Source organism: Falco rusticolus, chromosome 2 (assembly GCF_015220075.1).
Source record: "Falco rusticolus isolate bFalRus1 chromosome 2, bFalRus1.pri, whole genome shotgun sequence".
Classification (NCBI taxonomy): Eukaryota; Metazoa; Chordata; class Aves; order Falconiformes; family Falconidae; genus Falco; species Falco rusticolus.
In genome coordinates, this window is record NC_051188.1 from 2,860,039 (window position 1) to 2,920,986 (window position 60,948).

The 60,948-nt window shown below is 47.0% G+C and overlaps 1 protein-coding gene across 1 annotated transcript; it reads right to left on the bottom strand.

Moving 5' to 3' along the window:
* Positions 1 to 11,226: 11,226 nt before the first annotated feature.
* MAP6 (microtubule associated protein 6) lies at positions 11,227 to 56,815 on the bottom strand. The gene is made up of 4 exons (XM_037376157.1): positions 56,012 to 56,815; positions 26,685 to 26,898; positions 24,562 to 24,758; positions 11,227 to 11,632 (listed from the first exon to the last, which is right to left on the bottom strand). The coding sequence occupies exons 1-4, from the start codon at positions 56,737 to 56,739 to the stop codon at positions 11,563 to 11,565; spliced, it is 1,209 nt and encodes a 402-aa protein (XP_037232054.1). The 5' UTR covers positions 56,740 to 56,815; the 3' UTR covers positions 11,227 to 11,562.
* Between the last annotated feature and the right edge of the window lie 4,133 nt (positions 56,816 to 60,948).

Sequence of the window (60,948 nt, forward strand, 5' to 3'; positions counted from 1 at the left end):
TTCTTTGCCAGCCTTCCCCTCCTACCCATTCATAATCCACAAATTTGCAGAAAAGAAATCTCCGCTGCGAAATTGCCTTTCTCCATAGAGAAGGAAGAGGGAGGGAGACTCTACAAGTGAAAATTTCTTGTGATTTAAAGCATTATTATAACAGTTTCACGTTTCCAAGAGGAAATATTTTTTGTGGCATAAGTAGGGCCACAAATTGTCTATTTGAATGTTGCCTGAGGCAAAAGTGGATTTCCAAGTGCAATTTTTACTGAGGTCCTTGAAAGCACTGGAGATGGTGCCAGCTGGTACTCACTTGTCCTGTGTTTGCTTGTTGTGATTAAATGTGGCAGGATGTTTTTCCCTATGAGCACAAGGAGCCCATCAGCTTTTCCAAAAATGAAGTCTCATCTGCACAGATGCGCTCTTGGCTTGCTTCATGTTACCACTAAAATGAAATCCAAACCACATCTTGTCAGGTGATTGAAAAACTCAGAATTATATATTGCAACTCATGTATTTCAAAGTACATTCATAACACTCTGTTCATCTTTCTGATTTCAGACAATTTGCCCTTTTTTCCTCTTTGGCTAAGGAATGAATTGTTTGGTATGTCTCCTTCCTCTGCATGGACGAACGAGGTAAATGAGATGAACCAAGAGGGAAAATGCAGCCTGAAAAGATGTGGATAATATCTAGGAGCTTTCCTGCAAGAGCCAATATGATATCTAAAATACTTTGGTTTGTAACACAGAAGAAGACTGCCCAGAGTCAAAACTTTCTCTGTTCAGTGTCCACAATTAGAAATGCTAAAAAAGTGCCAAAAAGGAAAGTATATATCTTCTATTATGCATAGTGGCAAAGAAGGAGAGAAAATGAATAAGAAAAGCTGAAGGCTGCAAGGAAAAATACATGATGACTAGGGAGAAGACAGCAAAGTGCTGCAATGGGAACAGAGGAATCCTAGCAGTGGGTTGGAGCTGTCACTAAGTAGAGATAGTCAGACTCTTAGAAACATGTTGGATGCTGTATTTCTCCTGCATGACAATCACCAACTATTTCTTTGTCATCATCAAAGAGTTGTGAATCTATACAAGCTATCAACAGGTTTCAATGAGCAGACACCAGCTGGATGACCTGGCTGGTTTGAAATCTGTGCTGGCCTGTGGAGCTTTTGAGCAGAGATCCACAGAGACTGCTACAAGGCTTGGCACTCTTCAGTATTTTCCACAATGATCTGGAAATAAATATAAAATCACTGCTGACATAACTCATAGACAACATAAAGACAGCCAGCACAAAAAATATGATGAGCCACACAGAGCAACCTGCATCGCTTGGGGCCATACAGCCAAAATGTTTGTTAATAAACCCAAAAGCTAAGTCAGAATGTGGAAAAATTGAAGGAGGTTGTGGCCTGAGATCTGCACATGATTTGTTGGAAAGAACAGCTCTGAATAGGCTTCTGGGATCACCAAGAACAGGCAATGAGTGTGATCTTCTGGGCAAAAGGGGCTAGTGCCATCCTTCAAAAGAGAAAAGCACTGCCATCAAGAGAAGGTCCTAGAGATTCAGTGGGGCTATTTTATTATCAGATATAATAAAGCAATGCATATTTAAGTGTCAAAGGAGAAAAGCTTAGTGAGCTGGGTGGTTGCTTTCCCATCTCCTGGGGCATGAGATCAAGATGAGATGCCCTTCTGTATGAGAAGAATTGACTCTGAGCTCTGTTTGGATGATAACTGCGAAGGGTGGAAAAGCCTTGACCACAGAGTCTGCCCAGAGAGGAATTATCTGGCCATGCATTGCTGTGGCGGGGATTGCAGGATCTTCCTATTTCTGCAAGCCCACAAACCTATTTTTATTTCTGCATGACTGGAAAGCTTAACTACGAGCACAGTCACCCACACACTGCATTTCTTCCTTATGCAACTGTTCCAAAAACTGAGCTCCATTGCACAAAGCAAAGGCAGGCTGCTCTTCTCCCGTCAGATACACCTTGTACTACACATTGGGCAGGATGAAGGAGCTTTGTTGTTACTAGCCAAGAAAGGTGAGCTGAGGAGTTAAACTGGTGTTACCTCAGCTTTAATGAAGGAGCCAAGACCTTTGCTCTATGTTTAATGGTTGGTCTGGGACACAACCGCCACATGCAGTCCCATCAGCCGGATGGTGGCACCAGTTTGTGTGAAAGTATGGACCACAAAGACCTCAGATGGTCATAAGGACTTGCAGGATTGGGGTCTTCTGGATGACCAGATGGGTAAGAAATGCTCCAAGACTGTTTAGAGGGGTGTTCCCCTCTAAGGGGAAAATACTCTTGCCATTGTGGCCATTTCACTTACATCTTGGGGCTGTCATCTTGAGCAATGGAGCGCCAGTGCCTCACTGTCCCATTAGGGACAGTGATAGCCACTGAGTTGCTGTATTGGATAAAATTAGTCATCTCTAATGTCCTAGTGCTAATGGGGCTAGCTCTAGAGGTATCAGAGGAGAGGCAGCAAAACGACTGAAAGAATAACAGTGACAACATAGGTTCATAGAAGGTCTGGAGTCTCTTTCAGAGGGTAACCATGTTGAAAACTTCCATGTTTTGTGTTCTCCTAAGGCCAAGCTCAGTCTGTCTTTAAGAAGGAATGCATGTCCATTTTCCTACACTTCCAGCCAGCATGTCCTGCAGCAGAAATCTGATCATAAGGGGACAGATCTGTGTGGGTCATGGTGGAGACATAAAGAAAGTAGTATGTTTTTGTGTATTTAAGCCTCAGAATCAGCACAGCTAGGAGTCAAGTTGCCATGCAGAGCAATTTTAATGAGCTGGAGAAGGCCAGAACCTCAATGTTCAAATTCTATAATGGAGACACCAGCTCAACCGCAGATAGTGGCCATGCCGGTAACAAGCATCCCCCCACAGAAATGATCAATGAATCTACAAGGCTGGACATTCATGGCAGTGCAGAGATGTTTGTAAGAAGGCAGATTTTTCTCAAAGGACTTTGCTCGTTTTGCATCTGTATCTGAAATATTCTCACTGCAGGAGAAAGCTGGGGAGACTCCTTCTACCATGCATAACATGAAGCAACTGCAACATATGAAGCGTGCAAGTGGGATGCTCAAATGTTGTAGATGAGCAGGGCTCTGCTGAAATTCAGGGGAGTATTGATAAGGATCTTCTTCCCTTACCCTTTCAATACAAAATCCACCTAGCGACACAGAGTATAAGAAAATTCATATGCATACAAACAAGAGGCATGTTGGTGTTTTTCTCCCACCGGAAATTTAGCATCCTATTTTTTTGTTGTTTCTAAGTAAAGAGTGTGAAAGATTTCAGGCAGTTAGAAATCCAGCTGTGAAGAACTGGATTTTTTATGCTGGAAGAGAAGGTATTGCCCCTGCTGTACATTATGACTTGAAGACTGATGACTTAATGATTTAGGAATGATTTCAGAGGAATTTGGAAGAAAATAGTCTAGAAGAAACATTTCAAGAACAACCTATCATGTAGTGGAAGTGGCTTTCCAGATTCCATCCTGAAACATTGAAACACAGTCTTTTAAAATAAAAAGGCTGTTCTAATTAAAGTTAGAACACGTGTTTTCATGTTCATACAGGTATCTGTGAAGTCTTCTAAGGTTTTGACCCCAAAGTCTGTCTGGGAGAAATGGTGGATGCTGTGGTAAGGGTGGATAGACAAGAACTACCAAGTTCTTCCCAAATCTTTTAGTGATGCTTTGTAGCTCTCTTTCAGTTTAACCTTTTCCTTGCTCTTTTCACTGGTAAATCCAGCACAACATTTCCATTATGCTATGTACATTAAGACAAATGAAAATGTCATGGAAGTAATTGCAAATAATATGTGTGCAGACATAAGCAGGAAATTCATTAGTCACCCATTTCTGAACTGTTGGGTTACTTTCAGGAGGGAGAAAACTGCACATTTCTGAAGACAGTGCTTACAAAAATTATTTCTTGAGATAAGGCTAATGCTGGACTGAGATTTGGAGATGTGCTATAGTTGCACTACAGCAACTTGGGAAAACAAATTCTTCATGCTTTGGTTTTCCGTTTGCAAACAAGCAAAAAAAGTATATTGCTTTTCTGTAGTATCAGGGCAGATGATCCAAAATTGTGCTAACACTTGCAGTCCTAGCATCGTTTGGGGGTGGTATGCGCACGGATTAAATTTAGGTGCAATGAATCCACACTTTGTTATTATAGCAAGGGGGTTTCCTCCATTTTTTTACAACCACTGATGCAATGCAAACTTCACGTAAGATGTTACCAGGCTTTTACACATGCTTCTCTGGGGCACAGGATGCCAACATTGGAGGTTCATCTCCTTGGACGTCAGACATACACATACAAATTTAAATATTTGAGATGTTCATTCCTGGCTCATTTCTGTAGAACGCAATTCATCCAAGCTATTTTTACCGTTTCCCTTAGGATAAGATACGTTATGTCCTGGAAGTGCCCATTTCTCTCCTATGGCTATGAAGCAGGTTTGTGAACATCTCAGATTCTAAGGGCTTGTGTGCTTGGATAAATCCGTCCTTGCAACCTTCTGCCCTTCTTTCTGCTGCTTGTCTCCCAGGTCACTGTCTGCACCAGTGCCTGGTTCTGCTGGGCTGTCTGTCTCTCTTTCCACCTCCTTCTAGGGGAAGGCTAGACGAGTCACCCTTTCAGGATGTCCCCAGTCACACCAAGTCCAAGTGAGGTTCAATAGAGGCATATGTTGTAAACCTAGAAGAAGAATCTGAATAGAATAGGGCTTTTGGTGATGCTCTCACTTCCTGGTTGCATCCATCATGGGGAAGGAGACCAAAGCCCATGCATTAAGTTGGGAAATGTGGTACAGAGGGTAGTGTGAAAAATAGTAGGAAAGGCCATTTATATGCTTCCCTGAAGACCATTTTCAAAACTTATTTAGGAGCTTACATGCTCCAGAAAATAGTGGGATTAATACCTGAAGACCATTGGAGGAGATAGCTCTGTTTGTGTGACACTGGCTCAGAAAAGAATTCCATGTCGCAGAATCACAGCGTGGTCAGGGTCAGAAGGGACCTCAGGAGCCCACCCAGCCCACCCCCCTGCTGAAGCAGCTCTCCCACAGCAGGTTGCACAGAGCCGTGTCCAGGCGGGTTTGAATGTCTCCAGAGCAGGAGACCCCACAGCCTCTCTGGGCAGCCTGTCCCAGCGCTCTGTCATCCTCAAAGTAAAGAAGTCTTTCCTCACATTCAGATGGAAGTTCCCGTGTTGCAGTTTGTACCCGTTGCCCCTTGTCTGTTGCTGGGCACCACTGAAAAGAGCCTGGACCCGTCCTCCTGACAGTCACCCTTGAGATATTTGTAGGCATTGATGAGGTCCCCTCTCAGCCTTCTCCTCTCCAGGCTGAACAGCCCCAGCTCCTTCAGCCTTTCCTCACCAGGGAGATGCTCGAGGTGTCATACACAGCTCCTATGAAAGCCCATTGAGGGCTGTTGCAGTCAAGCTGGATTTCTGAAAAACCTCCTTCTCCTCCTAAAATGTACTCATCTTAAACACCTTGCCATGAGCTTTATTAGCATTTTATTAGCTTGCCTTATTTTGAGAAACTTTCTGTTTTGTTATGGCTTTGGATTTTGTTTCCTGGGTTGAATAGCTTGGTTTATCATATTTCTGCCAGACATCAATGAATAACCGAGTTGTTCTGTCATTACACTCACTTTTACTGGGCAGCCCTGGCTATCGTCAGTGCCCTGTGCAACACACTCATGCTTAAAACAAGGACAGCTCACCCTTTGGAAACCTGCTGTTCTGGGAGTTGTGATTGTGCAGCTTTGTAAATATATATTCATTGCTCTTCCTGAGGAAATATAAACAAGGATTAGTTAATCAGAAGTGAGCTACACAGAGGACAGAGGAAAATCAATCATGTTTTCTTGGGCTGATTTATTTACTAATTTCTATGAAGATTTATATATTCACATAATAAATGCTGAGGAACCAAGCAAATAGAGTAATTCCTTTCATGTTTACTTCCACGCAAAAATATTCCTTTATGTTTTTCTCCCAGGGCAATTCAGGAAATTATTTTTAAAGGGACATTTATTTTTGCAGCTGATAGATTCAGTTGGATGGGTAAGTATCTCTGCTTCCATTGGTTTAAAAAAATGCGGTTACAGACAAAAGCTTAAAGAGATGAGTGGAGAATAAAGGATGAAAACACAAAAATAATTCAGTATCAACTTTAATTTTTTTTAATAACTTGTTAACCCTAGAGTGCATGACATAAAATGTTTAAATGCTTGGGGATTTGGTACTGCATTGAATGAGGCCCTTCTGAGGGATGGGCTCCAGCTGCTGAGCCTGGATCCAAGGCTATGTATTCCATATCCATATGCCCAATCCTATGGTCGGGATCACTGGGATCTGTCAGTTTGGTTTTGCTGAATGTCAGGAAGGAGCAAGCTGCTGGGTTTGACATCCCCAGATCCTCTGCTGTGTTAAGTCATTCACACTGCTCCAAACCCAAAGTTCAAATCAATGTAATGATGCTGGTTTACACCAGAATTTGTCCCACACACTTTCCTGTCATGTCATCTGAAAATTAAGAGGATTTTGGTTGTGCCTTATAATTGGTTGTGCCTATTAAAATACTGCATGTGAGCATTTGACTCCTTAATTAACCCATTCTAGGACACTGCATGGGTCTGGACCAACAGCCTCAACTCAATTTGGTGCAGCAGTTGTGATCCTGAGAAAACATCCTCTCAAACGCTTGTTCTTCTTCCAATAAAGATAACCACTATCAACCTTGCCTCACAGGGATCCCTAGACCACCAGGACTAGAGCAGCTCTCCTATCACCATTAATTCACAATATTGTAAGGGTCATAAGCCTCAGTTACATCTTGTGATCCATTTTGGACCACAGTGGGGAAATTTGCAGTTCAGAGAAGGCAAGTAATGGAGTGGTTTTGGCATCCTAAGATGTGTGCATATGACTTTATGGGAAAGGTATTTTGAGCCTTGCTATTTTTGGTGGTTGATCTCCATGCTGGTTAGCTCTGAGCCAAAGGCCACCAGTGAGAGAGAGCATCACAATAGTTCATGTGACTCCTGAGGTTTTGCACTATAGGCAAAGTAAAGGCAGCATCATTCCTTTCTCTCCTGATCCACACACGAAACAACAGCATCTTCTCAGCTATTTCAGCTTTCTCCTTCCCCTGAAACTTGTGGCTTAACTTGCACCAAAATATCATCCAGGGAAAGTATCTGCCAGCCCATCTCTGTTCCATTACCTCAACATGAAAAAGCCATTTCCAGATGGGGATTTCATTATACATCATTGATGGGGGATAAATTATTAAAGCAGATTCATAAAAAATGGAAGACATTTTACACAGGAAGGAGTCCTGACAGTAACCTAGATATGTCACAAAACCAGATTGCCAGCAAATAGGAAAACCTACCCCTCACCAGAGCAAAGAGGGGTAAACTATGAAAGATGCATGAGGGCAGAAGGAGGAATGAAGTGACTGGAATGGCACAGCAGGAGATAAAACAAATCTAGGTAAAGGAAACAAAAGAGAAAAGACAATGGAGGGAAGGGGGGTGTGAATAAGGTTAAATTATTCAGGTTAGGATTTTTAGGAGCCTTGAAGAAACAAGGGAGCCTAAGTCATCTAGGAATCGTTGGTGGGGGTGAGGGAACCAAGCAAACCTGACATGTTATTCACAGCATTAAAAAGAGCTGTTGAATGTTTTGTGCCTTTGGAGGAACCTTGGCTACTGTAAAACCGCAAACAGTCAATCCAGTTGAGGACATTTACACTCTTCTGAGGAAGTGGCCCATAAATCAGAAGGGAAAATCCAACTAATGCAATTCCATCACTTTTGGCCACTTTATACCATGGATGCTGTTAGCAGTTGCTAACTGAATCCCCTTCAGTTCTGCCCTCATCTTCAATGGATCTGTCTGGGAGCTCCCCCCAGCTACCGAGCTCATTCAGTCACTGCCTTATTAAATGGAAATAACCCATCAGATAAGGAGTTTTGCAGCATTAGCCCATGTTCATGCTGCTAGTGCCACTGGTGGGCAAAGCATCTCCTGTGAACTTTATACATCTCCTCAGCCCTGGGCAATGTTTTCCCCTGAAAATCTGCAGAAGTTCTCAGAGCTGTGATGCCCAGGATCTACAGAGGGTAAAATCCAGTCTGAAACACCATCCTGAACACTTTCCTCTTCTTTTCCAGTACTGCTGCTCCTCTTCTCGAGGGGATATATCCTCCCCAGACCAGTTTTATCAGCCAGCTCCTGGAGGCGGGAAGAGAAAACTTTGTCTCCTGTCTCTGTCTCCCTCTGTTGCATTTAATTTCTGATCTCAAAATACTTCTTTTCTTTCCTTGCTCTAATTTCTGATCTCCCGTGTCGCTCCTATTTTAGCCTTGACTTTGCTTGCTTGGGGGATTCCCCCCTCTCCGTCAGCCTCACAGATTTGTACCACTGCTGATACAAAGCACAGGCAAGGCTGTAAGGATATACCAAGTACACTACAGATAAAGCAGTCATGCAAAATTCAGCTGCATTGAATTACACTTGCTTATGGGAGGATAATTCCTATTAATCACGCCTGTTACAGTAATACCTTGGGATAAGCACAAAGATGGGCAGAGCACAAAATGAAACTCCCAGACACAAATACTTTGCAATCTAAAAAGAGAAGCATAGTAGGAAATTATATACAATATGCTGGGTGAGCAATATGACAGTTAGTATCTTGATTTGATTATTTTTGAGAGTGGGAGGAATCCGAGAGGGACATATTATGTAGGGGAAGAAAAGCTAAATGGAATGAGAAATGGAAGGAAGCAAGTGTCTGAGGATAGCAGTTGACACCAGGAGGAAGGGGAGGGAAATATTAGCAATGGAGAACAAAATCTGCCAGGATGCAGAAATTGTTACTTTTTATTAATAAACAAACAATTTTTTTTTAAAAAAAGTGAATATTCCAGCTTGTGGCAAAATGAAAATTTTGAGGTGAGAAGAGGGAGATGATGAGTTAAATCAGAACACTGTATTTCATTAAGAAATGAAATTCAAAGCTTTTTTTAAAATTTTTTTGAGGGGTGTGGCTGGTCTGAAATATCGTACCCAGTCGGATGGAAAAATATGTGTTATTTATGAGTTACACAAATGTTTCCTGAAGTGGGCATCTTCTGCCTTGATTTAGGTCAGCACTGAACAACTCTGCTGTTTCAAAACCTACCCCTGTGAAATTCAGCCTTACTAATTTTGACACATTTCCCCAGAGTTTCCACTGGTGAAATGAAAGTTGGTGGCCTCTTGTTCCTGCTCTCGCCTTGTACTCAGCTGCTTCAGGGAGCTGAAGAGGCAGAAAAAAATGTCTGTATTTTGGTGAATATGAGGGCTGGCTTTTCTGCCCCTCCAAGCCAGCTCCCTGAACATCAGATACTGACAGGAGAACAAGCCTTTCTTCTCATGTTTTCCACCATGGATGTCTGGGTTACTGCAATAACTGCATATAGCTAAGATCCTTGGCTGACTGGATCTATGGTGCCTTCTTGCCTGGGGTGCCTCTGATTCAGAGACAAGTGATGGGCCCTGAGACATCTGAGAGCAACAGCCAGATGCCTGCCAGGTCCTGCTTCCCCAGGACACCAGCAGCACCAGGGATCTGGAGCAAAACCTCCTGCAGGCCACCAACGTCTGGTGCTGGAGCTTTGGACTGGGCTCCTTTCTAATGATTGTGCAATCATGGTAATTGTATATTAAAAAATCAATTACTTAATCATGTGTAACAAGGACCCTTCAGCTACTGAGCAAGGCACACGCTCTGTGCAATTACTTGCAGGCATGTAATCTTACTTCCCTTTGTGCTGAATATTTCATTAGTTACTATTCACATCTTCTCGGAGGTGCTTTGCAATGGTTCGCTGATTGGATTTACTCTTGTTTCTTTTTGGTTCTACAAACGCTGTTGAGATAAATACTCCTTTTTATATTATCTCTTTAACAAGGAGGTTCTTTCTAACCTTCCTGTTCCCAAAGAGAACTCACCACAAGGTGAACATCAGGAGCTTGAGGCAGTTTTAGGTTCCTGCTTTGCCTTCAGGGTTCTTTGGATGGGGTCCCTGTGTTTTTGTCCCATGTCTGTACAGCTCTTGGCACCCTTGGGCTTTTGGCCATCACGGGACGCCATAGTGATACAATATGAACAGCAAACAGCAGCAGTGACCACCCATCCCTGCAAGTGAAGACTGGATCTCCTACAACATTCGCTCATTTTAAAGTTGATCCAGCCATGGCTGGAATCACTCTTGATTTACTCCTGCACAGGACCGGGGTCTGTATAGGAGGAGTACTTATGGAGGAGGAGTTATATCATAAACTTGCATTTTTACTTTGAAATACCTGAATGACTCCTCCAAGCCCAGGGCAGTTTCCTTCTGAACTAGACCCAGCAAACCAGACCCTCTGGTTTCAGAGGGCTTCGGAGCTGCCATGCTCCATGGAAGCTGCCCAGCTTTCCCCACCTCTGATGAAGTAGCTGCCTTGCATAATTAATTTGGCAAGGAAGAGCAGCTTTCTGCTTTGAAGTTAGCGCTTGCAAAAAATAAAGCAAATCCCAGCTCTAAGTGTAATAACACTTTCACATAAACCTAGAACTATTCATTGGAGCATGGTGGGCCACTGCCTTGCTAGAACTGTTGTCTGGGTACTTTGTGCACTTAGCCACCTATAGAGGACAGGCTGTAGGGCTGGACTACATCTCCCACCATATGCTGCATATGTCTTATGGACATAGGGAGCCTCACCCAGGAAAGATGGGCATACAGAACAACCAGGCCTGCTAATCCCATGAACCAGCTCTGTTACTCCTACATTTCCAGTTCATACTTTACAATTTTTCAATGAAACATTTTTGGTAAATATGCTCAGAAGAAATACTAATTTGCCAGCAAGTTTTGGAGTCTGGTCCAGCATTTGCCCTAAATGGCAAATTGAACAAATAGAACATTAACAGCCTCAGGAGAAGGTCCGTGATGATCTTGGCTATCACACAATGACAAGGGGACCTGCCAGGTGTTGCACAAGGCATGCTTCATCTGGCAACATCCAAATGCAAGTTCCTGACACCAGTTAAGAATGTATAGTGCGTTACAACTTCCCAGGATTACTGAAAAGAGTTGCTGATCCTATCAACCAGGCTTCCAGGATAATCTCTAAAATCTAGTATGATGCTTCCATGAGTTACGGACGTGAATATGAGCTCTCTGTTGCCCATGTAAACTAGAGAGACCATTGAAACCAGTGCTGTTTCACAGGTATGAAGAAAGGGCGAATTGGACCCATTTTTCTTTCTATGACTTTACTGAATATAAACCAAGGCACAGACATGCTAACTGCATTACATAGATCCTGGTGACAGTAACTTCTCAGTGCTTGACAGACAAGAGAAATTGTCATTCAGCTCTGATCATCAGCTTTATTGTATACCAGTCAGACGACACACATTTCATGCAGACTATACGTTTGCTCCAGCAGCCGGTCAGAAGAAAGTACTTGACTTCATGTGCATTGGTCCTGCACTAAGGTACTTGGTTCTTGGTCTGTAGCACCAGTGTTTTTTTCAGGGGTCCTGGAAGCAGAGAAAGAGCATCATTGCAAAGCTGTCAGAGCAATCGGCTGGTGTATGACAACAAAATGCCACCCACCCCTGAGCTGGAATTTGCCCCATGACAAGTGGCTCTGCAGACTGCTCCCCAAGCAGCCTGCACATGTTTGCTATGTTCTCAGGCTGGTTGCTGAGCCTGGTCCTGGTCCCCACAAGTAACTGGTCCAAAACCCATTGATGTCCACAACACTGGGAGGGCTGGAGCTCTTAACTTTTTGAGCCGTGACCAGGATCAGGCCCACCCATCAGCTATGAAAAATGCTTGCCAATTGATTATAACCTGCATCGAACGAGCACCTCGCTGTAAAATTGTCTCACAAAGAAGCAGTTTGTTTCCCTCAAGGCAGACGGTGAAAGCCCTATAACGCAGGGGAGCCGAGCTCCTGTGCTGCTCAGGAAGCACCAGGTGCCTGTTAAAAACAACTGACAGCAACCAGCAAACCCAGCTAACATACAGTAACCCCAGTTTGAGAGCACCCCTCCTCTTCAATGCCCCGGGAGACAGCAGGAGGTGATGATGGCACCAAGGCGTTGGATCAGCTCTGGGGCCAGCTCTGTACCTGGGGTAGTCTTGGGTGGGAGCATAAGAGAACAGAACCTGGGAGTTAGGGTAGATGCTGCCAGGAGAAGCTCTGGACAGGTGCTGGAGGGAAGGTCAGGTCTTTTTGAAGTGCAGAGGGAGAGATGGGAAGGGAAAATCTGTAGGGGATGAGGGAATCAATCTTTGTTAAGAGAAAGAGCAGGAGGATCTCCAGGGATGAGGAGAGATGTGTGATGGATGGGGAGGGATCTGTGAGGCTGCAGAAAGCAGATGGAGAGGTGGGAGAAACCTGCTCAGCTTTAAAATGGACAGCTTTGCACAGTGGTTGCATTAGGGGAGTGTGGAGATCCCTGTTCGTTCCCCAGCCTCATGTTGGCTTTGTGTAGAGAATGGTTCCAGCCTGCAAGTTAAAGGAGGGAAGGAGAGGCTGACACCACGGCCAGGACAGGTGCTAGTTACCTTGCTCCATGAAACCAGCCCAACGCAGACACAAATGTAACCATCCCTGTATGAGAGGCTCACGGGGCAGGACCACGTGGAGAGGCCTGGCAGGACTGGTCTCGCTGAAATACTCACCCTTGTCCTGACCTTTGTGCTTACAGTGAAGAGACATTTGCTGCCAGAAGCTGTTGGCAGAGGTTGGTATCCTCAGTGCAGGAAAACTGCCAAGTCCTTCCAACCTACCAGTTCCTATGGGAATGAGGTGAGCCCAGCACCGTAAATCAAGGGATCAGAGGAAAATGCAAGGCAGGTCCTCTTTGAAAAGATGCCCTGCTGTGAGGACAGATCAGGTCCATGCTGTTCATGTACAGACACCTGCTAGGACAGGACCTGTTGCCTGGTCTCTGGAGAAGGCTGGAGATGCCTGCACATCCTTGCCAGTGGAGAGCATGCCCAAGGTAGCTTACATGTGCAGGCTGAGCAGGTTGAAGGCTACTAGCAGCTACTCCTCTGCCAAGCCACCCCTCTAAGCATGTCTTCACATTTGATCTAGTAAGGGAGGAGGCAGAGGGTGTGAGCTCAGGTCTTCCTGTGCCACCATGTATGTGATGATCCAAGTTGTAGGTGGGTCAACACCAGACTAATCACACCTCTTCCTTGGTGTCCAACCCTGCCCTTGCTGCTGCCCTGCATTTCAGAATAGAGCTCGAAAGCCAAAAGTCATCTCTTGCTGGAGCAACATAAACTGTTTGAAATCACCCTGCAACAACACTTCCCTTAGCTCCTGCTAGAGTCATCAGAAGAATTAACCCTTGAATTCTTGAGTCTTGATGTGGTACCTCTCTGTCAAGGCAACCAAAAAAGCTGGTGCAGGCAGTGCATGGGTGGATACTTCATTTTAATCTTTCAGCTCTTTCCTTATGAGTGTGTGCATCCTTCAGCCATGTATGGCAGACTGGCTATGACCGAGCCTCCTGGAGGAGAAAGCATCTGTGTCCCATCCCCACTCCCTGGCTTCCTCTTTGCATTGCATACAGGCAATTGTGTGATTGTCCGTCCCAGTAAAGCTCATTCCAAACCTGTTTTAAACTGGAAGGAGTGTGAGGGGGAGGTAATTACATTATTTTCCCCAGGAACTGGTATCCAGGGACAACACATTGCACAGCCTCCCACCAGAAGGAGAATGGCCCTGGCTGCTCTCTGCAGGGCTGCACAGCAAGGTCTGGCCCTGGCTACCAGCCTTGGGAGGAGCGAGCTGGGAGGGTGCAAACTGGAGGGTTGAAAGGAAAGCCTAATCCTGAAACGTAGCAAGTCCCAACACACAAGCAGCAACATTTACAAATTATCTTCCCCATAGCCAAGTGAGGAGGAAAGAGTTCGGAGATCTTTGCCCTCACAAGGGCTGCCAGTGGCAAACTGTTGGGTTAATTATGTGATGTATCAAGGTGAAAAAATGCAGAAGATATTAATTGGAAGTGACAGATCATTACTCAGATTACATCTGAGAGAGGGAGATGCAGAAAGAGTATGACATTCAACAGGGGCTTGTATCCCAGAGGCAGCACATGGTGTCTGGAAATAACCAGTGGATGACCACCATAAGCACATGTAGCACAGTCTCCTCTTTGCTGGTCCTGGTATAACAACAGGGAGCTGGGGTCTTGTGACCTGAGGTCTAAATTTGCCTCTGACAGTGACAGGCTCCAGCAACGTTATCCCATTCTTCACAGATGTGGAGGACCTGCTTGCAGCTCATCCCTGTCCTTCTGTGATTCAGGTCTTAATGCTTTGGTGGTCTCATATCAAAAAGACCTCAACATGTTTATCTGCTTCTGCACATTTATCTTCGTTCAAAGCAGTTTAACTACTGGGGAGCTGTTATGAGACCGTATTGACAGATCCAACTCCAGGCACATGGAAAGTTAAAAGTTGCCTTCAAGAGAAGCTAGAAGCAGCAGGAATTCTCTACTGATGGCTCAGAAACAGCAAAATAGTCCCAGGCACACAGAGCTGTTAAGTTCGGTGCTGAAGGGCCATTTTTTAAAAAAGAATCACAAGAAATCTGTCCTTTCTTTCCCAGAGAATTTAGGTGAGGTGACGGCTCTCCTCTGTGGAGGACCTGACCTTCTGGTTACAGCCCTCACCCAGGAGGACACTGGCAGGTTCATGTTCCTCAGAAGATACAGACTCATCAATTCCTGGGCAAATGCAATTAACAATTAGGTTGCAGGATATAGCGAGTCACTTCTCCCTTCTGAATGCTTTACTGCCCTTTGTGCACTGAAGTGTGCTGTCTGAGATAACAGTAACAAAAAACCAAGTTGTCTTTGCCCTGAAAAATGGCCTTAATGTTGTACTTGGTAAGTTACATTCCTTGGAAAAGGCAACAGCATCAAATAGTGGGGCTAATGCTGTAAGATAAAGCAGAGAAATGAAGCATTTCAGCCTGTGTCTGTACCTAAGCAAGCAGAGGTGTTGCTATCCCTTGCATAGGTTGGGTGGCCCCTGGAAATGTGCGCCAGTCCGGGGCTAGCAAGGGCTGCAGGGGAAGAAAGTGTCTGGTTGTGAAACCTGACCTGAGGTAGGTATGAGGTAAGCAACAAGGAGCTCAGCACTTCAGAGTTTAAACAAATGCCCACCGACAAAGCAGCAGATATACACGCTCTTCCAAAGCTCTGCTAGCAGAAGTGTAGATGTTAGAAGACTTCGTCAGCTATGGACCTCAGTGCCATGCAGGAATCTTGTCCTGAATACTATTCAGTTCCTAAAACTGTGCAGCTGAGATGTTTGGCTGCTGGTTTAGGTTGTTCCAGAGCTTTTGCACTCCTGGGAGTCTAGAGTTTGGAGGAGGAGGCAGAAGCACTGTGAAAGCATGGCAGGTGGGAGCAGGTGAGGTGGCACACAGGAAAGGATGAGGGCATTACCTACACTAAGGGATCCTCTTTCCCACTGCCTCTTTCCAGCATCTACACTGGAATCCTTAGAGCCTGCAGATGCCAAGCAGAACAGAGTGGCAGGTCTCGCTTGTCCTAGATGAAATCTCCAGATTCCTCACTGAGGATAGGAGCTCTCCACACACTTCATCTCTTCTTTCTGCTCTTGCACACCTAAGGACAGGAACAGGCACTGAAGTAAGCCAAGGGGACTAAGCACTGCTTGATCCTTCTCCCACCCATGTCCACCAACCAGCTTCAGTTTGGCCTTGAGTTAGGACTACAGACCTAAGTTCCGCAGATGGCCCATGACATCAGACTGATGGCCGTACCGTGAGCTCTGCTGCTCACTCAGCATGGTAAGAAGTCTCTTTTGCTTCTGGCAAGGTGGTGTAACACCACTGGCAGTGGGGGTCACTGTGAGGGTAGAGGAACTGAGATGCTCCTGCAGCTTTCCTTGTGTGTATGGAGCACCTGGGAAGAAGCATCATCTCCATGTGCACTGATAGCTCCAGCCAGCACAATCCAAACTAGCACTTTCAGGCACTAAATTAGGACAAGGAGGCAGCAAGGAGCCACCTGGGACTTAGTCACAATTGGGTCCCTGCTGTACTCAGGTTGCAGGGACCTGAGTATGGGCAGATTTAGTCCTAGCCTGGGATGAAGGAAGCAGATTCAGGTTCAGGGCACCTTCTGGACTACAAGAAGCCTCCTGGGCATCCATCTCTGAAACATGTCCTGCTGCTAAGCCAGCTTCTGCTTCTTCCCCTGAGAGGTGCATCTGCTTGGATTTCCACTGACACTCTTCTGCACACTGTTTTCTGTATTGCACCAGGAAACACAGTTCCTTTACCATCGTCTGCTTCTGCTCTGGGCTACAAGATCTCTCCTTCATTCTCCTCAGTGGCTGCATTTGTTCAGCCACCTGTCAGCCCAGGACATCTCTGCATGAAGCTGGAGAAAAGCCAACCTCTTTACCAGACGCACCAGAATTGCAAAGGACAGAAGGTCATGCAGCTCTGAATATGCTGGGCTCCTATACAGACAACTAAACTTGTCTCTGTGGCTGTAAAGAAGAAAGAATGAAGGTACGGGGGAACAAAAACACTAGCAGAGTCATCCCAAAAGATCATGGATAGAGCTAGGACAGCAAGACTGACTGCTCAGTTGGCCATGAGGACAGACACACAGTACACTTGCAGACACATCTACTGAAGCCACACCAAGAAAGGAGAAAGGGCAATTGGTAGGTGAAGTATTATTTATTCTAAGCAGTGAGCGTTATCACATAGTAAAGACAAAGAAAAAGGCTTACAGTCCGAGAGACAGGACATGAGACAGTAACTTGAGGAAGATGGGAAGGAGAAGGTTCCTGGCAGAGCTGATTATTTAGGATGACATGGAAGGTAAAGGTGCTGGAGGGGGAGAAGTGGGAAAAAACGAAGGGTTGGAGAAGCAGCTGTGGGACAGACAAAGAAAAGCTGGCAGGGATGATGGAGGGAAAATGATTTTGAAGGCAAGAAGGAATAGCAGCACTGTGGGCAGATGGGGTCTGGTGGGGTGGTAAGAACATGGAAGGGCATGGGAAGGAGCCAACAGTGACAGAGAAGTCCGATCAGCAATGACATTTGGGGAGAGGGGAGGGAGCAGTGGCAATGGTGGCAAGCAAGGACATCCACTGTCCTGTGACTCCAAAATACTATTTCAGTAAAGGTGCCTTGCTGGCTTGTGTCCCTGCTGTTAAATCTCTTGGCTTCAAGCAAGGTGGCCACTGCTGAAGTGGTCCTCAGTTGGGTACTAAATCCTGAATCAGGCCAAGGAGCAGGTCAGTCCAATGACCAGGGAGTACTCTCAGGATTTCCCTATCTTGACCATCGGGTACCGGCACCATCAAGTGCTCCTGGGTGCTGTTTAATTGCAGGAGACAGACCTATTTGTCACAGCCATCATGTGGTGAGATCCCCTCCATTACATGCCATGCAAGGTGCTCCTCACCCTTTGCTGTGACCCAGCTCTCCAGATCTCCCTCAGAGTCAGGCAGGGCACACAGGTCTCTGGCTCCACAAGAAGATACGGGAAGACCCAACTTTGCTCAGGGGCCTGAGGTTGCTGCATGTCTCAGGCTGGTTGGGGTGGGAGGTGGGCAGGTGACAACAAGAAGGGGTTCAGAAATATTTCCCCCTTTCCATCTTCCACACCATTGAACTGCCAACATTGAACGAACAGTTATGATTCCTCAGTGCTCTCATGTATTGCTAAGATCTGTCACTACTCTTCATCCATCATTTTTCTGGCACATGGTCCTTGCCATTGGTTTCCATGGAGCAGACTTCCTGCAGGGAAAGCTGGCGCTTTAGAAAGCATAAAGACGCCTTCAATCCATTAGCAGGCTTCTCTTTTATCCTTGGGTTCACATCCCCGCCACATGACAGTCCTGATTAGGCAGCTGTTTCCAAGGCACTCTGCAACAGAAATTAAGACTGTTTACAAACAATCCATAGTTCATGATAACCCACCAGTCCTGAAGTACTCAGAGCTGTGTTATCCCTCATCACAGATCTCTGAGCCTGTAAGAAGACCCAGTGGCATTACTGGAATTGCTCCCAACCCAGAAAGCTCATGTGAATATGGACAAATGGAAGTGGGATGCCAAATCCCCAACTGGATCAAACTTACCGTGACAGCTGGAACCTGGGAGAGCTGAAGCCCATGTCTGAACCATCACAGTATTTTCGAGCTGTGCAAAAGATACTGTTCTTAGTGCTGAACATGGCCATGTCATCATGTTCATACTAGGCAGCTCCTCTTCTTTATTTGACGTTGCTGTTGGGGATGGTGGTTATTCCTTGGATGCTGGGAGGTACCAGCTAAGGCAGATACGTCTTCTTAGGAAGTCCCTTTCTCTCCTGCACTGGCACATCTCTATATAAATCCCAAACCCAAAGGATATTGTGACATAAGAGGCTGCATTTGTATAAGGGCTGACATGTCAGCTGATGAAATATCTGTACTCATCCTTTGACCTGGCTTTACCAGTCAGGGATGTAATAATGGTAACTGAGGTTTTCAAAGGAAGCTCAGAGATTCAGAGTGGCATAATTAGTAAATCTCAGTCCTGTGTCCAAGCCACTTAAGCTTCCATCTGATGCAGGGAACGGGATGGAGAGCATCAGGCAGGAACCTCTTCATCCACCCACGCATAAGGCTCCCGGGGAGGTGTGCTGGAGCCCTCAGCACGCCATGTATTTGAAAGTGACTGATTAAAATCGGAAACACACAGGCCACTCCTCATGGGGCTGCTCACACTGTGCAGTTGTTAAAGCAGCATCTCTGCAAAGCTGCACTCAGATGCTCTGTTATCAAGAACTTGAGAAGCAGACTTGACTCTTTAAATTCAACATGCCAATATTCTCTCCCACTTCCTTGTCCCCTCACCCAGACACCAACATTGACAATTTGGACTATTTTTACTCCAGCCAGTGCCTCCGCACTAAATGCTCTTGTAAGACAAAGCATTTAATTTTCAGCAACCCACCTCCAGTGCTTTGCACAGACATCATTCTCAAAACAGCCCTTGGTAAGAGGTGGGCAGTGCCAGTCAGTAATGACTTGGCAAAGATGAAGGAGTGAGTCAGTAGCAGGGGGTTCAGACAGTGATGGTTAAAGACCAAATAGTCCAGGTCCCCATGCCTGTCATCAGGCCAGTAGGTCCTACTGTCACTTAAAAATGCACCCTGCCCCTTTGGGTGTTTAGGCTTTGCAATGCTGAGCGAGTTCAGAGAGCAACAGGCAGCAAAGGCATGTTTTCCAGCACTGAGTGTGGGTAGCTGGGTGGCACCAGATGGATGACCCATCCATGCTGCAGCACGGAAAAGACCCTGTATCCTTGTGTCATGGGCAAAACATTTTGTTGGCCAACATGGATTGTCATAGGTAAGCCCCCATCAATGACCAGTCTTTTAACAATGAACATTTTCTCCAATACCAACTGTGGAAGGGTGAAATGAAAAATCCCTGGACCTACAGCTCAGCTAAAACACTTTAAAGGTCATATAGTTATGTGTGATTGATGAATGGATGAAGCTGGTGGGGAAGGGAGAGGGAAGGCAGGGTGATACAGCAGGATATCAGAAAGCAGCAATGTTATTAGCACGTAGTCACAGATAGAATACTTCAAGAAGTGATCTGTAGACCAGGCAAGGATGAGAAGTAGCACCCAGAAACTGTAAGGCAGGAAAGAGCTGGTGCTCCACGGAAGTCAGCAGAGCTGTGTTGGAGGAGAGATTTCAAAATAAAACCCCAGTACAGACAAATCTCTCCAGGTTGGTGGGGATGTTATTGGAATATCCATTAAAAGAGAAAACATGATTAAAAATAAAAATTGCAGGTAGGATCTTACAGGCTAATTAAAAGAAAAAAGAGGTGAAGCTAAGATCAGGGTTCACCATTTAAAATAAAATTGTGCCTCTAGCTCTGCTTTCTTCTCAACCATCACCTTCTCCAGATAGACAATGCTTTCATTAATATAAAATGAGCGCTTTGCATTTCCACGGACACTGCCAAGCGCCTGTTCAATGGTGGCCAGGCTTGCAGCACACTAAAAGTGCTCAACCCAAGAATCTGCCACCTCTTTCAATGAGGATTTATAGCCCCTCAACCCCTCTCACGGGCCTTTCAGGTGGTTTGGGCCAGAGCAAAAGCTATAGGCAGTTGGAAAAGGGTCTGTAATTAAGTGACTTCATACACATCACCTCCCCTCCCTCCAACTCTTGATGGGGCTCAGTTTCTGCTCCCTGATCCAGCGCAACGTGGACACGAGCAAGGTGCAGCAGCAGCCTGCATGCAGGGCACTCACCAGGGACCCTCTGCTCAAGACACTGTACACATAGAAAAGAAAAGCAAACTACCTGCTCCGTCCACATGACTTCACTGTCCATCTTCACATTTGCAAATGCTTAGCTTTCCCATCAGGCTAGTCTGAGGTTAGCAGCCATCTAAAGGGAGTCAGACTGTGACAGCTCAGTTGTCCCTACGGCAGGCATGGAAGTGGCAGCTCTAAGCAACACAAATCTGATTATGGTTGGAAAGGTGTTTCACTTAACTGTGCTTCTTATCGAGAAAATAAGATCAAGGAGGTGGTATTCGTCTTTAGCATTTATTTATCATTGGAAAAGAAACCCTTTGAGCAAGCAAAGATCACAAGCACGTCACAATCAATTGGCTATACATTAACGTGTGTGTGTGTGTGTGTGTGTGTGTGTGTGTGATGCTCATTAGAACAGCAAGAATGAAAAAGCACCACAAGGAGGTGTGCTTAACACATTACAAGAGACAATCTGTGATATGCAACCAAACCCAGGCCACAAAATATTAATTAGACACTTCCTATCTGCCTCCAAGAGGCAAGAGTTTGTGGAATTCATGGCAGCCATGTTTTCACACTGGACGCGTTGCAAATGAAGAAGCATGTGATCGGTGTGCAAAGCAGTCAGAAAACAGGAGCTCAGTCAGCAATTAGCACCATTTTGCAGAAAGGAGTAACAGTACAATACAGTGAAAGTGAGAAAGCAAGCAATAGACAGCATAGGAATTTTCACAGGGTAAAAAGCAAAACATTTTTTTTTCTTTTTACAAGGAAAGCAAAACAAACATTACAAATTAGCAGTGAAACAGCATCTGCATTGTGGTAACTGGAAGCACAGAACAGCAGAGCACTCTTTCCCAGTGGGATTGACAAACTCAGAATCCAAAGTGAACATGAAAGGGCAGAGATTTGGTCTCCTTTCTGATAAACCTGAGTGGGTCAGATGGGCATAAAGTCTGTGGAAGGTGGAGCAATGCAGGATTTCACCCTGAGGCCTGACCTGCTGCAGTTCATGGCATTCAGTGTGATGCTAAACTGTGTGCTTGGGTGTAGGCTGAGGAAATGGTGCACAGGGAGCCCAGGATAGGACTGATATCCCTACTTTGCTCCTGTCTGAGAGGGAGGTCCCTAGGCCCTGCCAGTCTCCCAGGCTCTTTCTGCAAAAATCGAAACCTTCCAAGGATCATTCATCCTACCCAAAGAGAGGTGTCCAAAATCGGTAGATCAATGGCCCTTGGAAAGTTCCTTCACTAGAGAGGGAACTTAAGACTACGGGCTAGCACTTCATACCTAGATTTGGAATTAGATGCCACCAAAAACTTCATGTATTAAGGAAGAATAAGGCCATATCTTGATCACTCACTGAGCATGGTTCATTCAAACACTGTGATGGATGCTCTTCATTGAGAAGAAGCAATCCTGAAGCCCTGGGTGATAAGTGGTTCATCCAGAGTCATGGAGATGCTTGGATTAGGTGGTCTGAGCACCTCAGTGATGTTCCTAGGGCAAAATTTGGTTACCCTTGAAGTCGAGGGCTAAATTCCCATTGAATTCAAGGTGAAATGGTGGCAAGTGTAGTGTCTCTTTCAATGTGGAACTTAGGGCCAAAAATAATAGGGAGAAAGGGCATGGTCTTTCCTTAGGTACAGTGAGATTGGGGTTACTGGTAACTGTCTGCATGCCTTCCTGACATGTTCTGCCTGCTGTGACATGTTACCTTCATGGCTGTTACTATATCCAGCGATAGGAAAGGACATCACTGAGGAGTGTGAAGATGCATGAAGCACCTAAATGCCAAGGAATCACATCAGGTCTTGGAACCTCAGGCTTCTCTGGCCAGTTGTCCCTTGTGCGACGGGGTGGGAAGAGCCACAAGCAGCACTCCGCTCTGCCAGCTCAATGCAAGCTGCTCTGGAGACAGAGCTGAGCTCTGCACTTGAGCAGTGCTGCAGGGGCTTCTGAGTGCTCAGGAAAGCAATGGTCAATATGGACAGGTCAGCGTCTCCATGGAGCATGCACATCAAAAAATGCACTACATTTGCAAAGATTTCCACAGTTTTACTTCCTGGAGGATTTCCCTGGTTTCCTCCTAAACATCGGAGGTTTAAATATATATATTTCTATATATTAATATGTATTTTCCACATACACAACCTGACTAGCTCATAGCACACAGTTCTAACACAGCTAAGCTTGGAAATACACCACTGATTTCAGAACACTACACTTACTTATACTCAAAGGTTTAGGCTGTTAGGCAAACAGGACACATCACACAATACACTGAACTTGGCATTTATTCATTACTAAGGCCAGCAAATGTCACTATATGTATACCACAGAGCTTTCCTCCTCTTTGGAAACTTTCTCTCAGCCTTGTAGCCCACCACTCATTTATGTTTCCAAAAGACCCAATTCTACTGGGGTGAGACCCCCAAAACAGGACTCCTCATCCTCCCAGCCCACCATCCCTTTTTCCGTTAGATAGTTTCACATCTCTAAAATACCCTAGCAGCAAGACTTCCCTCATTCGAACACCTCTACAGCAACACAGTTCTGATGCTCTCCTCTTACACCACCATGCTTCCCAGCTCTCTCTTCGTTCTTCCTAACTGTCTGTTCTCTGAAAGTTTCAAGCCTGACTGCATGTTAGGATAGAAAGAGTGAACTGCAAAAATAAAGGAGAACCCTGCATCTTGACTTGCAGCTGCTCTGCTACAGAAGAGTTTTAACAGTTCAGTTTGGTGGTATCAAGATTAATCCTTATGTATTTAGGACCCAATCCAGAAATCAGGCACATAAATTCGGATCGGGACCATACCTCTCCCAGCTCCCACTGACTTAGTGACTCAGATTCTGGGGTATGCAATGCCAGTCTGTTGGGCCAGTTCATACTTGCTCACAAATGGTCCCACTGTGTTTACAGCTTTCAAACTGGTCTTGCTGGGCTTGGGGATTTCTGAGAGTAAGAGCACAGTACATAGGATTGAAACCCTGAGATCTTGCCTGGAGGGAGTCTAGGGATCCCAGCAACTGGTTTATGGCCCTCTTAGAATGCTTATGAGCCAACATGAACTCCAACAGCTGGCAGAGTCAAAACAACGGGGGCTGACAGCTCTAGCCAACCTTGGTGACTCACTTCTTTCTACCCCTTGGAAGGTCAAGTCTGCAAACTAAACCCCTTTACAAAATCTAGCTCTGTCTACTGGCACCCCAGAAGTGAAGAAAGCAGACCAAGATCCAAAACAAACCAGGAATAACTAAAAAGATCTGTAACCTCAGGGAAACAATAGTGAAGAACAGCCTGCTGATAACCTAGTCTGACCTGCCACATGCTTGGGAAGTCTTCACTGCTCTCTGCGTCTTCCCCCACTCTTTTTTTTTTTTTTTTTTTTTTTTTAATCAAGGACTTCAAGTGGTGTTGATGGGTGAAGCTGCCTTGATGCAATTAGATCTAACCCCCAGCTACCCTGGGGGAGGATTTGGCCCTTAAATTGCACGGGATCTCCTTTCCCAGTGCTTCTTGGAGCAAAAGTCCCACCAGTGTCAACAGGGGAAGTTGCTCTTGGCCACACCACTGATTCCAGTGGATTTACATCAGATCCACAGCACCATGAATGAACCTCTGATCCTCTCTGCCTCAAAAACCTTTCACCTGCTGACACCAGTGGGAGATGACCAAACAACGGCCAACCCCAAAAGGGCCTCATGGGATGAGAGCACAGCCCCTCCACAGCTCAGTGCGCACTCCATGCCATCGAAGTGTTTAAAGACCAAGCCCAAGGGAAGGGACAGGCTGTTGGACACAATCATGGTTGATCCATCACCTTCATCTCCTATGACCTGCCCTGTGCATTCCCACATCCCTTACTCTGTGCAGAGCCGTGTTGTGCAGGCAAAGCAGAACAATCTGACCTCAGAAACAAGGATTCCCTAATCCTCCTTGGAAATAAAACAGAAAAGCTTCTAATAGAATCAGAACAAAAAGCAGATTAGAAGCCTCTAATTAATTTTGTGGCCTTTATTTAATCAAAGGAGAAAGAAAAAAAAAGGAAGAAAAGAAGAAAGAAAGGGGGGAAAAACGAGAAAGAAAGGAAAGTGCAGTGACATTTACTCTTTTGCCTCAGCCAGTTTATTGTTCATCTCTTTACTTTTCTCCTTGTCCTCTGGCTTTGCTGTGTTGGAGGTCTCGGCGCTCTTTTTCTTGGCAGCCCGGCCAGATGCAATCTGCTTGTCTTTGGCCTTTTTCAGGGGTTTATGGCTTGTTGTGGTCTTTTTTGGTTTGGGAGGCTTTACGCTAGGCTTTTCCACCTGCATGGAGGGCAATGTGCAAAACAACACCACAAAGATGGGGGGAGAGAGAGAGAGAGAAAGAGACACAAGGACAGGTGGAAAACAGGATTTAGATCAGAAACAGCATGAATGTTACTTATCTACTCAGCTATGCCCTGCCACAAAGGGAGGGGAACAGCTGGGTGCATGCTGAGCTGCAAATGGCCAAATCCTTTCATGGTGTTGATGCCCTCAAGTCACGTGCCCCTGCAGCCAGCAAAGCCCACTGTCTCCCCATCAAGACACAGTAAGGTAAACGGCAGAGGGAATATTATCAGTCATTTATTTTATCAATCCCTTCATCTTCCTCTGACTTCAGGAGGGACCTTGCAAGCCCACAGGGGATTGTCTCTCTCTGGATTCAAAGCAGAGAAATGGTGCTCAGGACAAAGAGGCTGCTATAAATCGCGCCGCCCTGCCCCCCCCCCCCCCCCCCCCTTGTACAACCTGGTTCCTCAGTCTATTTGTCCCTTAACAGGTTTCCACAATGAAGGAAAATTACTTGGGGATAGCTGGGGTGCAGGACACCAACTAGCACCTGAGCACAGTCCACAAAAGTGTCTTGCATCCACCTGTGTCTACAGTCCCTAAAATAGGGGTGACATCTTTGAAATTAAGGAGGAACAGAAACCTTCAGCTCCTCCGTGCTGGCCCTGCCATCCTTCTGACACCTCACAAATCTAAGCACTGATAAAGCCTGGGAAGGACTAATAGTTCTAGGTTTAAAACTGCACAGACTGACTCCTTTTATATGCATATCCTCTGCTGCTCCTAGAAAACAAGGCTAGAAGAACTTCATGCCCAGGCCTTTCTCGAGACACGTCCTCGATCTGATCAAAGGCAAAAGTGCTTACTGTCAAAATCTGTGGAGCGCTCCAAATTAATTGCAGGTGAAGATTTGGCTCTTACCATATTGCTCCTGATATTAAGTGTAATGTGGGGTGCCTATAGTTTTGGAGGAAGAGAAACCTGTCCTAGGAAATGACAATGCAAAAACCTCTTTATCTGGGTCCTGCCCTCACTTTTTTTGGTTTGATGTAGGGCACTATTGTGCCTGAAGTGCATCAACCTGTACTAAAGCCCACAGAATCACAGAATGGCTTGGGCTGGAAGGGACCTTCAAGATATCTAGTTTCAACCTCCACCCTCCCTGCCCCGGGCAGGGCCCCCTCCCCCCAGCCCAGGCTGCTCCCAGCCCCGTCCAGCCTGGCCTTGAGCCCTGCCAGGGATGGGGCACCCACAGCTGCTCTGGGCAGCCTGGGCCAGCGCCTCGCCGCCCTCACGGGGAAGGGTTTCTTCCTCATGTCCAACCTAAATCTCCCCTCTCTCAGCTTCAAGCCATTCCCCCTGTCCCACCACTCCCTGCCCTTGCCCAAAGCCCCTCCCCAGCTTTCCTGTCGGCCCCTCCAGGCACTGGCAGCTGCTCTAAGGTCTCCCCGCAGCCTTCTCCTCCCCAGGCTGCACAGCCCCAGCTCTCCCAGCCTGTCCCCACAGCAGAGGGGCTCCAGCCCTCTGACCAGCTCCGTGGCCTCCGACGGGCCCGCTCCAACAGGTCCGTGTCCCTCTGATGCTGAGGACCCCCGAGCTGGACGCAGCGCTGTGGGGGGGTCTCAGCAGAGGGGAGCAGAGGGGCAGAGCCCCCTCCCCCGCCCTGCCGGCCACGCTGCTGGGGATGCAGCCAGGGCACGGGTGGCTTTCTGGGTGTGAGCACACATTGCTGGGTCATGTCCAGCTTTTCATCCACCAGCACATCCAAGGTGGATCCCCAGATGCAGCCAGTGGTCAGAAACGAAGATGCCACATAAAGGGAATGACAGCAGGCAGGATTCAGCCCAGCCTTACTGTGTTGGACATGTCCCACCAGGAACAGTGATGGCACCGAGTCACTTCTGCCACCTTTCTCACCTTTGGCGGTTCTTTGTAGGGTTCGCTGTAGAGAGTGCGTATCCTTCTGCGTTCCAGGAATTTGTTATCAGCTGGAGCAGGCTTACTGGTTTCCCCCTTGAACTGAGCGCTGTAACTGGTTTCATGGATCATCTTCTCCTCTGGTGGCTTGTACTGGGCCTTTGCTTTTATAGCTTTCACAGGCTTGACGTCTACCCAGGGTCTGAACTCATTTCTGAAAATCAAAAAAAATAAGGGATTCAGGAATTAAACCAACAGAAGCATAGTGGTAAGGTGGGAATGGAAATCCCCCATTCTCACCAAGGTCTATTTGGAAAGGCTTGTGCCTCCATCCAGTCAGGTTTACAAAGAAACCAGCTCCCAACAGCTCATTTACCTCATCCAAAACCCATCGACACACTAGGATTAGTTCAAATTAAAATCAATTCTATTAAAATCAGCCAGTCCTGAGCACTAGAGAACCTGCTAGTTGCATGGCAATGGTCAGGTGCCCTCTGCAAATCTGGCCTCAGATGTGACTGCATTGCTTTTTTTTGGAAAACAGGTACTTTTTTTGTCTCTCCAGCTTCACCTCTACACTGAAAACACCTGCAAGCAGGTCCTGACTCTTGCAATTAGGGTGGAAAAGACTATTTAGAAAGGAATACCAAAATTCAAGTTCTCTAACTCAACACAGGACGGACACTTCTCAGCAAACTTCCCTGCAGGCAAGTGAGCTGGGTGATTCAGAAGTGTAAGGAGCCAAGATATCCCAGACACCCCTTACACATGCCTGTAAACACAGTTTTGCTTATATTACACCAAATTATATGCAACAGTTTTGTTAAGACTGTAAAGGAACAGTTTAAGACAAAATTGTTTTAAATGTAAATTCAAGCAGAGTAGGAAATGTAGAGTATTGTGAACTATGGCTTCTCTTTATTATCTGATGGTGAATTCTCGAGTTACTGGAAAAAATAACACCCATCTTTCATTTCTTTTGGACAGAGCTGCAACGTTTTGGAGAAAAAAAAACCCAATCACATTTAAAAGATTTTTAGCATCTGCTGGACACATTCTGGTTCCCATCCACAGACCCCTTCTCTTGCCTTTTGTAGTTCTTCCCAACAGTGCACCAACATCTTTCAGTTTTGAAGAAAAACATTTAAATTTTCTCTCTAAAAAATGCCATTCATATCAGGATGGGGATGGAGAAACCCCAAGTGTGTTGCTACTTTAAACAGGTTGTGTCCAGACATAGTCCCAGGTGGTTAGAACCTTAAGAATCCAGTGCAAGCCAGGAGCTATCCGAACAGTGCCCTCCGCAATGGGGTGAATTTTCCTTGGAAATCAAAGCCCTTATTTTAATTTTGGGACCTCTGAGGCAATGGGACTTTTAAGTTGCAGACTCTGTCCCTCCCGCCCTGTTCCACTCAACCACCTTTGGGTTGTGTTAATTCATTTTCAGCCTGGTTTACTAGGGAAACAAACTCTGTGTGAGGGTACTGCCAGTCATTCCCTTCGCATAATAGATTTGAACATCTTAATCAGCTTCAACCAACTTTGACAAATGATCATGGAGATACTCAGCTTTTACTTTTAGGAAGGTAAGCAGTTAGACTGAGTCCAGAGGCTCAGCTTCACTATGGACATACACAATTCATCAGTCACCAGAGGACCCACTCAGATGGGAAGGCTAGGCTGCAGAAGTTCATCTGTTGTCCCAAGGGTCCAGTGACAAATGATCCCTTCATGTGCAGGATCAGTGCAGCTCCCTGCCCACCCAGTACTACACTTCCCATTCACATAATCCCACTGCAAAGACAGAACAAACCTTTCTCTTCCAAGATAACTGCTGGCTGCAACAGTTCCCTGGGTGTTTCTCCTCCTAAGACACCTACATTAAGGTCTCACCATATCTGCAGGGTGACTGTGTCTGGACTTGCGGCAGTCAGTATGGCTTGGCCAACACAGTTGGTGGAGCTTGGAAAGACCTTCGCAATGGCAAAGATGACTGCCTTAGGATGAGCTGAATGCCTCTTTGGGCTCCATTAACTGACTAGATCTCCACTAATGGGAATACAAACATCTAGCATGTGTGAAGACACTCACACGTACACCCCTAAATGTAGGTATCTTAATCTAGGAGCCAAATCCCATCTCCAACTCTTTACCCTTAGTGTTGATTTTACCTACATCTACTTTTTATTTCCCTGTATTTCTTCGTTTCCTTCCCCCTCTTTTACCATTCAGCCCTCCCTGGGACTGGATAATACAGCCAAAGGCCCAGGGTTACTGGGATTGTTTGAAGGATGCTATTCTTCATGAAACTGTAGCACTGAATGAGCAGTATGTGAATGGGCTCATCTGTGTCCCCTTCTTTCCCGTTCAGTGAACGTCACCCATTTGTCCACAGACACTTCTCTGCAGTCCATTGTTAAAATATCCCTCCCGCATGAAGAGTTCAGAGAAAAGAAGAGGAAACATCTTTAAAAACCAGGATTACAGAACTGGATTAAAGATGTAAATACATTACTGACAAACTCAGAGTTCACCCTAAGCTGCTCAGAAGATAAGAGGTTTCTTCCTAGGATCCACGTTGGTTCCAAAGTAGGCTATGCATTTTCAATTGCCTTCCAAAAGGAATTAAATCATGCACCAGTTCTCTCTTTTCATGTCTATCTGTCACTCAGATTCCTTCCTAGCAACTTCTGAGCCCGTTGGCCATTTTCTGTCATATTTGTGTCAGAGGTAGGAATCTCCAAGGTAATAATCACAACACCTTTTCTCAAAATCAGTGAGTGGGCACAGGAGACACATCCAAACTGTGTTCTTCAGCTGAGAGAAAGACAGGCAAAACTCATTTTCTCACTCATTCTAAGGCCAGCTGGACAACCAGCCCACATGGACCACCAGGTCAATCAGCAAACCTACAGAACCAGAGACAAAGGATGGAAGCTGTAGTACCGTGCACAGAGGCTGGACTCCGAAGATGGAACACAAACCAGGATTTATTAATTCTGCTGCTCATAAAATGCTGGTATATAGGGAGGTGAGTTTTGAAGCAGTGTGATCGTATTTGTTACCCTAGTGCCTGGCAACCTCATTTTGTGCTGCATTATGCAAACATGCAGAAAGAGGCAGACTGCTCCCTGAAAAGCCTGTGATCTTTGTAGAAGAGGCAGACACATGAGGTGAAGAAAAGGGAGAGAAAAGCCTTGTGCTACCTCTGGGCTGGCAGGGAATGCATTTCTGCACTCCCATGGGCTGGCTGCTGAAATGCTACAGCAAGACATCATGCAATACAGCTGGGCTCTTAATGCAACAACCTATCTCATTTGACTCAATTTGAGCACAAATTCCTCTGCTCTTCTCCGTCCTTGCTTTGCTGGTCTTAAAGCAGATGTAACAATTCTCTGAGTACTCAGCTCTGCCACACTTGGCAACAGGACCCGTGACTACTCTGTGTCTCCCAAGATGACCCTGGCATTGCAGGCCAAGGATAGACCAACAGCTGTTCTTAGAGCATCAGCATGCATCCAGCAACATCCACCAGCTCGGAAACAGCTCAGCCACAATCTTCTCTGGAAGAGGAGGATAGAAGGGTATTCATCTTGAAATATTTTACAGTGTTGACAAAGAAGTTGTCAACATCAGGTATGTCACATGGATTCAGCGCACATCTAGAAATATTATGTTGCCCAGAGAGGTGGTAGATGCCCCATCCCTGGAAACAGTCAAGGTCAAGTTGGATAGAACTCTGACCTAGTTGAAGGTGCCCCTGCCCATGGCAGGGAGGTTGGACTAGATGACCTTTGAAAGTCCTTTCCAACCCAAACCATTCTGTGATTCTATTCCAAATCCTTTCCAGACAAATGTCTGTGATTTCACATCACCAGCTATTACACTAGAGCCAGTTTCTTTCAAGCATGTGAGAAAGCATGTGTGACGTTTGCATGGAGTCCTACTACTCCTTGGGTGGACCAGCTACTCCCTGCTGTGATCACGCTGAAGGACCCAGTGTGCCCAATTCTGCATGATCTGCTGTCCAGAGCTTGCAGAGGCAGTAGAAGGAGGAGAGAAACTCAGATCATTTACTACAGCTACGTCTGGTGCAGCGAGCTGATCTCAGTGCCTATTTTTGATATTCAGGCAACTTATAAACTCAAAAAAAAAGTTACTAGAATAGACACGGGCTGTTCTGTGCTGGTTGCGTCAGTGCCCAGAAATTCAACTTACCATGGTTAATTAGCACAGAAGTACTAATTTCTGTATCTCTCTGACTCCACCACAGATGAGTGAAGGAAAACAGCCTATTGGGAACTACCCTTGAAATATGTCAGCTCCTGAACTCAGCCCAACAATTGCCCAACAATTTACTAGTTACCCTGGGCCAAACACGTAGGCAGGAGTGTGCTAGCAACTTTGCAGCCTGAATCACCATGTTTAAGTGGCAGGCACATTGAGTTTACTCACGCAAAGTACAAATGAGGTGGCAGGTGCCCTGCTTGGGGTCTGCATCTCTATTGATTGTAGGGATGATGGGGAAGTCTCAGGAAGGTGACCTAAATCCCCATTCCAGGTCTGGGGACTCTCCATCAAATGTCTGTCTGATACTGTCCTAAGTCACCACGAGCTCATGTTGCCCAAGCAGCACACAGCACTCCTACAGCCTCTTAGGGCAGTCATACTGTGCTATCTGGAACTGGCCTGATGGTCTAGGATATTTATGTTGCTTTATAAATTTATATACTTCTTATATGCAGCAAAGAAGTGAGAGGAAAAGCAGCAGCTTTAAGAGCTGATTTATATTATTTATTTAATTTTTGTTTGTTCTGGGAATACTAAACATCTGTTCTCTAAGTTTTTGTAGAATCACAGAACAGTCTGGGCTGGAAGGGACCTTCAAGACCAGCCAGTCCCACCCCCTGCCCCGGGCAGGGCCCCCTCCCCCCAGCCCAGGCTGCTCCCAGCCCCGTCCAGCCTGGCCTTGAGCCCTGCCAGGGATGGGGCACCCACAGCTGCTCTGGGCAGCCTGGGCCAGCGCCTCGCCGCCCTCACGGGGAAGGGTTTCTTCCTCATGTCCAACCTAAATCTCCCCTCTCTCAGCTTCAAGCCATTCCCCCCTGTCCCACCACTCCCTGCCCTTGCCCAAAGCCCCTCCCCAGCTTTCCTGTCGGCCCCTCCAGGCACTGGCAGCTGCTCTAAGGTCTCCCCGCAGCCTTCTCCTCCCCAGGCTGCACAGCCCCAGCTCTCCCAGCCTGTCCCCACAGCAGAGGGGCTCCAGCCCTCTGACCAGCTCCGTGGCCTCCTCCAGACTCATACCATAACGGTTGCTCCTGTAAAACTAAAGCTAACCTTGGTTTGGAGAAAGCCGCTGCAGTTTTGAGACTGCCCTCATGACTATTTAACATCCCAAAGCCAATTTGTGGCAAAAGTGCCCAAAAGTTATAAATTCTGTCTGCAATCTTAAATAAGCCCTGAAAATGTTATTTTCCCCTATTTTAAGAACAAGAGGTCATAGTGATGTCTGGAGCACCACAGACCACTCCGCACAAAATTAGCTCTGAAAATACTTCAGGAGCATGCTAAGACCCCATCCTAAAAGAGCTCAGCCCCAAAGCTCACCTTAAATGTGAACAAAAGCCTTTGCTCACACTGCAAGGATGGGTCATGAGCACCGACTAGCATCAGTGTGGATGTAGCCAACAAGGCACAGCTTAGTCCAGCTCTGTAATTCTTTATATAAGGGATTTTCATTGCTTTTAATTTTGCTGAGGAGGATTTTAAGATTTGCTATCTTGGCATGAAATGGACGCGTTGAACTGAAATAGCAGCAAATTACGCGTTTCCTAATTTTCTGCCTAGCTCAAGTCCCAGCCTTGTAAAGAATAAGAATTAATTCAGGAACCCAGCACTCACCTGAAATGGAAATCAAACTGAAACTCAACAAAAAGGTGTATATGAGGCCTAGGATGACCTTTTGCAAACCAAGTCCAACACAAAAAATTCCCAGTGAAGATAAAAGTTTAGCCATCTACCCACCAGATGAGAACGCAGAGCTGCATAGGATGGGGCAGATGTTTTAGAAATTAATAGGTAGAAGATCTCATGACAGTAGCCTGGGGACATGGTGGTCTGATCTTTACCCATTAAAGCCAAGAGTTGCTCTCCACATATATCAGTGGATACCATGCTGCTCTTGCGTGGGGCTTCATCCACTCTGGTTATGTTATTTTAATTGCATTTTTCCCTTGGCTGAGGCTTGCTAAAGGTGGTTGCAGGGGAAGGTGACCTGAACACCCCCCTGCATCCCAGCCAAGAGACACGGGGTTGATGTGAGCCCCAAGCTACAGCATGCAGCTGTCTCTGGAGATGCTCACCAACACTCGTGTAGGCATTGATTGCCTTCATCTATTGATGCCAGAGCAAAGCCAAGAGGAAAAAGGAAGGGGAGACAGGGCCAGGTTTAACCACTTCAAGGCTTCCACCTACTACGAAAGACTTTGAAGGCAGGTTATGTTTGTTCAGAGCGAGCACAGGATGTCCATCTATTCTGCTGACAGCAGTTTTACTGGCACTGAGCCAGCCCAATTCCGTCATCTTAACATGCAGAAAAGGGAGATTAGGAACTTCATGGTGGAGTCCTGCACAGGGATATTTCTAGCTTAATACGGAAAACTATGGCTCAATCAAAAATGAAAAATATTCACAGTTTTCACTGGGGGGAAAATCCTTTACAGAATGTTTGGCCTGAAACACTTCATTCATTCTAAAAGTAAAAGTTCTTTTTCAGTTTCTTTAATTATTTTCCATCTCTTTTTTTTCCTTATTCTACTCAGGACAATACAAAAAGACTATGAATCCCCTTATGAAGCAACACATCAAACTGCCTTATAAGGAATATTTCAGAACATCACATTTCTCTTCAATATTCCTCTAAACAAGACAACAATGAAAAAATAGACATTTGGGCCAAACTAAGTAGCAAATTTGTTTGGGATTTTCAAATTATTTTGCGTTTCTGCAATAGAGAAATAGAGAATTTGCTCTCAAATATTCTCCAGCTCCCTTTTCTGTCTTAATGCAGGGAAAGAGATGTTCAGTGAAATTAAACAGTGGGAACTCCAAAATCAATGATAACGGCTGGTCGAACTCTGGAACACAATGCCAAAGGAGGTCACTGAAGCTCAGTATATAATGAAATTTAATTAGTTCATGGTTGTTTAGATGGATATTGAGAATATTCAGAGTTCTCAAAGGAAATTTCAGCAACACATCCTTGAGATGATACTCATTAACACTGCTCTTCAGCATTTAGCTGTCCTCTACAAACTATGGGCCAAAGCAGGAGCTATTCCACACTGCAGGAATCTCCTCCAACCTCCCTCCGGTTGTCTGGTCCTGGCTGCGATCAGCCAGAAGACACTGGAGTAGCTGGACTGTAAGCCAATTCTGCTCAGAGAGGATTGCTCACATGACAAGCATGCACATAGCTTGATCCTAAAGCTGTTCTCTAATGTGAACAGAAAAATTCCATTCAGACTTAGAATAAACAGGCTGTGTATCCTCCTGCAAACACAATTAATTTTAAAGAAAAGCCTGATCAATGGTTACTGTTCTGCAAGAGCCAAAACATGACTCCTAACACATTTTCAGCAATAAAGAAACACTGACCCATGCTGAGGTCCCTCATGCAATAGTAAATGGCACAGTGTGTTCTTGCCTCCCAGAGAAGTAAGTCTAAAATCCTGGACCTGGATGATTCTATGCTGCTCGACACATTGCTTCACCCCAGGACACTGGCTTCCACCATTTCATCCCAACTCTCACCCCAGCCCCCTTTGGTTGAAAGGTCAATTCCAACCAGCTCCTACTGCAATGGTCTTGTCAACACACACAATATGACACAAATACAAGAACCACCTCCGTCATTGTCTGCTGCATCAAGTGCCCTGTCCCCCACTCCTACGTGGATGCTTAATGACAGCTTTATCCTCTAGTGCCCATGCTATTCTCTTGTACACAATAATTTACTGTAAGGCTGCACTGAGACTATGAATGGTATAATGAAGCTCCTGGTGCCCAAGATTACTTTCTCCCAAACATTAATAATCAACCTCTAAGACATGCGCGCGCACACACACATCCATACATGTACACAGAGCAAGTCAGTGTGGATGAGCCAGTATCTAATGGTGTACAAAGGCTGAAACAGTGATATATTAATGCATGCATTTGAAACTTGGACAATGCACAAAGGAGTAAGCGTGAGCAGGATCAGGAGGGACAAGTATCTGTGGGCATCCTTGGTTAGGGCCCACCAAGTACAGCACTAGCATAAAAGAGGAGGAAAGTGCCAAGCCTTCAACAAGGCGACTTCGGTACTGGCTGAAGCAGGCTATGAGTAAGATAGAATTTATGTCCTGAAAAAGGATGAAGTCATTTAGCAGAGCAGAACCATGGTGCAATCCATTTATAAAGGCTGATTGAATCAGCTGCCCACAAATCATGGATATTGCTTTGCCTGAGGGCCACAGAGCAATGCCTTCCAAGGAAGCAGAACTATTGTGCATGCTGTCATGTCAAAAACGTCATAAATACATGACTGCAGGTGATGGTGAACATTGCAGAGGGCCAAAGAGCTGAGAGAGCAACATAGCTGTGGGAGAGTAACAGCTTTGCCACTGCCCATGCACAGACAGTTGCTACTCTGAGCACAGAGAACTGAGGACCATCCGTGAGGAAGAGCCAGCCACTGGGACACTGAGCAGCATGGAGAGGTCCATGTATGATAGGAAAGGGTGAGATAAACCCCCACGCTCAGACTAGGTGGCACATCTGGGCACCTTTGACACGCAATGTCCGTTTTGTGGACCTCAGAGTAAAACACCAGCACCCCCAGGATCATCTCCTTCCTTCCACCGCTACCTTCACATTAACGCTACTCTACAGCCTGCAGCATTCACCCAAGTCCCTGTGCTCAGCCAGCCACGGGGAAAGCACAGTTTGAGCCACACAAAGGATGTCCACCAGCATCTGCTACAGCCCGGCAGCCCAAGGCCCTCCCTACCTCCTGATAGCTAAACCCAACCAACAGGAAAAGCATGGACTCTGGGGAACATCACACCAGGAGATCCCACTGCAGAAATGCCAGAAACCAGGGAAAGGTCCATCTGGAGACCTGGAGAGAGGTTAAACCCAGTGATAGCCGAGACCTCAGGAACCCTCCTGGTGTGCGAATCGCAACCGCATGGAGATTCACCCATTTATACCTCTCTGATTCTGCCTCGACGTTATAAGCTCATGGGTCCTGCTAAGGAAGCGACACATGTTGGCCATTCCATACAGAAGCTTCTGTGCTGTCTTCATACATGCTTAAGCCTGTAAAGTTGGTGTCACCAAGGAAGCCAACCAATGCAGACTGCTAGGAACACTCCCAGCGTGATCACAGCCTGACATTTCTGAGCTTGCTTGCAGAAATAAACCATCTGTAAATGTCATGTTCACTCCTGGAAAATGGGTCAGGTCAAAGCTCTGCCAATATCCCATTTAACGCACTGTATGTCTGTTCTCCAGCTGGCTGGAGTAAGAGCAGTGTCTCATCCCCCTTGTCCTCCAAACCGGCAGATGACTGTGAAATTTGCCACAGGGTTAAACAAACAAAGCAGCTCATAGCACAGACACTTTGACGTAGAAGCATCTTTATCAACATGGTGCTGTAGCAAGAACAGGATTGGGAAAAGTGTTGCCAATAGTCAGATCTGGACAGGCTGGAGAAACCTCAACAGCATGAGAAGAGCCAACGTGCTCCTGTGAAGAGTTTGCTGGGCCAAAGAGCATCATATACCTGACTCCAAGACAACATGGGACAACTGCACACCTGCATCAAGGTATGGACACATGAATTAACTAAACTACGCTCATCCCTCAAGGTCCCAGGGGAAAAACATGTTGAGAAGAAACCATCATAGTGGGAAAAGTGGAGGAAGTTGCAAAGACAACACTGCGTGGTAAATTCTGCTCTTCTTCAAGTGCAACGATTTTTCAGTGCAACTCATGTGAAGTGCAATGAACTCATTCAAATATCCGATGGGATACAGAGAAACAGGCAGTGCACACTGGGTGTGTCTCCAGCTAAAGCCAGCCTGCCTCTGCCCATCCCCACGCAATGTGGCACACTGAAGCTGTGCTCCGCTGGTGGCCTCGCGAGCCTTTGGCTCCAGTGGGATTCTTGCTAGAGAGATGTTTTCAGCACCTCGTTTCTAGTGTCTGAAGACACGAGAGGCGAATTAAAAATGTATTATTTCAGTTCAGCGAAACACTTCCAGCACATGCACAGTGGCTCTTAGCTGCTACTTCCATGTAAATACGGGCATAAGTGACTGCCTGAGTCGGAGACTGGTAGGGCAGGCGGCAGAAGCTGTACGGGAATCCACGATGTGACTTGTCAGTGCGGCAATCTGGTGCAGCAAGATGTGCCAAGGCTGAGGAAAATGAAGCACTTTAGGTCAAATGAAGCAACTGCGTTTCACAAACTCATAGTACAATCAGACCACACCAGAGATCCAGCAGCAGGATGGGGAGGGAACCCAAAGGCACCCCATCACCTTCAGCAATAGCAGGCCAGACACCTACAGAACCGAAGAGCTGCTGCCCAGGGAGATGAAGGTTGGCGCATAGAATCTTATCATAGAATCACAGAAGGGTTTGGGTTGGAAGGGACCTTCAAGACCACCCAGTCCCACCGCCCCTGCCCCAGGCAGGGTCCCCTCCCCCCAGCTCTGCAGAAATCTTTCTTGGGAGCTCTGGTGGGAAGCCCTTGAGCTCATCACCAGCTCCTGTTCCCTAGATCCTGGCCCTTCTCCAGGCTGGGGATGCTTCAGTGATGCTGCAGTTCAGCTGCATAGGAACCGCAAGGTTTGCCCTTGAGGCAAAAGATGGAGACGAGTGGTGCTGGGGATGACAGGTAAGATTTTGTCTGAATTTATTCAATTATCATCGAAATCACAGATGCAGAAGGATGGGTCTCTCCAAAGGAAGGTCAGGACATAGCTGTCTGACATGAAATAGCTCTTCTGTCACAGCAATGCTATTTGGCTAGCTGTATTTTTCTGCTCCCTTCAGGGAATCATTACTTCCCTTATTTCTGTATTTCTAATGCAGCTCAAAATTAGCGTTGCCCTCTGATTTTATTTCTAGTCTGCGTGACAGCGTAATCGCTCACCCTGGCACATGAGCAGAAGTAGATTCAGCAGTAAAGGGAGTAAAGGAGGAAGATGGTGAAACTTAAATAGCAGCTATTGTTTTGCCACTGCATTGATGACTCGGAGCATTACTATTTGCTCCTCACTGTAGTAGCTACTATATGACTGTATCTGAATACCCTTCACAAGATGACTGGGCACCAGGCATCCTAGGAATCATACACATAAAATATGAAGAAACTTGTTAAGTCACAGTCTGCATTTCAGTTAAAATACGGAAGCAGTTCTATTGCTTTCTGTTGCTCTGTTCAGACCTAGTCACCTGATTCCAAAAGGTTTACATGTCTGAGATGGCAACAAGGCAAATGCTAGGAAAAGGGAGATCATGGATCAGGATTCCCATGAACATTCATGGAGGAGGCACTGAGGAACAAGGACGTTGACCACTAAGTACAAGAGCAGTAAACCAAGCCCCATGGCAAATTTAGTGCCCAGAATATGTTGTATTCAGGTTTTTCTTTGCACTGGGCTGGAGCAGTAACATGCTGCTGAAAGTCCAATGCAAAGAAAATCTTGAATACGACATATTACTTCTGTACATACTGCCCATAGTAGGTAAACGCATGGTCTATCCCTGCCGTCTCCTGGCAGCATCCCCCCTCCACCTCAATGATCCTGCAGAGCTGATGGAGATGCTGATGCAAGGTCACAGCCTCAGTTGCTGCTCACACCAAGATGTATCTCCAACGTGCCTACGGGATAGAGAAGCCTGCAGCTCAGCTTAGAGGCCAAGCAACCGGGATGGCCTCTTATTTTCTGTGAGACCACTGAAACCTGGGTGTTGCAACAACCAGGTATCTCCTAACTGATCTTAAACTTCAGTAACTCAGAGCCTCTAAGCTAAAATATCGTCTGTGAATGCCAAGTGTACACATATGCTTAAGCTCCAAAGACACCCAATTTTATCCTTTTCTAGTCTACAAAGTAAAACATAGGAAATAACGTATCATCCAAATGTCTTTCATATATATACATATATATGCTTTGGATGCATAACTTCTTATTCTCAGAAAAGGAAAGAGAGTTCAAATCCATGACACTTTATACAGCATTCATCTGCAAAGCATGCTGGCGAGCGGCCACCCATCCCCACCGTACAGAGGCTTGTGGTTTCCCACTGATGGGTGCAGATATTTTTTGCAAGAACTACTCTGGCAGAAATCCCTTGAATCCATCAGCTGGGGTACCAGGTCCAACACAATGAATATTTCACAGCAAAAAGCTCTGCAGCTTGATAAGCTGCATTTCTACTGTGTCCCACGAGGCAGTGCAACAACCACACAGCCTCGAATAATGCAATACAGAACGTGGATGAAGGCAGATGAGCCTACATTTGGTCTGATCACCTGCCTCTGCCATGTGTGTTTGTGTATGTATTTGAGCTCGTGCTATTTCTTTACAAGATTTTTATATATATAATGAATCTAAAATATTTTTTTTAGCATACAAAAGAGACAGCCAGTTGCTGGCTTTGGCAGAGGGCTTAATTCTGCTTTCCATTTTACATCTTCCTGTGCAACGTACCCATTCAATGTTTCTTCAGTTGAAATTAAGAGGTTGTCATTGTTTTTAACTGGAAGAACCGTTAACAGAGTTGGGCATGAACTAAGCAGGTGAAAGAAGAGAACTGAGACTTGAGCAAGCATCTTAAGATAAAGGATTACTGAGCTAAGGAAGAGCAACAAAAAGCTGAGTCAGGTCCCCACCCCTACCCCCCACCCCCTTTACCCTTAATACTGCCTTATTTCGAGGGCTGCAAAATCTAGAGGTAAGTTTGATTTGTGCTGTGGATGATAAGGTGCAGAGCTCCTGCTCCAGAGTTTGCATGACATATGCAGAATCACTGGGGAGGAAGCACAGAAATTACACTGAAATTGCCCTGGGGGCTATGGGGAAGGATGTTCTAAAAGCACCACGGAAAGAACTAAACTGGGCTGAGCAGACAGGCGGAGAGTTTAGGGGGTCAGTGTGGGAGAACTGGGAGGTAGCAACGTTTCCTTGGGAAGTGTCCAAAGTTTAATATGCCTGTGCATCTTTTTAGGAAGCCCTAAAATAGACCACCACAAACACCAGGGCTGTATGCATGTGATGGGGAGCAAGATTTGGTCCATTAAAGTGTAATACTCAAGTCCATGCCACTTCCAGTTAACCCGTCATTCTTTTAGAAGCTCTGCCTGCTTGCAGGTGGTACAAAAGGAGATGAATTGTAGGAAATGAGAAAACTAGTGTAGAAAATGCTTGTCATTTTCCCACCCCACCTCTGCAAGTTTGGGAAACCACCAGCATCACTTGTGCATCAGTAATGATGTAATGGGGAGACTCTGGCTCTCCAAGAACTGGATTAGTCCCATGATATTGAATCAGTAAATACTGGGATCATCAACACTATCTCAGGAGAGTCTGGGAGACAACACAAGGCACTGGAGCAGATGGCTGTATTGTGAAATCTCCTCCTAATTAGGTAGAACAAGGACCAATGTGAGTGAACAAAGCAATTACTGGTCACTGCTGGTACCGTGCTGTCCACATGAAATACATCACGAAATGAAATAGGGTAAGGAGGACTGTCAGAAAGCTTTATACAGGAAATGGTGAGAAAGTAGATTCTGGAAGGACTTTGGTTATTCCATAATTAATTCATTGTTTTCAAGGGCTTCTCCAGTGCTTGTAAGGCCTGGAAAGCCCTGAAAGTGAAGCGCAGATACAATGGGTTGTGCCTTTACATCAAAGTAGCCCATGTTCAGAGGCCCCTCACTGTGCTTGATCAGAAGCATCCCTCTGAGCATCCCGAAATGATCAGGGAAACACACCATTCACACACACATGATCATGGCTCCATGCTACCAAGGCTGGTACTCTGCTCCAAAGGAGAGGCATGAAGCCGAAAGGAGCCCCAAAATCAGAGTGTCTGGAACCTAAAGGCACGGCACAGCAATAAGCAGCATGCAAAGTGTAGGATTTACTCCCCTTAGGAGGAAAAAGTGGAGTAGAGACATGGTTTTCTGTTTCCAGATGCAAGGAGTCTACATGTAACATACTGGGGAGCTAAAACCAAGACGAGATTAAAGAAAATCCCAGGGTATGCATACAGCTGCCTGTGCCAGCAAGGGGGATTTAGAAATGCTGCATGCAGGAAACAAGAAAAGGAGGTAAGAACCGAGAAGCACCCAAGAGACTCAAGGGACCATTCCCATTTCAGGAGCATCTTGCACCAACATGGTTTTGGAAGCTGATGGGGTTGTTACCACCCAGTGGTCTGATGTTCTGGGGTCTTCTGGCACCTCCAGACCCAGCCTGATGCATCTGGAGGAGGTTGCAAATGGGCCACTTGCTTTAATACAGTGCTGGGTGTCCAGATACACCCAGTCTAGAGGACGGTGCCATTGTAATGTGGTGATAAATAGCCCTAAAAATACAACTAGATCATGGAAATCCACTTCCCAAGAAGGATACTATTAATGTAGGAGTGAATAAATATATCAGTCCACTGCACACTCTCTGCAAGCACCTGCAACCACAGACCTACCTGCCAAAACCCGAGCCCAGCTGCCAGCACAGTGTGCACTGCAATCCATTTCCTTATTTAAAAAAAAAAAAAAAAAAAAAAAGCAGCTCCCAGACAGTAAATTTGGAGACTAAAAATTAAAAGCACCAGTTTGGTAAGTCTTCTACAAAGAACTGGAAGGAGGATGTGTTATTGCTGAGCACTTCTGTGCGCACAGCAAATGTTTGCAGCCTCTCTGAGCCATTTGTTACCTACTGGGTAAATGATATGCATCTGGAAACGAGACAATCTGCAAATACTTCTTCCTTTGGAGCTGTTCCAAGCTTGATCAAGAAATAAAACATGCTAGGGACAAATGTATTAAGCAGGTACATAACTGAGAGACCAGACGAGGGAAGAAGGCACTGTTGTCTCCCAGGCAGAGCATGCATGTTTTAAACACACCCATAGATTGATATTTATTGCAATTGACAGAACAGAAAGGCTCAGAAAAAGCACTCCTTCCCCTCCCATAAATAATTCATCCCTTGTAGCAGTTCATAAATTGTTTATATTAAGTAATAATTAAATACTGCATTACAAAAAATAACTAACATTCCAGCCAAGAGAAAAATCAACCCAAAGGAAGGCGGGGAAAATTATTGCCTTGAAGCTGTGTTTTCTTCTGGGTTTTCTCTGCTGAGAGCAAAGCTAAAACATTTAAAAGGAGCAATTCTTGGCTGCAAGCGATGCTCCCTCAGCTCTGTTGGATCAAATCCTGATCCTGCCTGGAATGATAGGGCTTTTTCCATCGATCTCTGCAATATCCACATGGAGCCTGCTCTCCCTATGCAGGCGGTTTTCAGCAGGGCAGGGTCAGCGGTCCCATATTAACCTCTGCTGTCAAGCAATGAGGTTTTTGGTTTCAAATCACTGGCTCTACACGCATGTTAGCAGGCTTTGAGACCACTAATGCTGCATTTGGTCTTGGTTGCAAACACACAGGAAGTCAAACATGGGTTAAGACTCCAAACAGTTGGATGCCAATATGGAATGAAGGACTGGGAGCATGGCAGGGAAAAGGAGAGGGTAGTGGGGTAATGACTGAGGATCAGCAGAAGCCATCAAGATAATAAGAATCAAATGCCACCATGCATATACTCAGGCACCTTTTATTAAAACCATAATTGCTTGATCTGACCTGTGCCCTAGGGAGCATGAAGAAAAGCAAGCAGCACCAAGGTCACCGCAGACAGAAAATCAATGCAGGGAATGAATGGTAATTACTTTTTTTTTTTTTTCCCTAGTTTCAAAGAGAGGGACTGGGGAGATATCCTGCTAGCATCTCCAGAAACGCACAATATCCCTCAGACTTGCTCCAGCAAAGCACTTGATACATTTTTGACTTTCAACATCCAAGTCTGGCTCCTCTTGACTGTGAGTACAGCAGGTCTGAGCATCCCAACGGACCACTGTATTTCATATATGGAAAGACAATTATCCATTTCTCTGTGGCACTCTCTCTCTGTTCAAAACCATTCAATACTTTCCAGCTTTCTGCAACAACCATGTGTGTCCTCAGGACTTTCTCTGGTCCACAGCTATGCTGAAGTACAAAGCCAAAACCTGAATAAAAGAGTCTACCTGAGGCTTTACGAATGTGGAAAGATGTCACATCTTAGATGTCAAATTCTGCTACATACATCTCAGTACATTACTTGCCCAAAAGTGGGGTTTTTTTATTATTTTTGAGTGGGTTTGTTAGTTTGTGGTTTTTTTAATGAAATAACATTGCTGACGTGATTTGTGATTCACTGTGGAACTGCTCCTGCACCAGCTGTTCCCATCTGCACTGGTGCCACCACCGATTCCTACCTCTGCGTCATGCTCTGCCCTCACCTCTCTTGAACTACTTCTCATTTATTGCAGCCTGTTTCTCCAATATGTCAAGATCTCTTTGAACTCTAATTCCAGCATGCAAAATGATTTAGCCAGGCACAAGTGAAGGTCTCAGGACAAGAGTACATGGATGAAATACATGTACAGGCATTCAGACGGGATGACCTTAATGCCACTTTCTGCCTTTAAAAATCTCTTACCTGCAGTAAGGTATCAGTTACAACTATGGGATGAAAGCAGTGCTGTAAATTTAAATTGCGTGTGGGATATTGAAGGCAGGTTGCATCCTGTACAGAAGGGATGAAACAGCTCCTTCTCTCCACTGTGCTGTAAGCCTGAGCAGACCTCAGCTCTTCTCCAACCTGGCCATGCTGGGTCCATGTGATGCAGGAGCTAAGCAAGTAGTATTGTTAGCTGAAACTGTGATGTTCATGCAGAAACGGATTTATGCTCCAAGCTGAGCATAGAGTGTTGGGGTTTTTTTACCATTGACTCCACTGAGATTTGAATCAAGGTCTTGGGAAATGTTTCCAGGACTCTAGGGAGTCCCATCAATGGGCTATTGAGGATGACGCTGAGATCAGTAACCCCTAAGTGATATAAAAGATGAGTTTAAAAAATAAAAATAAAAAAATAAAAAAGTAAGTTTGTAGTCATCAGCTGAGAAAAAAACAAGAGGTGAAATGAGAACTCAAAAGCTGGTGTCCCTTAGCTCATCATCCCACCAGTGATCCTGGCCCGATCACCTGAACACAGACATCTCTGTGCCTGCGAGTATGGGGTGCATGTAAATGAATGAAATCTATGAAAGAAAGAGGAAAAAATCAAGTTATTTATGTATTTTGTAAATAAATATTTTCTCCTTCCACATGGTCTTACACTGAACATTATATACTTATTTCCTATGATACCATATTTCACAGGTATAGGATCACCCAGACATGTTTCAAGCTACGTGGTTGCAGTGAAACAGCTCTGCTTTTGCCCCATGGCGCATTGAGGTGTGTTCATTTGTCCCTGCAGAAGCTCTGAACCCATCTCCAGCACCTTTGCAGCTCCCCAAAGGATATCTGTCTCCACATCCACCAGTGCAGCAGAGGGACCGTGTGTGCACAGCAATCGGGGCACGGTGATTCCCCTCGTTTCACCTTCTGCATAATACATCAACACAGCTTCTATACCAAGGGCATAGCCCCAAACCTGGCACTACAGGACTCTGGTCTCACACCAAGAGAGCAATACTCCTATGGGCTGGAACACAGCATCTGCTGAAATCCAGAATAAGGGACTAGGTTTAAGTAAGAATTGTTTGCAAGCATTTTGAGACCTTAAAATAAAATACATACTCTATGTATTCTGGTGTTTATAGCTCCCACTGACAGTAGAGCAAAGAGGCTATGAAAGTTGTCCTTGCCCTTTCAATGCCACAATAACAATACAAGCCTGTTTCCCGCTATTTTGCTTCCTATCAAAAGCCTCAGGTGAAAGCACTATGCCCACACTCTCTTCCAATTTCACACATCATCCAGTTTGACTCCCCACCCAATTTCCATTTCAAACATGAGTATGACATGGTTAAAAGCCTGGTTTCCAGAATCCAGCATTAACTTCTGGGAACATCTCTCCTCCCCAACAGGGTGCAAAAAAGATGATGGTGCATATGTCACCACTGAAAGACTACTAGACATGCCTGAAGAGCCACTGGAAGACCAAACATTGAGATAGGTAGGGCTGGACAGACACACCTGGCTGCATCTCACCTCAACAGCACATTGAGTTTAAAGGAACATCTTCCAGTTGCTCACCACCGGCTTCCCACATTTCCACCACCATGCAAGACCTTCGGCTAGAGTGAAGCTAAGGGCTTCCCGTAACCACTCAGCTCCAGGAACTAGGCTTCGCAAATGCTGACCAAAAGTGCTGCCAAGACTTCAGATGTGACTAGAGGTACCACAGAAGCCCAACCAGAAAACCACCCTCTAAGCCAACAGATGTGCCTCTGTTTTCTGAGGGTTTCCAGCTCTTGGAGTGGCTGGGAAGAGACAAATTGCAACTGGTCATAAAACAGAAACCTTTTTTTTTCCTCCATGGACAGGGATCAGCACGTTAACAGCCCTAGAACAAGCAAGAAAGGGAATCATGGCTAAGGGGCCTGGGGAGGACCTCAAAAAACACTCAGTTCAGCCGATGCTCTGGAGCAGGATCGAACAATGGACCTTTGCACCTCCTTTGAAGGCTGTCTAGCTTTCTGGAGATGCCACAGCTGACTTGGCTGAAAGAACCTGTTCTATGTCATCCCAGAAATCACATCGGCCGCATGCAGCAGACTCTACCAGCCTTGTGGGTTATACAGAGCCATGGGAGCCTTTCTATAAGAGAGAAGGAAATCTCTCCCCTCACCCTGCACTGAGCTTTGCACCGACAGCGCTGCAATGCTGTACTGCTGCCAGAGGCTTTTACCCCCCTGATGGAGGAAGAAGCACCACAACTTTCAACATCAGCATCTTCACCGCTCTCTGCATGATGCTGCTGCCAAAACCCATCGCAGCTCCCCAGAGGGAACACATGGTTTTCCTTGTGTCCTCCCTCCAGCAGACCACTTGCCACTACATCCCTCTCTGGGAATCCTCCAACGTGAGCTGCTATAGCTACTGGCCAACACCACAACAAGCTCTGCCAATCAGCTGAGACTGGTGTGTTCATCCCCTGGATGCACGGGGTACCCGGTGGGAGGCTGTCATCCAGCCCTGGCACATCAGTCCCATGCAAGCCCAACCCAGGGCTTTCCACACCTTCATAAGATTGTGCATGGGCAACCTCTGATCTCCCCTTTCTTCCCCCACCTCAGACCTTCTGCACATTCACTTCATATCCAAATAACAAAAGCACAAAGCACAGCTGAAGTCCTGATCTGCAACCCAGCACGCCAGCCTCCACAAATCCAACAAAGTGGAAAAATCAGACCTTTGTAGCCAATTCCCCCCTTAGTTTTAGGAACTTCACCGATAATTTGCTCTGTTGCACTGTTGGTAAAGCATGGCTGAGGGTGCAAAGGAGTTTGCAAGATACAGAGCATCCTTCCAACCTCCCGTTGGGGCTCAGGCCGATGAACCTCCACAGCCAAAGTGGATGTGAGAAGGGAAAGGCACATGCCTTTGCAGGGAAATGGCACCCTGAGGGCACCCACAGCTTCTCCTTGAAGGTCTCAGCAACCATCAGCCCCACTGCTGCCCAAATCTGGGTATGGGACCAGTCAGGGTTCATGTCCCTGCCTGTTTCCAGCCCATCAGAGCACAATGCACCGATTTCTCCTAGGCAAAGCTGCCTGCCCGAGAGCAGATGCGCAGCCTCCTTCAAGGTGAAAGACAAAGTGAAATGTGGGAGGGAAGCTTGAAGCTCAGCAGTCAGGGGTGATCCTGAAGAATCTCTTCCTCCTGTGGCTGGATAACCTCTCCTCTTGCCATTCACCCAGCACCTAGACACAAAATTGAGGTTTCTTTACTGCAACCCAGTGGCCTGGCCAGCTCCAAGCTTCCCAAAGCCAAGTTCTTAGCTGGTCTAACTGGATTTCTAGAAAACCCAAGCTGTCTAGCTCCCCATAACTGTGTGCTTTCTAAGATGTCTGCTCATCATTGCTTTGGAAGAAATAGATCAGATCCCCTTCTTTAGAACACAAGCTCTCTACCCATCTTCCCCTCCACTTGTACAGCCATGATACCTTCTGTAGCTGACTTAATGGGAAGGAATGCGGAGACAAAAGTGGAGAAAACATTAATTAATTCACCTAATAATTAATTTCACATAATCATAATTTAACTGACATGTAGCCCTTACCCATACGAGTCCCACAAGAAGCATACTGTTCACACCTTGTGCAAGGGAAGCAAGATTGGGATGAACGTGGAGAAGGAAATCTGAAATATCAACACCAGCTTTTAATCCTACAGGAAAGCAGAGATCCTGCAAGGGGACAGTGCTGGTCCTGCAATGCTTTGGGGAGAGAAAGGAGATCTGATCTGGGCTTTGAGCTAAGTTAAGACCCTAGTGCCAATGCTGGCCCTCAATAGCCCTGTTGATTTCTACGAGCAGAATAACTTTGCCATTCGCAATTAATATATAGCCCCACTCTAGGCAGCCACCGTTTTCTTTAACCAACACCTTCATTATTTTTTTCCCCTTTCTGAGCTAGATAAGCAGCAAAGCACCTGCACAGCCCCAAATACCTTCAACCCTTTCACAGAAGAAGAAAAGAAAAGCAACAACCATGCAACGTTAGCAGGGCACCAGCAACCTTGCAAAGTATTTCAGCGAGAAACGTCTGGCCGCTTTCCAAGATGGCACCTGCAAGGCTGGGTGGATGAACACTGTGCAGGAGCTAATTGAGATGGGGAGGATGTTGCTGTGCAGGAGAAAGCTGACTGCAGTCAGTGGGAGTCCAATGGATGGATGCACGGCTGCCGAGAGCCAGCCCGCAGCTCACAACAGCCTGGATTTCCTTGCCCTTACAGCAGAGATGGAGTAACCGATGCTGAAATGGTTCATTTACAGCTCCATGGTGGTATTTTTAGAGTTAAAACCAGAGGAATGTAAAGCCTAGTGTTAACCAACCACGCACCAGCCAGACAGCAAGGCGTTACAAATCTGCTGGCAGAAAGGACAAGCTGGGAAATGCTTTCACGATAATAAAATTATAAAAATCCCCACCAGGGATATTACTTCTGTGCTCCTGAATTGCAGCTTGGAAGAAAGACCCTGGTGAGTCCCTGCAGATGGGGATGCTGGGATCCCTGGGCTGCACCCCAATGCCAGCCCATCTCTGCATGGGACACACTGCTCATCACCTTCTTGTTTTGCATGACGCAGCATCATCCCTGGCTGCACAGCCCAGGCAGGCTGTGAGGCAGGAATATTTGCTTCCCTGCTCCATTGCACAGCAGGGTAAAGTGCTTTCTGAAACAAGCTGCTTCCCTAGGACCATTTGTTAAATTCCCCTCTTCAAGGTGTCTTTCTGTGCAGCTGGCATCCTCACAGACGGGAGCAGCTGCCTAAGGGCTGTATCCTCACCTACAAGCAATGCTGCTTGTGTCGCAGGGGCTGCAGTGGTTTTTACCACTGGAGCCAGCCCTCTTCTCTCCTGGCATGACCAGTCCGTTATTTAAGATCACCCACTCTACACATGAATCTGAGAACATTCCTCAAATGCATTCTCCTTTCCAATTACAGCTCGACCAAAACAAAACAAAAGATTAAAAATTTTAAATACTAAAAAATAAAAAAAGCAGCCCTACCACCTTCCCAGAACCAAAACACCCTGTTTTGTAGTCTCAACAGCACAGCTTGCAGCTGGTTCCCAAAGCAGCAGGAGTCTCTCTGTATGTACACCATGTCTGCAAAATGCTGCGGGGTCCCCTCAGATGCAGGCATCATTTAAGCAAAAGAAATTATTAATAGAGAGCAAAATGTGTTCACTATGTAACACCCACAACATTGGACCTGGGGAGGAGAGATGAGTTGGAGGTTAAAGCAGTAACTGGGTGAACACACAGTTTGCGTGTGTGTGCATGTATATATCTATATAAAAAAATATACATAAATATAAAGAACATCAGAAAGATATCCAGAACACTGAGTTAGAAATCAAGAGAAATAAAATTTCCATCCTATAAAACTCCCCTAAAACTGCCTTTCCCCTCCTGGCTGGTGCTGATGGTCATGCTAGCAGGACAGCATCCATGCTCTTGCCCCAGCGCGGCAAACTTAGCTGAAGATATCAGCGTTAGGGCTATGAATACGTTCAACTAAGAGCAAAGAAAAGCAAGACTGATACAGGATAGAATGCAGAAGTGCTTAGAAAGTGAAGGCTTGTTCAGCTAGTAGGAGACAGGAAAAGCAAAGGTCATGCTCTAAATGTGAGAGAAGACAAATTTACAATGGCTGTTCATGATTGATTTGGCGAAGGAAGGGCAGGGAAAGTCCTGCTGTCTAAATTAGTTGATCTCTCTCCTCTTCTCTTTATTTATTGTGTTACAGCAGTAGCTCAAAGCTGCCAAGTGAAAGGGGGGTCTGCTCCACAGCATCTGCTCCTGCATCCAGGAGAAACTAGTGGTCTGAACAGACACAGCAGTGACTGGAAGGGGAGAAGGAGAGATGTTTGCCATGTCCTCTGATACGATAACTGATTTAGCAGACAAAATAAATGTGAAAATCTATCTGGCTTCAGTAAAGCATTTGATACAGGGCCACGTGGGAAATTATTAATTAAGCCAGAGAACATGAACATCAGCAGAACAGGAAACTGGGCAAGGGAAATGACAATGATGAGTGTTGGAAGGAGGTTAGCAGGGTTTAACATTTTTAAGGTTGACTGTGGCACAAGAAAGTAGGGCACCACTGATGCGCCCTCCTAATGACACAACATGGAAGGCAGCACCAATATGGAGCAGGATCGGGATATCACAAGAAGAAGAAAGGGCCTGACCTTGCCTGCTGCGTTTAAAATGGGATGAAAATTATTAGTGCTACATTCTAGGCTCAGTACTAATCACCAGGATCTTTTGCTATGGGATGGGAGTTCCAAGGCTGTAACTGCCTAAGAAGGAGAATGCCACAGAGGTCCTGGTTATCAAAGAGTAAGCAAGGAATTCATAATCCACCTGTGATGCCTACAAACATGACATGTGAGTCTCGGTAGAAAGCAGGACCTCACCTCCAAAGGGCAAGAGTCTGCATCGGTGTTTGAGAAACAGTGATTTCATCTTGGGAGAGCTGGGTCGATACGGGGAATAAACAAGAGACTAAAAAACTGCCTTGCTAGCTACACAGCCAAACAATGTGGATACTGTACTTGGAGACACTGAGCAGTGACCTCCAGATAGGAGGAAAGCACCAAGTAACCCAGCACCAACAAAACAGCAAACCATAACCTGTTAATTGACTTGGACTGGGAAGGAGATGATGGTTGCAAACCATCAGAGACTGAGGTCTTGGCACACCATTCCAGTTGGCATTGTGCAACTACAAATTCCCTATTTCTGAGGCAGAACCTCGGGTGTTACTCATAAAGACTAAACAACAAACAAAATAATTGGACTTACTAGCTGAGAGGGTACCGTCCAGTCTAGCATGCCTAAAGGTCCCTGCTGAGGCGGCAGAGCTGAGCTAGAACAAAGGAAAAATTGCTCAGGTACACTGATTCCATCACCCGAATGCCACCTGCATCTCTTCCTCCTGCTCAACCCCATCCTAGGGAAGGCATAGCCCAGCTCCAGCTTGCACACAGTTGAAGCAGCAAAAATTCAGTATTGCCTACACTGCTGAGCAGTTCCCAGTTGGCTTTTAGGACTGGATGTTTTCCACCTTAATGTGATCACAGGGAATATGTTGGCAAATACTCCAGCTGGGAGCTACTACCAGGTATCTCCAATTCGGAGCTACTACCAGCCCTTCTCGGCTGATGGACTGCACCCAGAGGAGATCAAGACACAGAGTGTGACAGGATAACTGCCTGCCTGCAACAACCCAAGGGCTACCTCCACGCACGGTTATTACATACTCACACAACCAGTCCTTGTGGTACCAGAAGACATCGTGTCTCCTCCTGGTGTGAAAGGTACATATCAAGAGCCAGAGCTCAGCCTTAGCCAAAGCTGCCAAACATCTCTTTGAATCGCCTTTTCTGGACGGAAGAAAAGATCTCTTCCCTTCCCTTCCAGCTGAGAGCAAAACTGGATCCATTTGCCGACATGGGTTACTTCAATGACACTCTCACCCAAACTGGGAGTTCGTAGCTGAAACGACACTGGGACATGGCATCCACCCAGGAATGCTCTCCAGCACTGAAGTCTGGGACAGCCCCCGCTCACACTGTTAAACCCCCTTAACCCCCAAACCAAGATGGTTGTACCCAAACTGCTTGTTGGGATCCATTCTTCATTCACACCCACTCCCAAACCCAGCCCGGAAAGCAGACTAGGGACTGTTACAACAACTGAAGAGCGTAGATAATCATGTTCCCATGCCCAGGAATGTGTCCTGAAACTTTTAATTTACTCATACAGGCCCAGCCTATGGATCTGACCTGAAATTTCAGAAGGCAACGGAAAATCTCCCACCAAGTTTGGCACACCAGACAGCACAAGCAGTGTTACCAAGTGTCTCACCAATATGGGATGTGTCCTCCACTGGAGATTTTCAGAAAAACATTAGATAAAATCAACCTAGATATATCATCCCCTTCCCCAGAAACAGGATGTGGACCAGATTACCTCAGGAGGTCCTTCCAGCCCTACATTTCCACAACTATAATGATGGAGTATGAATTCTCTGCCGTCATATAGCTTGCTCCAGCCCTCTTGTGTAGGCATCCCTCCTCAAATTATCTCCTCTGTACCTCAGAAAAATACACAGCAAGACTCCAGCACTGACTCATTCATCTCTATAGCTACTACAAATTCTCATGCTCCACATCTTTAGTACCTCCAGGGCTTGAAATGAATGACAGAACATTAGCAACAGGCAATTCATTAATACAAGAGGCAGTCCAAAATTTTCCATTGAAGCCTTTCTTGTTTTGTTTCCTCTGATAGGAAAGAAATAGGGGGGGGGGGGGGGGAGTGAGGGGGTGGATATTGTTTTGGTTGGCAATATTACTTCTCTGGGGAAAATTAATCACCTTACTACTAATTTTGACAGTCTGCAAAGGGAGTGAAATTTCCCCTTTCCCTTTTGTAACTCTCTTCTTCAGGGAATAAAGGTAACAAAAAGAGAAGAATGAAAGGCAAGAAGGAAGAAGGGGGGAAAAAACTCACCCAGAACATCTAATTCTAACATTTTCCCATCATTTTCAAACAAAAATGGAAAACATTCATTCCTTCTTGCATTTTTTACCAAATGTGCTTCTGAAAACATGTAGATGCAGTGCTTAAGGACATGGTTTAGTGGTGGACTTGGCAGTCCAGGGTTAAATGGTTGGACATGATGATCTCAAAGGTCTTTTCCAACCCAAATGATCCTATGATTCTAATTGTTCCATTTCCACTAGCAAATGCCACTGTCTGCACATTTTATCACCTACTTTCTCTGGTCCCAGACCCCCAGGGCCAATCCCTGCCTCCTCCATCCTTCAGTGCAGCAGGGAGAAGAGCTCTGCCCATCCCTTCCAGGAGTTCAGGGGGCAAAATGCCCTCCCAAGCACTCGAGTACCAGGCTCTTCAGGGCCACCTCTGTGTTCCATACAGATAAAGCCCTCAGTGATGCCACCAGATCCTCCTATGGGACATCTGAAAATTGAAGAAGACAAGATTCCATCCCGCAGCAACAGTTTTCCAAGAAAATGAGAAGCCCCCCAGGCTGGGTTCTGGCCCCTATCTAAAAGTCAGGTCAGTCACATAAACTTAGTACTCCTACCCGCTGAAGGGTGCCTTGGTCCTTACATGGTCCCTCAAGGTCCGCAGGCCACCACAACAAGCAGGACTGCAGGGAAGAGGGGGATGAAGGGAGATACAACCTGCCCCTGTAACCCTGCTTGGGCAGAACATCTTTGGGGAGAGAAATTGAGGCAAGAAGCACCTCGGTACTGGAACCTGTGTCACACCAAAGCACACCTGGTAACAGAGGTGGCTTCCACCACCTCAACCCCAGAAGAACAACAGCAAACAGGAAAACAATGCCACGGAGTCCCCAGCCCTGGTGCACTGTGTGGGCTCAGGCAGCTCCTCTGCCTTAGTTCCCCTACAGCCAAAGAGATACAGTCATAGGGCACTAACTGGCAAGCAGATGTCATCATGCACAACCTGATCCCCTTCAAATTCCCTTGGTTTGCCAAAGGAATTTATTTGGCCACAGGTATGTAAATAAATCCAATATATAAATTAATACATAAAAATAAATGTAAGTAACATAAATACTATGAATAACATAAATACATCCCATTTATTCTGTAGGATCTCTGGGCACAGGCAGTCTCTTGCAGACACGCACAGCCCTGCCATCTTCGAAGGCTTCCTGGTTCAAACGCTAATGCGAACTGCTCATCGATCCCTCGGGCTGGGAGCAGCCTCCATCCTCCACGGCCATCGCCACCAGGTATCACCTCTGCCCTGTAGGTCTGGGAAGACCTGGGAGGAGGTCACAGGCACATGGTCTCTGCAACATTCATTTGTCTTCGTGTGAAAAGGTTAGAAATGGGAATTCCCCCCTTTAGCATGGACTTCTCCCTGATGACCTTGGCCTAGCTGCTTACTCCATCCCATGCTCTCTTCCCTCACCTGGCAATAATAGGGGGACAGAGCGAGTTTAAAAAACCTTACCGTTGTGCTCTTTGGTTTCACCATGGAATGGTTTCCCAGCCTTGGAGCATCACATTACGCTGATTTACAGTAGTGGCAGAGAACTGTAAGGAAATCTCTCCCTGCTCTGTGCTGCTGGCAAGCCTTCATCCATGCACAAGCCCAGCAAAGGCCACAAAAGGCAAACCCCATGTGAGTCATCCTTGCCCCTCTCATGCGAAAGGTCACTAGAAGATAATTTTGGCTGCTGGGTGGCCCAAAATGTTGCCCAAATGGGTTATGGAGTCTGCATCCTCGGAGATGTTTGGAACCCACCCAGGGCGTGAGGAGTCGGGACTCCTGTGAGCAGCAAGGTTCCTGATAGTAATAAGGATTTGGAGAATGTGGCTTTTAAAAAAGAACGTCAACAATAAACAACACTTAAAAGATGCCTAATTTGAACGGAAAATGAGAACAATTAGCCACAACATCACTTATGCATTAATGAAGAGGTGCTTCTGTTCTCGGGCTGAGCGTCAGAGCAAACACTTCTCTTGCAATAATATGCTGCTAGGAAGAAAAACATGGAAGTGGGAGAGCAGATGAGGACCCAAGGGGAAAAAGAAGCCCTAGGGATGTCCTGAAAGCCAAGGAGCAACACAAGGAGGACTGAATCCTTCTAGTTCCTCTTAGATTTAACAACTGAGCAGACCCAACCCCTTTGCTTGGGGAAACCCAGCCCAGCCTGCACTGGCTACATGAATTTGCTGGAGTAGACTGGAGGGATGGGAAGGTGAGCAATCTGCACTTAAACATGCAAGAAAAGAAGTCTAATTATCCTTTGCACCAGTGGAAGAGAGCAACACAGCTCTTCAGCTCTACTCTGACCTTTCTGCTTTAGTCCTGCCATCATCAGCATGAGCCCAGACCTTGCAAGAGACCAGCCAAAAAGCTGAGTCTAATATCAGGGCTGGCCAGGGCACATTAAAGGATTGTTTCACTTCTGGAAAACCCTTTCCCCACACCCTCCACCCCTGAAAAACAGAGACCCTGAAAATCCCTGGCCATTTTCTCGTATCTCAGCCAATCACCGCTGTCACATCTGGGTGCACTTCAGCCCACATCATTGTTCACATCCCCAGCAAGAGCCAGAGCCAAGGCCGAACTACAGCAAAAATCAAAACCTCACTGCTTGAACCATTTCCCCCCCAGGGACACGGGAAGGGAGATGACGGCCAGCTCCACCATGCCACGCAGTCACCAGGGGGACAGAGGAGCCAAATCCCAGCTTCATTTTAAATCTGCATGAATTGACCACCTGTTTGATGGCAGGGTGTCACCTCTAAATCTCCCTAGGGAAGAAAATCAATCATTCACAGGCATGAACAACTTGGCATTCACAGTGGTACGGGAAGAAGCAAAAAGGCTGCCATTACAGTTTTGTCACAACAAACACCAGCTTTGCTCTCTGCCACCTCCACCCCGACCTCAACAGCAGTAGGCTCTGCCAAAGAAAGCTCTGGAAAACACAATCACAGCAAAGCCTCCTTGCAAATGCACATGCAGGGCAGCCACCCCGGCACTTTTGTTTTGCATTCCCAACACATACAACTCCTTCACCCAGGGAGAAATAACAGCAGCATCTCGTGGGAAGGAGTTTTGCACTCCGAATCCCAAGCAGGGTCTCTTCCTGGGGTTAAATAAGGGCACCTCTTTCTAGCCCGGGGTGGAAGGATGATGAGGGGGACACAAGGACATGCCACCCGCCACCACACCGCGTTAAACATGGCAGCATCCAAAGGCTGCCCCACCCAAGCAGCCTAGGATGCCTGTCACCCGCATCCCGCTGCGTCCCCAGGATGCTTTGTCTCAGGGACGCTACTGGCCCGGGGTGCTGCATGGGACCCTCCTGTGCATGGGGCACCCCGCAGGCGCGTGGGGTCCTCGGGATGCAGTGATGGCGACTGGGATGCTGGTCCTTCGGGTTGGCCGCACCACGGCAACCAAGGATGCATTTGGAAAGGACCACCGGGAAAGGTGACTTGCACATCCCGGGTACACCACCCACGCGGAAAGCCAAGGTGGTGGCGTCTCTGAATTTTGGGATGCGAGAGAGACACACACACACACACACACAAGATGTTCGAACCTGCTGCAAACCTACCCAACAAAACCAACCCGCCTTTTCACCACTTTGCACTGCACCTACCCTCGCCCCATCAAGGAGGTGGGGGTTTTTAAGGACACCAACCCCACCCCGCCCCAGAGCAGAAGATCAGCACACGCGCACCCCCCCACACCCCCACCCCCCACGGGAACGTCTGGAAGGCGCATCGACCCAACTCCCTGGGTGGGATGTCGCTCCTGGGGATGGGCAAGAAGGGACGGGGGCTGGGCTGGCGAGGGGGTCGGGATGAGGTGGAGGGGTCTCACCTGTAGGACGAGCTGACCCCCGCCGCCACCTCCTCCTTGATCTGCCTGTTGAGAGCATCGGCGGCCGCCCTGCCCCTGCCCGCGTCCAGCGGCTGCCCGCCCGCCTCCTCCGCCTTCTTCCTCCCCTTCTCTCTCCCATCCCCGGCCCGCATCGCTTTGGGATGCTCATCCTCCACCTCGGGGTCCTCCTCCTTCTTCTCGGGACCGGGCAGCACCTTCCTTCGTTTCTCCTGAGCTGGTTTCTCCGGGGACCCGCGGTCCAGGGCGAGGACGGGGGAAGGTCCCGGTTTGGGGATCCAGGGATGGTCACCCCGCTTGGGGATGGGCCAGGCACGGAAATCCTTCTGGTACTGCGTCTCCTTCTCGAAGGGGGTATCCGAGGGCTGGTACTCGCTCTTGGGTTTGCAGCTCGGCTCCGGCCGCTGCACCTTCCAGGGCTTGTAGTCGTGGCGCATCACCGAATCGGCCGGGGGAGAAGCGTGCGGGGCCGGGCCGGGCCGGGCCGGACCGGGAGCCGGCTCCCCCGCCGCGCCGCCGCCCCCCGCCGCCTCGCCGCCGGGCTGGGTGTCGATGGGGGCGGCGGGGCGAGGGGCGGGCGCGGGGGCGGCGGGCTGCTCGGTGGCCTCCGAGTATTTTGTGAACACGAGAGGGACGGCGATGTCCGCTTTATCCAGCTGGTTCCAGAACCGAGCGATGCAGCAGGCGCGGGTGATGCAGGGCCACGCCATGGCGGCCCCGCGCAAGGAGCGCACCCGCTCCGCGCCGCACCCGCACCCGCGGCCGCGCGCAGGGACGGGGCGGGGCGGCGCGGGGACAGACCCGCCCCGCGCCGCACCGGAGGGGGCGGGGCCTCGCGGGGGGGCGGGGGGAGGCGGGGGGCACGCACGTGTGAGCGCACACCTGCCACGCCCACGTACACGGGCGCGCACAGGCGTGCAAGACCCGCCCACGCACGCATTCGCACGCATGCACGGACGCACACATGCATGCACACGCGTGCAGGACACGCCCATTAATACATTCACATGCATGCACAAACGCATGCATGCACAAACCTGCACACACGCATGCAGGGTGTCTGTGAATACATCCACATACATGCACAGTTACATGCCTGCATGCACTCGCGTGCAAGACGCGCCGAAGCACACATTCACGCTCATGCACTGGCACACACATAAGTACACAGACATGTAAGACACACCCATGCAGGCATGCACATGCACGCACAATCACACACAAGCATGCACACGCATGCTGGACACACCCATGCATGCATTCACAGGCATGCACAGTCACACACATGCCCACATGGAGGTATGCACACACATGTACAATTGCATACATGCACCAGTGTGCACACAGATATGTGTGTACATGAAACATGCACATACACAAACACGCACAGGCGCTTGCATATAGATATATACACATGCATACAAATGCATGCCAGCAGATGTGGATACTCGTGTCTTCACACATGTACATGCACACACATTCACACAAATGCACACTCAGTGTGCACACACATCTGCATGTGGCTACGCACACATACCTGTGCAAAGACATGCACATGATCACACACATGCCTGCAATTATATATGCAATACACATGCAAAGACATATTTGAGCAGACATACATGCATGGACATATGTGCACATGCACTTTTGCATACATATATGCACACACATCTGCACACATGTACATACACAGGAATGCAAACACACATGCAACACACATCTGCATGCACACACACACATATATATGCAAACACATGTGCACTCACACAGGTACATACACCAGACATGCATGCACACACATTTGCAGACTCATGCACATATACAAACACAGTCATGCACTCATGTAAGTATATGTGCATATGCACACTCACACTTGCACACCCACCTGCACACAGATGTGCACACATATATATACACACATACAAATGCACACACATATGTGCACACACAAACACATGATTGTACACTCACACCTGTACACCCATGCACAAATGTGTGTACATGGATAATCATAAAAATGCACCCACATGCACACATGTGCACACAGATCCCCCCATGCATGCACACATGCACACAGCTGCAGGCATGGACACATACAGATATGAACACATGGACACACATGCACACACATACAACTAAACATGGCTGTGCACACACACACATGCACACACAGAGCTGTGTTCACACTAGCATGTACACATGCACACACTGCATATGCACACACGCATATACAAACATATGTACACACCTGCATGAACACACCTGTGCATGCACCTGCAAGCATACACATGCATGCTGCACACTTGCATGTGAACACACAAACATACGCACACATGCACAGACATGTATGCTCCCACGTGCATGCACACATGTGCACATGTGCACACATCCACACACAAGACATGCAAATGCATGGACATGTACACACAAGGACAATCACATACACAGATCTGTATGCACAAATGTGGGCACACACGTTCACACAAACATATGCACACAAGCACACACACATGCATGCAGAGCTGCATACCTGCACACATGTGCATGGACATTCACCAGCACACACTTATTCTTGCACACATATATGCACACGTGCACACACACATGCACACTAATATGTTCACACATGCACACAGTCACAGCCACACATGCACACATTTACCCATGCCCTGGGCTGCCTCCCCAGCAGCGTGGCCGGCAGGGCGGGGGAGGGGGCTCTGCCCCTCTGCTCCCCTCTGCTGAGACCCCCCCACAGCGCTGCGTCCAGCTCGGGGGTCCTCAGCATCAGAGGGACACAGACCTGTTGGAGCGGGCCCGTCGGAGGCCACGGAGCTGGTCAGAGGGCTGGAGCCCCTCTGCTGTGGGGACAGGCTGGGAGAGCTGGGGCTGTGCAGCCTGGGGAGGAGAAGGCTGCGGGGAGACCTTAGAGCAGCTGCCAGTGCCTGGAGGGGCCGACAGGAAAGCTGGGGAGGGGCTTTGGGCAAGGGCAGGGAGTGGTGGGACAGGGGGGAATGGCTTGAAGCTGAGAGAGGGGAGATTTAGGTTGGACATGAGGAAGAAACCCTTCCCCGTGAGGGCGGCGAGGCGCTGGCCCAGGCTGCCCAGAGCAGCTGTGGGTGCCCCATCCCTGGCAGGGCTCAAGGCCAGGCTGGACGGGGCTGGGAGCAGCCTGGGCTGGGGGGAGGGGGCCCTGCCCGGGGCAGGGGGTGGGACTGGCTGGTCTTGAAGGTCCCTTCCAGCCCAAACCCTTCTGTGATTCCATGATGATTTTATTGTCCCTGCTATTACATCCAGTAGAATTGAAAGGGGTGATTATAATTAAAGACTTAGGGAGCTCATCAGTATGTCCCAGGTTGTGCCAAACCGTAGTTTTCTGAGGCCTCAGTGCACTGGGCATTGCTTTTCAACACATGGTGTGTGTTCCTCTGCACCCACGTTAGATGTGCTGATCTCTGTTAAGGCTGATTTTTACACTTAAAAGTGGCAATGTAAGGGCACATGGCTTCTGCTGCACCACACTTTCCTTTTGCAGATGAAACCTTCAGCTCATCCAGGTCCTGCAGCAATGGTGGGAGAGTCATACCAAAGTTGTGCTGTGAGACCCCAGCCCTGTGTTTCCATGCTCTCTGCTTTTCAGACAGGATGATGACAAGCAGGTTTTTGCATCTGATGGACTCTGATATTAAAAAAAAAAACCAACCAACACAACTCTGGGAACAGCAGCAAGGCAAACTGGAAAAGCATCATCCTGCAATGGTGACCCAAGGTCCGTAAGGAAGATGTGCAATCAAAGGATTGAAATGGGATCAAGCCTGCCGGCTAGTGAACCTCAAGGATCTGCTTATTTTAAAATATTCTCTTTAATTTCATTTATCTCAAAGCTGCCGCGGTGACTTTTGAGGGTGTAAAGCCCATCTTGGTCTCTGATCTGATGCCCACAGAGGCCCCACACATGCTTGGGTGTTCACTGCAGAGGACATTTTGAATTGCATCTGCATTGCTGTTTCGGAATTTGCTGCACAAAGAGCTGTTAGTGTAATCAATTGCCCTTAATATAACGGGGAAGTAATAAATTAGTGTTTTCCTGGTGGGTGCAAGCCCATGCGAATGCATTGCTGCAGCTCCCACTTTGGAGCTAAGGGACCAGCTCTGCACCCAGCAGTGCCTTCCACCAGGGTTTGCACAGCACCTTGCACCCCTTTGGGGACTGGGGATTTCCAGGTGCACAAAGTGGTTTTGAACATTTCTCTGAGCTTCCCTCATCTGCGACAAGCCTGGGCTCATCTCACACGGAAACGCTTGGTCATGCACTGCCCTTTTTTTTTTTTTTTAATAGGAAACGAGACAGGCAAAACTGCTCTATGAGGTTTTGCGGTGTCAGGAGACTCTTCCCTGCTCTGCAGATACCAGGCAGACCTGGATGGATTTAGAAGCTGCAGAATTAAAAAAATTGCTTAGCATCTCCTGCAGTGAAATATATAGCTGTATATAAATCTTGAAGCATGGCCGCTCATTCACTTTCAGGAAACCACTATGGAAAAGTAAAGTCAAGTAAAATCCATTAGCTCTAATCAGCAGAATTGATTTGCTGGCTGTAAACCTCTCTCAGAGAGGATGTGAGTTAAATAAATAAAAATGTCTCTGTGTTTAAATTACAGCCACCACGGCAGAAAGCAGGAATAGCTTTCTCCTTCTCCAGCCTCTTCTGGGAAAAGGCCATGGCTGAGCATGACGCCACATGGTGGGATGTTTGGGATGGCCAAGGACATTGGTGTCACTCAGCAATCAGACTGTACCAGTCTGGGGCACAATCACCCCCAAAAGTTTGCATGATGCATGGGCACCATGGTGGGGTGCAAACCAGAGCAAGCCTGACATTTTGCAGGACCCAAAATCAGCATTGGCTTTGGTTAGAC

Coding starts and splice junctions, on each gene's coding strand:
- MAP6 (XM_037376157.1), bottom strand. CDS start 56,739: ATGGCGTGGCCCTGCATCACCCGCGCCTGCTGCATCGCTCGGTTCTGG. Junction 26,899..56,011: donor GGGGTCAGCTCGTCCTACAG/GTGAGACCCCTC, acceptor TTTGATTTTCAG/AAATGAGTTCAGACCCTGGG. Junction 11,633..24,561: donor AAACTGGCTGAGGCAAAAGA/GTAAATGTCACT, acceptor CTCTGCTTCCAG/GACCCCTGAAAAAAACACTG.